General features: G+C 37.2%; 1 protein-coding gene across 1 annotated transcript; it reads right to left on the bottom strand.

Moving 5' to 3' along the window:
• Nucleotides 1-4,559: 4,559 nt before the first annotated feature.
• Nucleotides 4,560-55,115, bottom strand: APPBP2 (amyloid beta precursor protein binding protein 2). Its single transcript, XM_077745522.1, has 13 exons — nucleotides 54,695-55,115; nucleotides 34,121-34,209; nucleotides 31,547-31,698; nucleotides 29,145-29,268; nucleotides 22,608-22,776; nucleotides 17,733-17,822; nucleotides 15,448-15,515; nucleotides 15,262-15,367; nucleotides 14,393-14,517; nucleotides 11,552-11,637; nucleotides 9,114-9,304; nucleotides 7,959-8,124; nucleotides 4,560-6,927 (listed from the first exon to the last, which is right to left on the bottom strand). Exons 1-13 carry the CDS (start codon nucleotides 54,830-54,832, stop codon nucleotides 6,674-6,676), a joined length of 1,758 nt encoding a protein of 585 aa, XP_077601648.1. The 5' UTR covers nucleotides 54,833-55,115; the 3' UTR covers nucleotides 4,560-6,673.
• Nucleotides 55,116-72,089: the final 16,974 nt, after the last annotated feature.

The raw sequence follows: 72,089 nt of genomic DNA on the forward strand, positions 1-72,089 counted from the left end.
GCTCTTGGTACACATAAGACTGATATAGGGGGCATTGTTTGCCAGCAGGAGACTTTTTTTTTTTAATTTTTAAAAATGTTTTTATTTACTTCTGAGAGAGAGAGAGACAGCATGAGCAGGGGAGGGTCTGAGAGAGAGGGAGACACAGAATCTGAAACAGGCTCCAGGCTCTGAGCTGGCTGTCAGCACCGAGCCCAATGCGGGGCTCGAACCCACGAACCACGAGATCATGACCTGAGCCAAAGTCGGAGGCTTAACCGACTGAGCCACCCAGGTGCCCTGAAGGTTCCTTTTTTAAAGTTTATTAATCAGTTTTTGAGAGACATCACATGTGTGCATGGGCACATGCAAGCAGGGGGGAGGCAGAAAGAGAGGGAGCGAGAGAATCTCCACATTGTTAGGGCCTGATGCCGGGCTTTAACTCGAACTGTGAGACCATGACCTGAGCCAAAACCAAGAGTTAGATGCCTAACCAACAGAGCCACCCAGGTGCTCTAAGAGGGTTCCTTTTACTCTGTATCCTTGCCAACTCTTGTTTCTTGTTTTTGTTTTGTTATTAAGAGTGTGACCAGGGGAAAGGGGCAGAGCGAGAGAGAATCTTATGCAGCTCCATGCTCAGCACAGAGCCCCCATGCAGAACTCGATCCCACAACCCCAGGATCATGACCTGAGCTGAAATTAAGAGTCAGTCGTTCAACTAAGCCACCCAGGCACACATTCTGACAGGTGTGACGTGGTATCTCATTGTAGTTTTGACTTGCATTTCCCTGATGATGAGTTAATGTTGAGCATCTTTTCAGGTGTCTATTGGCCATCTGTATGTCTTCTTTGAAGAAATGTGTTTGTCTTCTACCCATTTTTTAATTGGATTGCTTTTTAGTACTGATTTGTATAAGTTCTTTATATTTTTTGGATATATATACACTAATGAGTTTGAGTTTGCCTTGAATTTTCAAACTACAGAAATAAATGTCTGTAAGGTAAGTGGGTGTGGTTTGCTAACACACTTAGAATAATACGTCAGGGGTGCCTGGATGGCTCAGTCAGTTGAGTGTCTGACCCTTGATTTCGGCTCAGGTCATGATCCCAGGGTTGTGGGATTGAAATCCATGTTGATCTTAAGCTCCTGCTTAAGATATTCTCTTTCTCTCTGCCCCTCACTCACTTGTGCCCTCTCTTAAAAAAAAACAAAAAACCCCAAAAATCTCTAAAAGAAAAGAGAATCTGTTAAGGAGTAAACTCTATGTTAAATTTGTTAAATGCACAAATCAACAATATTTATAAGCTGGTAAATTTTAATTCTTGAGTTACACAATCATATGATAATGGCTTTGGCAAAGCTTTATTTATTTATTTTTAATGTTTTATTTATTTCTAGGAGAGAGAGAGAGACAACGTGAGCAGGGGAGGGTCAGAGAGAGAGGGAGTCACAGACTGAAACAGGCTCCAGGCTCTGAGCTGGCAGTCAGCACAGAGCCCGACGCGGGGCTCGAACCCGCGAACCGCGAGATCATGACCTAAGCGAAAGTCGGACGCTTAACCGACTAAGCCACAAAGGCGCCCCAGCTTTAGCAAAGCTTTAAATAAAATGCTGCTTAAGTACCAATAAGAGGCAACTCAAACTTTCAGGGAAGGCTTCCTTGTCCTTTGAGGTTGACAGATGAATAAAAGTTTAGGCAGAAAATGGCATTCCTTACAAAAGAGAGAACAGCATATTCAAAGCCATGGAATGTAAAAGGAAACATTTTTTAAAGTATCACTGAAGGTGGCAGGCAAGATAAACCCAATGCAATGCTATTGCAAGTAAAGGTGGAATTTTGTCTACATGTTAATTTTCTTAATAGTAATTTAAAATTTGGTGTCATTTCCTGTACTAGCTGTTCTGAGTGAAGATACATATTGTTTAACAGTAGATTTTTTTTAAAAGACCTACTTTGCCCCCGCCCCCGCCATTCATATGAAGAAATGAAACACAAAGAGACTCATAATGACATATCTCAGATTCTTCCTGCTCAGAGGCAGAGCTGGAAATGAAACCCAAATCCAGGGTTTTCTCCACTATTGCCAGTAGAATTTCACCAGTTCTCCTTACCCGCCTTCAGCTTCAGAGATACGCGACTAGGGACAATGGAGTAGTTACTTTTGTAAAGACTAAGCCTCCTGCATAATGTACTACTTTGTCTTAAGTACCTTTGCGAGCACCATCCCCAGATGCTGCTACCAGGTGTCTTCTCTGCCACACATCTTATTTTTCTTGAACAAGAGCACTTTTGTTCTGGTTCCAACAGCTTCTCTCATACTGTTCTCTAATAAAAATAGGCTGTAGTAATAATCCCAAGTCCCGGCCAAAAGTGATCACAACTAAATTAGAAACAGATACACTCTGAATGCAGGAACACTATTATTTATTAGGTCAATAATTCATTTTTAGCAATACAAGTACAGAATATATCACAATGCTGGTTACAAACATACTTAGTATGGTTCAATGGTTACAAATAATGGTGGGCACTACAAGTCTGTGTAAGGATGATATGAAAGGTCATTCTGACACAATGAAGAATCGCCTTAAAAAATCTATCAATGACCCTAGATATTTCTATAGAAATTACTGTGGCACTATTTGTGGGGATTTTCATGTAAAGAATTGTTAGTAATTTGTTTCATTAAGAGCTTCTGAGTCTACTAAACTAAAATCCCCTGTTGCTTAATAAAGTATAAAAATAGTACTGACTTGGTAATATTTAATAAAATGTAGCATTCATTCACATCATAAAAGTAGAACTAAATTGAAGAAAAGTTTTAGTTACCATGGCAACATCTTTCCATAAAAGGAATATACAGAAATGAGTAATGTTACACAAATGGTACCTGCAACAGTTATTTAGTGATCCAACACTTAACTTGTGCACCACAAACCAGGTTTTCTAGATATCTATATATAGCATATATTTTTAATCTTAAATTTTACTTTTGAAAAAAATGTGCACTTCAACAAACTCACTAAGGCCACTCATGCTATAGATACCTAGGATTGCAATTAAAGAATAGTATTATTTAATAAATCCTAAAGCACATTCCTTCAGATCACCAACAGGGTAAAACCAGTTTTCTGCCTAACACGTTCCTGAGATTTGTGGACAATATAACTACTAGTGTTCAAGCTGGATAGTAATCCAAATGTCTGATTAAAAAATTTTCTTTTTCCTAGCAAGAACTGAGGTCCTCCAAAGCCAAGAAGTGGAATATATACATTAATTTTTAAAGCAAAAATAAAACTCTTAAAAAAGTCTATACTTATATAAATAAGTATTTTTCCAGTAGTAACTTCGCCATCCAGAAAAGGAACCGTTTGCAAGCAACAAGGCTACAAATTCTGGGGAAAAAAATAAAACCAAGTGGCAGTGAAGAATGCCTGCTATTAAGCAAACCACTGTTTAAATTCGTAAAGTACAGCCAAAAGCTTCAATTGTGTTTTAGGTGTGTTTACTGTTCAGCATTCTGCTTACACGTAAGGAGCTGCCAAATGGCACTCCCATTTATTTATAAGATTGAGCCTCTGTACTTAATTTTCACAACACCATGAACTCTTCCCAAACAGGTTGGGAACAAAGGCCTTTGTCGAATCCTTTATTTTCACAAATGAGCATACTGCACAAGGATTACTAGAGAGCAATGGTGAGTTTGTTTTTAACCAAGCAGACACAGAGCTTTGATGACAACAGAGGTCCTAAAGCTTTGGGCAAAGTCAGCTTTGGGAACCCTTAAACACGGTGTTCTAAAAAAACCCAATCAGTTCTGTTACACTGGATGCTGGAGTGACTGACCATCTGCAGCACACGAGTATTTTTAGAGCCCCCTGATGCACCCAACTTGAATAGCACCAAACTTTAGGAAAAAGACTGGGTAAGAGATAAGAAATGAAGTCAGGAAAAATGAGACCAAAGGCCCTTGATTATTTTGCTGAACTTTGAGAAAAATCTTTAAGTTGGGCTAGGCTTCCTTACACCCAACCCTACCCTATGTGAAAAGCTTGTGCAAGTTATTGGTTATTGTGAGGTAAATTTTATTCTTTTCTTTCTTTGAGATTCTTTTTAACCCCATAAATCATGGTGACATTGACCTCTCTAACTTACCCTCAACATCCCTAGGAAAAGGATAAATCCCACACTTAAAATCGTTAGGGTATTATTCTTCGTTAGAACCAGAATTAAAAACACATTGTTAGATAATTAACAGAAATTGACAATCTCTCTTCTCAAACTACAGTGTTCGCATTAAGTCAGACAGATTTAAAGAAAACTATATTAAAGCAGTGGTAATAAAGGGAAACTACCAATGTTTTTTAGAAAAACTGGCTGCCACTTAACATTATCACCCTGTGATCTTAGGCTTCTAAATATCATGTTGCTTTATCACTGCATATGAGCTAAGCTGAACTCAAACTGAATTAAGAGAGGATGAGGCCTTAAGTCATTTGCTTGATTTTATCATAGGAAATGCTGTATGTGCACAAAACCAAAAAATACAGATTAAAAAAAAAACTTCATATGGAAACGTAAGTTTCAAAATATTTATTGAAAAACAATTTACCATGACATTCCTATACCACAAACATACCACAGGACTCTAAATAACCAACAAATGCATACAAAGCCTATCCTGAAAATATCTTTGGAGGTATTAAATATACAGGCCCATGAGGATAGAGCTGAGTAATTTAAAAAATGTTAGTCCTTGGTCACAGACTATTTGGTAATTAACAAAGAGGTGCCTCTTGGCATTAGACTGCAATGAGCTGGGAGAGGATGCAGGTGTGCCAATGTACTCCTTTTAAAATTAAAAAGAAAATAATTCAATTTGAGGAATAAATCCTGGTTTTGAAATCATAGTTATAATCCTAGGGTCCGGGCTTGTTTCATCTCTTTAGGTACCTCCCCCAGTCAATCCCCTCCTGGGGACTTAAAAACACTGGCTCATAACTAACAAGACTATAAATAATAGTTTTAAACAAGATTAGACTTGGGAAGTTCAAAAAAGTGTTTAAAATCAAATTTATCTGAAATCTCCAATTAATTTTTCCGTATTCAATGTGGCAGACAGTTTAGATTTCTTCCCCCCTCCAACCCCAACGTGCATATTAAAAGAAAACCAAAATTCAACACACATTCATTCACCCATGGACTACTCCAAGCATTAGCCAAGAGCAACATCTCTAACAGCCAAGTCATGAACCCCTGAAAATAGGGGGGAAAACCCTGATTCTTAACTATAGAGGCACCCAATAGACCACTATAATAAGAACTGAGGTAACAGCAAAGGACCTTTTATTTCTTGAATTGCTACATGTCACAACTTCCCAAATTTGAATATTAATTACCTCAACATTAAATAACCTGACTGGGTTAAAATTTTAAAAATCAAAACCTAATAAACAGGAAGACAAGTTAGTGAAATATATAATTAAGAGATCTTTGCATTGGACTCTTGAATTTCAAATAAAATGACCAACTTGTATTATTATTACCATAAAAAAGGATCTCAGAAGAATTGCTTCTTTTGGGCATCCATTTTTCCATGAATCCCCACAAACCATACAGTAACCTAAAACTCCCACCCAGACATGAGCTATTATTTCATGACTCTTAGCCAATATACTTGTTAATTGCACTGATTATTAGGGTAACATTTTAAATGAGGGGGTTGGTTGCGGCAGATATTTATAAACTTGCTTATGGCACTGCCATCTATGCACACTGACTAAAGATATGCCACTAAAATTGCCAAATTTCCCAAGTTTGGTGTCAAATTACATGAATAGAAGTTTTGCATTATTAGTTTTCATTATATATCTAAATGAAACAGACTACTGATAAAAGCATATGCAGGGGCTAAAATAATAACCTAAAGACTCTGGTCCAAATAACCCCTTTCTACATCAGGCTGGTCCTTTGTAGGTCCTCCTGGTCCTGTCAGCAAATGCTACAGAGCATCTTGCATTGTTGTACCAAAAAACCCCCAAACAACCCAAGGGTTAGTAAAAGTGCTGGTCCGTCAGCTTTTCTATGACTTACAGATCAACACTGGTCCAGTTCAGATGAATCTGACAGTCCTTCCCTTGTAAGAGCTCTGGAGTGGTTGTATCCACTTCTCTGGGTAAGGTGGCCAAACCTAAGTCAGGATGTCCCTCTTCTATCAGCACTGTGTTAACTTTTCCATACTGCATATAAAGATTTTCCCCATAAAATTTCTTTACAATACAGTATTGAATACCTCCACAAGGAAGAATTATATGTTAAAAAGTTGTTAAAATCATCCTTACGTAATAAGAATGCAACTCTTTTAAACTCTTAAATAGTTTTATTTAGGGGTTCTTTTCAGGCTTTCTGCAAAATGAATTTTTTTAAATGAAAAAAAAAAATTTCCTGTTGTTTGTTCTACTAGGTTGAAAAAATGGGCCAGACTACTTATACATGCGGTACATGCTGAATATAACTGAATATATGCTTATTCCTACGGACACTCTGCAAGATAGGGGTCACCCAAATAGGGTCAATGGACTGGACCAGTGTTTCAATGCAAATTCCAGCCCCAAAAACAACATGGTTTTGATTTCACAGTATGAATTCCCCAGAATCTGGGAAAAGGTAAATTAGTTAACTGAGGTACTCCCTCAGCAGCTTGGTCCTTCCACATTCTGAGAAATCAAGAAGGACTGTACCACTTCTTCAGTGGACTGGGGGCTGGTGTTGACGTCTTCAAGAGCATCGGTCACCGAATACTGACGATCTCGCAATCGGTTCCAGTTAGACAGAACGTTGTGATATTCAAAGACTTTCTCATAATTTCCAATGGAGTTGTAAAGTTTAATGAGACCTCGGTAGTCATATTCTAGTCCACTGTAGCCTTCACCAAACAGTTTCTTCCCTGAAAGTAACACACACACACACACACACACAAATTTAAATAATGAAGCAACAAAGGGTTCTTAAAACACAACACAAGTTCAATTCTTTAAATAAGGTGGCTTGGTTTTATTCCTCAGGATAAATGAGAAACTAATGAGACTGGGTACCCACAAAGTAAATATATTCAGTTACATTAGAATTAAGAACTTCTATTCTTTGAAAGGCACCATTTAGAAATAAGCAACAGATTGAGAGTTATCTACCTGCAACACATCTAACAACAAAGGGCTTGCTGCATCCATAGTATATAAAAATCTTCTATAAACGAATAAGGAATGACAGACAATTTAATATAAAAATAGGAAAGAATCTTTTAAAGTAAACTCTACCCCCAATGTGGGGCTCAAACTCATGACCCTGAGATCAAGAGTTACATGCTCTACTGACTGAACCAGCAAAGCACCTCAAAAACACGGAACAATTTTAGCAGGCACTTTAGATGATGACCAGAGTATCTTGTTTTGTAATAGGCCTGAAATGGAAACAATCCAATGTTCTGAATCTCCATTAATGGCAGAATGGATAAATGATATACTAATCCAATAAAATATTATATAGCACTGGAAATCAATTAGCAACAGTGATATGGAATGCAGAAGTATTTCTCAATTCATGTTCACCAAAAGAAGCCAGACATATAAAAATATATATTGTATGATTCTATTGTATCAAAAACAGGTAAACCTGATCTATGATGTTAAAGTCAGGATAAGGGAGGTGGAGGGAGCAGTAATTACACAAATAGTTTAGAATAACTGCTTTTGCCTATCCTTGACACTCTGCTTAACTGTCATACTTCTTACTACTGGTTTCAACATCAGTAAAATCACCTTTAGCAAAATGTTTCAGATGATTTTTGAGTGGCTTCTGGATATCCTTAGCGGCTCTAAACTCATTGAAATCTTAGTAATTACACTTCCCTACAGAACATCTAAGACATGCTGACATGATTTCTAATCAGTTGACTAATAAAATTTTAAAGTAACATACCAATTGCTATAGATCGCAAATAAAGTTTCTCAGCATTTTCATACTGATTCATGTCATAATTGTATAAAGAAGCCAGATGTCCCACTGAAAGGGCTACTTCATAATCTTCTTGACCAAGAAGTTGCTCTTTAATCTGAATTGCTTTGATGTGCATTTCTTCAGCTTCCTGAAAATAATGAAGCTGTATTAGTCATAAGATTATATTCTTTCTTATGTTAACAATTCTTACCCAATGATCAAGATTATTCTAAATGCCAAAGACATGGATGGCATAAGATAATCAGATCAGAGAACATACTATGTTAATCCAAAAGTTGCCTATGTGAAAAATTAGTGGTTTGGGAAGTTATGCATAGTTGATGATAGTAATAGTGTCCTATGTCAAAAACGATGAGAAAATTTGTCCTGGTAATAAAAATTTGTTAGAAGAAATTACCATTAAAATTTTTTAAAATGAAAATTGTTAGCATGTTCCCAAATTTAACTGAACCTTGTTAAGAAACCCCAAACTATAGTACACATGATTAAGAATTTATAATCCAAAATTAAAAGAGAACTAATTCAGTAAATTTTTATCATTATAAATAATACCTGTAGTATCTGTTAGTTCTTGTATACCAGCCTGATGCCCTGCTAATTAAGTCTAACTATAATAACCATTATAGCCTTTGTGGTTTTTGATATATTTCTTATTTTTCCATAGTCTAGATTTTGAATTTTATTTGCATTTTGACTCTGTTGTTTTATACTAGCTATTTTCTCAATTCTCTCATGGAACAAGGTAGGAGTAAAATAAACATACACTTGGTTATTTAAAAAAAGCTTTTAATGTTTATTTATTTTTGAGAGACAGAGAGAGACAGAGTGTGAGCGGCAGAGGGTGAGCCAGAGAGGGAGACAGAATACGAAGCAGGCTCTAGGCTCCAAACTGTCAGCACAGAGCCTGACACAGGGCTCGAACTCATGAGCCTTGAGAACATGACCTGAGCCAAAGTTGGATGCCTAACTGACTGAGCCACCCAGGCGCCCCAATAAATGTACACTTTAATAGTTAAGATAACTGAAGACGTATTATTTAAGATTTGTTATTTAAGATTGGACTTTATTACCTAAAATTATTTAGTAAGTGAAAAATACAGTAACACAGGCTTCTACCTTAAATTTTCTCATTGACTGGTAAAGTCTTCCAAGGTTTCCATAGTGTTTTGCAGTCTGTACATTAAATTCCCCAAAAGCTTTTTTGGCTAGTTGGAGTGAAGACAGGTGCAAATCATGAGCTTCTTGAAGCAGCCTCTGTTCAGTTTCTTTATTGTGACAGTCAATTGCAATCTCCTCTAAAATAAGAGCTGATTAAGAAAGCAATAAAATTAGCATAAATCCATCTATCAAAGCTAATCAGAGCATATGATTTAAAATTAAATTTGATAAATGTCTGTGGTTATGGTTTAGAATGAGGAAAGATGAAAATATTCCACTTTAATGAAAAATATACTTTGGGGGGTCATTCTATTTTGCAGAGTATAATGAACTTCAAATTTAAGAAAAACAATGGTACATATCAACTATTTTGCAGAATTAATTTCTGCTTTACTAGAGTGTTATATTTTGCTGATGTAAATTTCTTATGTAAAGCAATCCAAGAAGGAAAAGTCAAAATTATAGTTATGAAACTGTATCAAGGAGAACCTAAGTACTGTTAAACATTCTGAAACCAAACTTCGATATAACCTTTAACCAAATACAAATGAAAGAACTGGTTTCCTTCTACTCACTTGACCAACTAAATCAGGCAAGAAGACAGTGCCATTTCTTTTTTTTTTTTTTAATTTTTTTTAATGTTTTATTTATTTCTGAGAGAGAAAGAGAGAGACAGCGTGAGCAGGGGAAGGTCAGAGAGAGAGGGAGACACAGAATCTGAAACAGGCTCCAGGCTCTGAGCTGTCAGCACAGAGCCCGACGTGGGGTTCGAACCCACAAACCACGAGATCATGACCTGAGCCGAAGCCGGACGCATAACTGACTGAGCCACCCAGGCGCCCCAAGACAGTGCCATTTCAAAGTCACGTATAAGACTTTTAAATTCCATTTAAAGTCTTAAAAATATATATTCTTTTACAAGGTAATTTTATTTCTAGGAAATTTGTCCACATGCACAAAAGTAAAAGAAGTTTAGTTCATTGTATCATTAATTTCTTTTTTTAATGTTTATTTTTGAGAGACAGACAGACAGACACAAAGTGCATGAGCAGGGGACAGAGACACAGAATCTGAAGCAGGCTCCAGGCTCTGAGTTGTCAGCACAGAACCCAAAGTGGGGCTTGAACTCATGAACTGTGAGATCATGACCAAGCTAAAGTCGGATGCTTAGTTGACTGAGCCACCCAGCACCACCACTGTAGCATTTTTAAAGAACAATATAGGTTAAAAACAATATAAAGGCCAAATAATAGAGGTGAGGTTAAAAACAATAGAAAAGGATATACATCCGCATGTACTGCAATGAAAACATGTTCACAATGTATAAAGTGAAAAAGCAAAATATAACTTAAAAAGTTCATTCATTATTTGGAGAAAAATAGTGTAAAAAATATTCACCAAAATGCTGAATCTGGATTGGTGGGATTTCAAGTGACTTAATTTATTATTTTTTCTTTTTTCTAACTTTTAATTTTTACATCAAATATGTTTACTGGTATTACTTAAAAATGCAAATCTAGAGAGAAAAAAGAACCAGTTCCAGAATTAAGGTAAAACTTCTCTAATATACATGGCATTACATGAGTGACCTAATCATGCTGGCAAAATAAATGCTTTAAATGAACAGGATTTGTTAGTGATTAGAAGAAAAGTGAAAATGAGAAGAAAGGGTGCCTGGGTGGCTCAATAGGTTAAGCATTCAACTTCTGCTTGGGTCATGATCTCATGGCTAGTGAATTCAAGCCCCGTGCTGGGGTTTGTGCTGACAGCTCAGAGTCTAGAGCCTGCTTTGGATTCTGTCTCCTTCTCTCTCTTCCCCCTACAACCTCAAAAATAAACCAACATTAAAAAAGTTAAAAAAAAAAAGTGATATTTAATAAGAGTCCTGCAACATTAAAGGTAACCTGATTAAAGCTGAGTTTCAAAATCCTGCCCTATAAAATGGAAGGTATGTAAAAAACTCATCTTCAGTCTACTATCCATGTTACTATGCAATAATCATGTGCTATTCTTTCATCCTTCTCTCAAAAGAAATGAATGACATAAAGGCATGACAGAGAGGAAAAAGAGGGGGAAGGGAGGGAGGAAGAAAGAAAAAAGAGACAAAAGATATTCTGGCTTATTAACAATACTATATGAGAGAAGTTAACCTTTTTATTATGAACCACTGGAAATTCTTAGGTACAGCTGTAGGCAAATACATTAAACCAGGCTACCTTAGTAATATGCAGATATAATCCAATCCTATGCTACTACCCACGGAAATAGACAAATGGCCTTATTTATACCATATGTCATTAAAAAATATGAGACTAGACATCTATTACAATTCACAGCAAAAGAAATCTAAAAAATATATATACACACATATATTGGAGACTAATTGCAAAGGGTACCTTTCACCCTCTTTGAAGAAGCCAAAAGAAGATGATCTTCAGGTAGAATGTGGGTAATGATACCAATAGCTCTTTCTGCATGAAATCTGCAATACAGACAGATATATTCTGGCATTTTTTAGTTATAAATAATTAAAACATTTTTTTAAAATCACAATTTATAATACTGATGGAATTTCTAAAACTATCTGTGGTAAAGGATACTGCGTTTTGTTTAAATTTCCAGTCTGTTATGGACTGAACTTTTATCCAATTGATTTCTATCTCCCACAGAATAAACTGTGAAACTGTAATTATAGCCTACAAGTCTCAACATGATCTTTCACTGGGGCTGCTTCTCCGACCTCATCTACCATTCTCAGAAACAGCTCTCTCCTTGCCCTCCAAACACATAGGTATCACAGTTTTCTGAACATGCAAAAGCATACTCTCACCTAGGACTCTTGCACTTGCTTTACTGCCTCTCCGGAATATTCTGTCCCTGAATATCCATCCATGGCTCACTCTTCAATGAAAAGCCTTTCCAGACAAGCCTATACAAAAGTCCCTAAAAAAATTACCATAGCTCTTTACTCTTAGTTTATTTTATCTTTCTTCACATAGCATGTATTCTCATCTGATGTGTTTGGTTATTTGTTTATGGCCCCTTTACCAAATAGAAGGTAAGCTATCTGCCTATGTTATCTGCCAATTCCTCTCAAATAACTCCAAGTCTTCTATCTCCATTTGCCAGGTAATTACTAATTTTCTCATATCTGTCTTCCAATTCACTAATGGTCTCTTTTTGTTGTGTCCAAGGTGCTGTTTAACTTGTCTACTGAGTTTTAATGTCAGTGACTATTTTCTAATTCTAGCTATTTACATTTTATTTTTTCGAACTGCTCTTACTGAAATATGATTCATACCACACAATTCACCCATTAAAATGTACAAATCCAGTGATTCTTAGTATATTCACAGTTGTGCACCCATCACCACAAGCAACTTCAGAATATTTTCATGACCCTAATAAGAAACTCTGGCATGGGGTGCCTAGGGAGGCACATGGATGGCTCAGTTGGTTAAGCATCTGACTCTTGACTTCAGCTCAGGTCATGATCTTATGATTCATGAGATCGAACCCTGCGTAGGACTATGCACTGACAGCATGGAGGCTGATTGGGATTCTCTCTCCCCCTCCCTCTGTGTCCCTCCCCCACTCATGTGTGGCACATGTGCATTCTCTCAAAATAAATAAACATTAAAAAAACAAAAACAAAAAAGTCTCTCTTGACTTTCTTCAAACCCTGTCAGCCCTAGGCAACCACCAATTTACTTTCTATCTCCAGATTTGCCTATTCTGGACATTTCATAGAAATGGAATCATACAATATGTGGTCCTTTGTGACTGACTTTTCAATTAGCAGAATGTTTTCAAGGTTCATCCAGGTTGTAGCATCCATCAGTTGTTTTATTTTAAAATCTGCCCTTTTTTCACCTTTCATGTGCCCTCCAAAATATTACTGATTCCTTCTTTTACATCAGGGTCAGCAAATTTATTCTGTAAAGGGCCAGATAATAAGTATTTTAGGTTGTGTGAGGCCATATGCTCTGTCCCAACTACTCAAATTCTCCTGATGTAACATGAAACCCACAGACAATACAAGAGTGAATGAGTATTGCTATATTCCAATAAAACTTTATTTTCTGCATAGGCCATAGTTTGCTAACTCATTTTATATATTTAATCATTTACGAATACTTACAGTATCAACCAAAAAGTTTTGTTAGCTGATATTGTCTGGGTTCTAGTCTTGTTCATTATAGTTGCTAATTCCCACTAATAGAAGAAATGTTTCCCTAGTTTGAAATATATATTTTTAAGTTTATTTATTTTGAGAGAGTGACAGAGAATCCCAAGCAAGCTCCATGATGTCAAGCACGGAGCCTGATGCAGGGCTCAAACTCACAAACCGTGAGATCATGACCTGAGCCGAAATCAAGAGTCCGACACTTAAGTGACTGAACCACCCAGGCACCCCTATTTTGAAATATTTTTATGGTAAGTTCATCTTAGGAGAGCTGGATCTATGGAAAATCTGTATGATTTTGGTTGAGCATTAATCATTTCTAAGAGTTTTGCATTTTCTCCCAAAAGGTATTTCAGGAGAATGAGCAGTCCTAAAGTGCTTTTTAAATGTTTTCCTCAGTTTCGGGGTTCCTGAATGCATGGCAGAATTTGTAATTTGTAATTCCTTGTCCTCTTTCTTGCAAACAGGAAATTTTTTTCCTCTGAGGGTGCAACCTTGATCCTGGCCTCATACGAGAGTTTCAGTTCTAACTCACAGCTTCCTGTGGGCTAAATGCCTCTTGAATCCAGGACTGTTGTCAAACCACGGGTACAGAAACTTCTAAACTTTCTAATCACCCCAGGGCAGTTATACAACAGTTCATGTCTACCCTATTGGATTTTAGTCCATGACTGGCCCTTGGGGATTTCCTCTTCAGTTAAACATTTAAAAAGATGATCATTATATTTTATTCAGTATTTCTGCATGTTTTGAGCAAAATGTTTCTAAGTCTGTCATTTAGACAGAAGCTACTGTTTACTCAGAGAAAAATTATTAAAAGCATTCAAAAGACAAGCCATATTCTGCATGAAGATATACAAGTCTCAATATTAAACCACAATAAAATCTAAGTGAATGTCTTATAAATTGGTACAATTTTGGATGACTTCAAGAACATTTTAGGCATCTTGTTAAGACTCCAGGAAGACAAATTTAATCCATAAAGGATGAGAAAAAACAAAACAGCAGCAACAGCATTTAATCTCTCAGTGAAAAGGAAGATGGAACTTACAGTGCATTGTCAAATTTCCCAGAGCTATACTGGTGAACATAAGAAGAATAAGCCAAGTCTTCATGAGCTGTTGCTACATGGATATTTTTGCCACCAAACACTGACTGCCGAATGTCAAGGGCTGCCTGAAACAGTGATGAAAATAACACTATAAATCCTTAGAAAACACTACTCAGTGATATTAAGCACTCTAGGAATTTAATCCTTAGAAAACACTACTCAGTAATATTAAGGACTCTAGGAATTTAAGTATATATTCTATATACAATCCCATCAGTTTTAAAGCACAAGTCCTGCTGTATTTAAATCATAAGAGAACATAAAAATCACTTATAAGGCCTGATTTTCTGAAGACTGAATCTAGCTTAAAAGGCAATGGCTTCATAATAAAAACCATTCATATGTCCAGGAATCACATCAGTGTTTTTCTTTACATCCTTCTTCAAAAGTGAACTATAAAGTCAAGAATGCCTTGCCCAGAGTGATGGCATACATAACACATTTACCTGAGAATGACTAATATAAGACCTAAAAGAATTGTTATCAACTCTCATTGCTGTCACAATATAAAGACAACTATAATGACTCATACGAAATCAACAACGAAGACAAGTCAATCACACGGGAAAAATGGAAAAGTACTCTTAAATATGAACCCACAAGCCAAGAATTCTTTTTCTGGATAGTTTTCTTTAACTCCCAAAACATTTACTTTTAATCCTTCTAGACATTGTTTAGTAAAATAATGTGCCATATTTGAGGAGGGGCTCAGAAAGAGTTGTTTCTAGAAAGCGGGTTATACACCACAAACAAATACAGGTCAGCAAGTCAATTCCGGTTTAAAGAAAAAAGTGTAACTATTAACATACCTGATAAATTGCAACAGACTGACAGATATTATCTACATTGAGTAAGTAGAACCCATAATCTAGCAGTGTATCAGAGTATTTTGGATGTTTGGATCCAAAATGATCCCTATAAAAAGATATAAAACTATTAGGATATAAAGCAGAAAGAGACAGTTTGAAATGGTATTTTTATTAACAATCACCTACCGTGCCAAATACACTGCATGTTTAATTAGCTGTTCTGCCTTCTTAAATTCACGTTTTACAACACAAGCCTAAGGATAAAGTGAAAGATTAAATAACTCTCAAACAGCTAATTAGTGTGCTAAAATAAGTACATTTCATACAGTCAGACTGTAACAGTCAAAAGAAAAAAAGCATCTTCAAACATAAACAAAAGTGTTCTATTTGTAATTTCTTCCCTTCCAAGTACTTGAAAATTCTATTATAAACAGATCTGTACATATTCTGAGAAATGCCCAGTACAAACCTGTTATAACAAAGTTACCTTACAAAGCTGGTATACTCCCATTCTTCCAGATTACATAATAAGTAAATGGAGGGAAGGTTCAATATAGTATTTTCTAAGTTGCTTATTTATATCTCAGTTCTAGAGTGTCTTAAATATCTTGTAGTTTTCATCTGTTAATTTTAAAATGCATAGAATTTCAAGTTTACTTATTCTTAAAATACTCTGATTCATGAAAATAGCCAATAGTTTTCAAACTCTAAATATTATCTGGATATAGAAATATAAATCTTGCACATATATGAAGTATACTTATTTATTTTGTGAAAGAGAGAGAGAGAGAGAGAGAGAGAGAGAGAGAGAGAGAGAATCCCAAGCAGGTTCCGCGATGCCAGTGCAGAGCCCATTGCAGGCTCGAACTCATGAACCTAAACTGAAACCAAGAGTTGGATACTTAATCAAATGAGCCAACTAAGCACTCCTAAATCTTGCACATACTAAACTGTCTTGGGGCGCCTGAATGGTCCAGTCGGTTGAGTGTCCGACTTCTTTGGCTCAGGTCATGATCTCACAGTTTGTGGGTTCGAGCCCCATGTTGGGCTCTGTGCTGAACACTTGCTCAGAGCCTGGAGCCTGCTTCAGATTCTGTGTCTCCTTTTCTCTGCCCCTCGCCGCTCATGCTCTGTCTCCATCTCTCAAAAATAAATAAATGTAAAATAAAATTTAAAAAAACCAAACCTGTCTTAATATTAAATGTATATCCAATGTTTTAAATTAATTAAAAATATAGTAATATCCCTCTTCTAGATCTGATAATCTGAATAAAGTTATGCCACTTACTTGTCTAAAATGACTTATTTAAGAAGTTTCACAGAAGTCTTAGACTTTTCTACATTATAATTTCAGAATCTTTCTTCTAACTGAAATTTCCATAATTAAAACCAACCAAAAAAAACTGAAAAACCTTTGGGTAGAAAGAATATATTTGAAAAGTATATCAATGCTTTAAAACTTAAGTGCATCAAAACAGCAATTTTAAAATATTAATAAATGCCTTCAAAGAGTTAATGCATTGGGTGCCTGGGTGGCTTAGTCGGTTAAGCGTCCGACTTTCGCTTAGGTCATGATCTCGCGGTTCGTGGGTTCGAGCCCCATGTTGGGCTCTGTGCTGACTACCAGCTCAGAGCCTGGAGCCTGTTTCAGTCTGTGACTCCCTCTCTCTCTGACCCTCCCCTGCTCACACTCTCTCTCTCTCTCTCTCTCCTAGAAATAAATAAAACATTAAAAAAAAAAAGAGTTAATGCATTTATTTTTAGATTAAGAAGAAACTGAAGGAAAAAATCAAGTAAGTACTACCAAGCAGGTCAAGTATGGAAAGCTGTGACACTGTGAGGCTGCAATACTACCACTCAAAGGTTTACTCCTAGGCTAGCCTTGAGAAGAAAAATGACCAAAGTCCCTACAATTGTGGCATAAGGAATTCAGGTTGCTGGAAAGGCTAAGAAAAACAAAACAAAACAAAAAAGCAAACTTGGGGCCCTGGGTGGCTGTCAGTTATGCATCTGACTTCAGCTTAAGTCATATCTCATGGTTTCTGAGTTTGAGCCCCATGTCCAGCTCAGCACTGGCAGCACAAAGCCAGTTTAAGACTCTTTGCCCCTCCCCTCTGCCCCCCCCCCATGTTCTCTCTCTCTCTCAAAAATAAATAAATGTAAAAGAAAAAGAAAATCAGACTCAAGTTAGAATAGCACCAAAATAATGTTTTAATCTGTACTTTAGTGAGTTGTATTATCAAAATGAATTTGTTCATGGGTTTCCTGGATATAGGGAAATTAGCTCAATTCTATACAAAGGATAGTTTTAGAAACCAGATTTCTAAAAGTGAGCACAGAAACTTAGAAAATAGACCTTGCTGGTCCATGAAGTACGTTAATATCTAACTTGTTCAGTAACAAGTTAATCAAAACAAATTTAAAGCTTGCTAAATCCTGTAATTCATTAATAATTTTAACATTATACTCACCTTAGAAGCTTGTCTTAAGACATCCACCACAACTTTGACTGGTAAGCCCACTGTGATTTCTTTCATTGCCTCAATGCACCATTTGTAAGCCTAAAAAATATTTACAGAATTACAAATTAACTGATTAATCAAATTGACAGTATTTAATGAAATGGTTATATATCCCTCTCCCAAGCTTTCAAGTACCTGAATAAGAACACAAACGATTTACACTTTAAATTTTCAGAGACTAAGTTTTCTTCAAAGTGTAAGTTTGTTATGTTTTTCTTTGAAAAAGTGACACAGAAAAAACCAGGGGCATGTTCTTTCTTGTCCATAAGCCTTTGCAGATACTGTTCCCTCTATCTGTATACATTCCTCTTTCCTGGACTTTTTTTATGTTAAAAAATTTTTTTTTAATTTAATTTTTGAGAGAGAGAGACAGCGCATGAGCAAGGGAGGGGCAGAGAGAGAGAGAGAGGGAGACACAGAATCTGAAGCAGGCTCCTGGCTCTGAGCTGTCGGCACAGAGCCTGATGCAGGGCTCAAACTCAAGGACCATGAGATCATGACCTGAGTTGAAGTCAGACCTTAACTGACTGAGCCACCCAGGTGTCCCTTTCCTGAACTCTTATCCAAGTTAAGTTAACCAAGTTAGTTAAGTTAAACCCATTTAACTTGTCTTTCAAGCTGCAGATTAGGTTTCCTTGTACTTTCTTCTCCTAAGGAAATGCTTATTATTTTATATTTTAATTACCTGTTTAATGGAGTGTTTACTTCGTAAGAGCTACTGTTCTAAGCACTTTACGCACATTAACACATTTAACTGACACAACAGCCCTACGAGATGCAAAACATTATGGGAAAATGAGGTGCAGAGAAGTTTAGTGCCAGGCAATGTGCTAACCCCTAGGTATCTATTGGGGAAAAAAAACACAGTATGTCCTTCCTTTCCCAGTGCTTAGTGGAAGAACAGATTTCCTTTGTAAGCTTTCTTCTCTTCCATTCCACCTAAAAGATTCAGAAGCAATTTTTATATAAAAGTGAAATGTATGTGATTTAGGTCAAAATAACTTGTTTTGTTAAGACACTAAACAAGCAGATGTTGTTCCAGAGTAATAAGTTAAAATCCTTCAAACTGTAGTGGACTGCAATACTGCTTTAAAATATTTACTGCTCCTGGGGCACCTGGGTGGCTTGGTCACTTAAGCGTCTGACTCTTGGCTTCAGCTCAGGTCATCTCACGGTTCATGAGCTTGTGCTCTGCACTAACAGCCTGGAGCCTGCTTGGGAATCTCTCTCTCTGCCGCCCATCTGCTCTGTCTCTTAAATTAAAAAAATCTTATTACATTAATTATTAAACTTATTAATAATAAACTTATAAAAACTTATTAATTAACAAATTAAAATATTTACTGCTCCTATTTGGGAAAGGATATACTTCCTTTCTACATTAAAGATGAGCATGGTCGGGCATCATGTTGGCAATTTAAGACCAAAAGGTGGTGGGGTGGAGTTATTATTCTTGCTCCAACTCCAAATTAACATGTGATGTTGAATATGTGACTCATTAAACAGTCACACCATTATTGATTAATGATATCTATTATGGGTACAGGATATTTCTACCCATGCAATATATTTCTGATCTTAGTCTACAGACATGATGACATCAAACAAGCCCTATTTAGCAGTGTGGCTGGCCCTGTTGATTGCTTGTCATTCCTTCCTTCAGCTCTTTCCTGTTTAATAAACCTAATTTCATCGAGGAAAAAAAAAAAGATATCCATGGTCATATGATTTCCTCTGGCCAACTGAAAAACTAATTAAAAAATTGTAAGTATGATTTCTGGGGAAAAGCTCTAAGACCAAGTAATACTTCCTCATGATGTTCTTGCCTCTGCTCTAAGGCTGGTAATGTTCTAGATAGAGGATGCTCACCACACGGTTTTGATCAAAATGTAAACAGAATATTAAGCAGAGCCGTAGGCATCCCAAGACAGGATGTAGCATGAGCAAGAAAAACTTATTTTTCCATGTCACTGCTATTTTGGGGCTTATATTACCTCAACATAGTTGAGGCCATGCTAATATCAAAATATGATGACAATTCATTAAACTATACCCTCAATATTTGCATACTTTTCTGTAGTTATCAATGACAAACTGGTCTATACTTAAAAGAATAAGCTATCTGGGGTACCTGACTGGCTCAGTTGATAGAGCATGTGACTCTTGATTTTGGGGTGGTGAGTTCAAGCCCCACACTGGGCAGAGAGCTTACTTTAAAAAAAAAAAAACTATCAAAATTCTTCAAGAAACATCTATAGCCTTAAACACTCCTCATGAATGTGATGAGCACTGCAAAGACCATGAATAAAAAACAGTATAACCTAATCTAAACAGAGACAGAAAATAACTGTCAATTAAATAGTAACTGCCTAGTAAAGAAAAGTGGAAACTGGTAAATAAAAGGCATTTTTGTTCCACTGAATACACTGGTGGGTCTGGACATGTTAAGATATCGGTGGAACTGGCTATGAAGCAAAGAATGGCAAGATATGAATCACTCTATGTAACAGAAAGAAGACTGCAGAGTTCCCGGGGGCAGTATGAACAACAGGAATGAAAAGAGGAATCAGAGGTGGCTAAGATGAGTTCCGATGCAGAGATATAAAAAGTTGGTGGGGCACCTGAAGAACTTTAAGAGTAGGTACCTCTTGGGGCACCTGAGTGGCTCAGTCGGATAAGCGTCCGACTTCGGCTCAGGTCATGATCTCACGGTTCGTGGGNGACTTAGGCATTCAGGCGCCCCCACCATTTTTTTTATTTTTAAAAAATGTTTATTCATTTTTTGAGAGGAGGAGAGTGGGAAAGTGAGAAAGGCAGAGAGAGAAAGGCAGAAAGAGAGGCAGACAGAACCTGAACTCAGGCTCTAGGCTCTGAGTTATCAGCATGGAGCCCGACAAGTGGCTTGAACTCATGAACCATGAAATCATGACTTGAGCTGATGTCAGACGCTTAACCAACTGAACTACCCAGGTGCCCCTCTTTTTTGTTAAGTAGGCTTCACGCCCAGCTTGTAACACAATCCCAGGCTTGCATTCGTGTCCCTGAGATCAAGACCTGAGCTGAGGGGTGCCTGGGTGGCTCAGCTGGTTAAATATCAGACTTGATTTTGGCTGAGGTCATGATCTCAGGGTTGGTGAGATGGAGCCTCGCTTTGGGCTCTCTGCTGGAGCCTTCTTGGGATTCTCTTTCTCCTTCTCTCCCCCTCCTCCACTTGTGGGAGCATGTGTGCACAATCTCTCAAAATAAATAAACTTGGGGAAAAAAAAAAGAGCTGAGCTGAGATCACGAGTTGGATGACTAACTGAATGAGCCATCCAGGTGCCCCTTAAAGTAGACATTTCTAATACTCAAACTGTTGTTAGAGATCTCTCTCTCATTTCCAGTAAAGTCAGCTATCTACACAAAGGGCTTCTGTGAATGGGGTTTTTTGTTCTTGGTGTGTGAAATGTAAGAAAGAGGCCAAATTCTATATTTGGGTTGAGAAGCTACGGAACAATCATTGCATAGAAGGGGCAGCAAAACAATCCATCAACAGAACCAATTCAGCAGACCCAGGATTCATCATCAAATGTAACCAGAAAAACATCCATAACCCCCCCCTAAGAAATTTGCAGGCATGTTGATAAAGGTTTTAGATTTTTACAGGTGGGTTTGATGTCTTCTTACATGGATATGAATAGCAGGATGACCCTAGCATCAGGGTTGCATACAACTGTATAATCATTCTAGAGTTTTCTAGCTTTATCTCTAATTGTAATTTTCCTTCATGAAAAATATGGAATATTTAATGAGGCAAAAATCAAGATAGGGAGAATTACAAAACATGAAAGCTAAATGACAGTTATGTGGCAGCATAACATAGTTATGAAATCCTTCCATAAATAAAGCAACTAAGTAAAGGAGTTAAAAAGACAGATCGCTTCTCAACTACATATTCATTAGCACTGAAGCATTAATTTAATAGTATAAAGACAGGAGAGAAGTTACCTTTCTTATAAGGCAGAGGAAGGAGAAAAACAATGCAATAAAGCATAATAAATAAAATCTAGCTTCCATTAAAATGAGTGTCTTCAAGTTATGAGAATTCAGAGCTGCATATCTATTACAGGTTCATTTGACAGAGCATGCCCATCAAAATAATTTAGATAGCAATACATTTGGTCAAATTAAAAACAAAAATAGGCCATAAATCATACATGTGTATGTTTAAATTACATCTCACAGAGTACTTTTTGTCTCATTTTAAATACTCCATTGCAAATGTGTACTGCTTTAAGTAAATCCGATATGTAAAAATATGATCTATTAAAACAAATACAAGACTTATGATTTATCCTTTAAAATTTTTTTTTATTATTTATTTTTATGTTTTAAATAAATTTTATTTTTTTAAGTAATCTCTACACCCAATGTGGGGCTCAACCTCACAAACCCTGAGATCAAGAGTCACAAGCTCTACCAACTGAGGCAGCCAGGCACCCCCATCTTTTTTTTTACTTTGAAGTACAGTTGACATGCAACATTATAGTGGATTCAGGATACAATGCAGTAATTTGACAATTTTATAAATTATGCTATGTTCACCATAGTAAGTATAGTTCCATCTGTCACCATACATTACAATATCACTGACTACAGTCCCATGACTTATTTATTTTGTAACTGGATGTTCTGTATCTCTTAATATCCCTCACCTATTTTGCCCATACCCCCACCCCATAACTACTAGTTTGTTCTTTCTTTTTTTGTTTTTCTGTTTGTTTTGATTTTATCCTGTTTATAGCCATTTGCTGATCACAATGAAATGCACTTCAAAATACTCACCTCATCATAGTGACTTTTTGCAAACAGTAGTGCACACAGTTCTCCATACAGTGCAGCTTTGTTTGCTTGCTGGCCATGTTTTGAGAGTTTATCCATATATGTCTGAGCTAACTTAAACGTTTCTTCACCCAAGTGATACTTGCAGTTTCCATTTCGCACGTGAAGCAACCTGCAAAAGCAGAAATAACATTCCTCTATTTTTGATATTTCTAGCATGGTCCTCTCACAGACCACTACTTAATTCTACTCAAATGAGTTAAGGAAACTAGATGCAGGAAGTACAGCAGCACTGGAAAATAACTGTCTGGCCCAAACCAGGACTGACTAAAGCACATAAAGTATTGTCTCTTCCCAGAATACTACCCATGGTTAATCTCACCCAACTCTGATTCTTTTTCTTCTTTATTTTGTATACTTTGTGTACTCAGTATGTGCTACACCTAACCTTTAACTTTTTTTGTTCCAAATCCAAAAGTAATGCAGTCTCATTATAAAAAAATCGGAAAACAATGAAAAAATAAGACCAACGTGAAATACTATTACCTACCATTACTTTCTTTTTTTTCTAGTCCACTTGTGCAACATTTGATCAGTAACTTACTTTATCTCATGTTGCTTCATAAATGTTCATTTTTATTATCTTTCCAGTATGGTAAGTTGACTGAAAACAGTGGTATTGTCACCTATTTCTTTCATAACCTTTATCTTCTATGGTGGAAAAATAGAGAGTTCTTTACACAAAGCAACTGTAAAACCACGTACAGCATCTAATGATATGTAAGAGTAGCAAAATGCGTCCGGTCAGACTGTGATACCAACAGACTATATACACCTGTATAGACTATGCAAGACAGAACAGTGAGGACCTGACATATATTTATGTATATATTATAATGCTGGCTAGAACTTTATGTGCATGTATCATGCCACTACAATCTTCTGAAATTGCTCAGCCCTGAGAGGGAGCAGGGTGTAAAAATCATTTAAAAGAAACTAAGTATGGAAAATCTGGCAAGAATTCTTCAGAAATATAAAAACCAGATATTTAAAATTTATTTTTTCAATCTACACCAAAAGTGAAAGAAAGATCAATGACCCAGGATGAGAGCTGTCTAAGAATTTTCTAATCTCTATCATTTCTTTGTACAGCCAGGGAAAACAGATGGAATAATTTCAAATTAACGAAAATAACTCAATAAGGTAGCAAACATACAATGCCAGTGTGCATCCTTCTGACATTCTCCATACAGTTATCTGCTTTTAGAAAAGACTAAAACCCTCAAGCAAAATAATAAACTAAGGTTAACTAAAAATTCTAAATTTTTTATAACACCAAATTTCAACTTAAAGTGTAGTAATTTTCAGGCTTTTCTAGAATGGTGAATTGAATGGATTTATATTTTTAAGCAGAAGTGTAAAAGTATAAAAATGCATGTTTTTGCATACATTTCAAATAAAAAAAAATTTTCAATGTTTTATTTTTGAGAGAGAGCGAGAGCATGAGTGGGGAAGGGACAAAGAGGAAAGACAGAGAATCTGAAGAGCTCCAGGCTCTGTGCTGACAGCAGAGCTCCCAACGCAGGGCTCAAACCCACGGACTGTAAGATCATGATCCAAGCCGAAGTCAGACACTTAACTGACTGAGTCACCCAGCCACCCTGGTATACAGAAAATTTTTAGAGTGAAAGTTAGTGTACTGATATAGAACAAAGAGACAACGTCACTTGACTGCCAAATTGCTGATCTAATGGCCAAGTCGTGTGCAATGATCTCTGTCACAATGGAAACCACACACAGGAAAATAGAACTGAAATCTAGTAAAGAATTACTGGAAAAAGAAATACAGTAGTTCAGATGATAAAGTTTTGAGAGACTCTTACAGTCAATTATTGACTGAACACCTAATATGTGCCAGTCATTTTTCTAAGTGAAAGGGATATAGTGGAAAATGAGACTCTAAGAAGCTTTACTCTAGGGGGAAGGAGTATAGGATAGGTAGGCAAACATACCAAAAAGTAAGGCTTTTATTTAAAAATAAATGCAGGGTGCCTGGGTGGCTCAGTCAGGTAAGCATTCAATTCTTGATTTCAGCGCAAGTCATGATCTCATGGTTCTGAGAGCTCAAGTCTTGCATCAGGCTCTCTGCTTGGGATTCTCTCCCTCCCTCTCTATGCGTTTCTCCCTCAAAATAAACAAATAAACTTAAAAATATATAAATGCTATCAATCTTATAAAAATAAGGAAATATTTTCAGGAGCTGCTGCTGCTTTTTTTTTTTTTTTTTTAAAGATTTATTTTTGGGGCACCTGGGTGGCTCAATCAGTTAAGTATCCAACTCTTGATTTCATCTCAGATCATGATTCCAGGGTCATGTAATTGAGCCTACACTCAGCGTGGAGTCTGCTTGAGATTCTCTCTCAATCTCCACCCCGACACCTCTCTTCCACTCACTCTCACTCTCTCTCAAATTAAAAAATATATATATATATTAAAAAAAATATATATTTTAAGGAATCTCTGAATCTAGGTGCCTGGGTGGCTCAGTTGGTTGGGGATCTGATTTCAGCTCAGGTCATGATCTCGCAGTTCATGAGTTTGAGCCCTGTGTTGGGCTCTGCGCTGACAGCAAGAAGCCTGCTTGGAATTCTCTCTCCTCATATCTCTGCCACTCCCCTGCTCACACACACACTCTCTCTCAAGATAAATAAACATTAAAAACAAAACAAGAAATCTCTATATCCAATGTGGGGCTCCAACTCACAACCCTAAGATCAAGAGTCATGCTCTACTGACTGAGCCAGCCAGGTGCCCCATGATCAGAAACTTCTTAAAGGAGGTTCTCAGGCTAGACAGGGAAGGATTCTCTTGAGAAGGTTAACATTTGAGTTGATAACCTAAATGTAGAAGAAACAATCATGTGAAGGTCTGCGAGGAAGCATGTTTCACACAGAAGGAATAACAAGTGCAAAAGCCCTGCGAAAGGGAAAAAAAATCTGGCATAATCAAAGAACAGACAGAAGACCAACATGTCTGAGGTATTATGAATAAAGGATTATGTAAAAAGAGATGATAAAACAGGGGTGCCTGGGTGGCTCAGTTGGTTAAGAATCCAACTCAATCTCACCTCAGGTCACGATCTCAGTTTGGGAGATCAAGCCCTGAGTGGGACTCTGTGCTGACAGTGTGGAGGCTGCTTGGGATTCTCTCTCTCCCTTTCTCTCTGCCCCTCCCTCCCTTCTCTCTTCCATCCTCTCAAAATAAACGAGCAAAAAAAGAGAGAGAGAGGCGTCTGGGTGGCTCAGTTGATTGAATGTCTGACTTCGGCTCAAGTCATGATTTCATGGTCCATGGGTTTGAGCCCCAAGTCAGGGTCTGTGCTGACAGATCGGACCCGGGAGCCTGCTTTGGATTCTGTGTTTCCATTTCTCTCTGCTCCTCCCTGCTCATGCGCTCTCTCTCTTTCTAAAATAAATAAAACATTAAAAATTAAAAGAAAAAAAAGAGAAATGAGAAAGCAGAGATAAGAAAGATTTAATAGGGCCTTGCTAGGTCAGGGTAAGGAGTTTTGGCTGTAATAGTGAGATTTGATTTATGCTCTAGAATAATGCTAATAGAATCTCCTGAAATGTTCTGTATCTGTTCTGCTCAATCTGGTAGCCAACAGCCACAAGTGTCTACTGAGTATCTGAAATGTGCCTAATGTGACTGAGGACTGATTTTAAACTTTAATTAATTTAAACAAGTCATATATGGTTAATGACTACATACTGGATAGTGCAACTCTAGAAAGACTGCTCTGGCTACAGTGTGCAAGATGGATTATAATAAAGCCAAGAGCGAAAGCAAGACAACCAGGACAGAAGGTATTACAACAGTCCGCCCCCCCTCCCCCCACCAAAAAGACCTTGAAAAATAGTGGGGGAGATGGAGGGAGGCAAACCATGAGAGACTCTTGAATGCTGAGAACAAACTGAGGACTGATGAGGGTGGGGACAGGGGAAGGGGGGTGATGGGCATGGGGAAGGGCACTTGTGGGGATGAGCACTGGGTGTTATATGGACACCAACTTAACAATACACTATTAAAAAAAAAAAAAAGACCTTGAGAAAAAAGGACAGGTATTAGAGATACAGAGTTGATAGTTATCCAAATGGTTCAATGAGGAAAAGGTTAAACTCAGCATAGATTGTAAATTTACAGAATGAACAGTATTCACCTCTCATGTCTACAATACTAAAAATTGCATTTCCAACAAGATTCACTGTAGACATTCCCCCTAAAAATAAATTTCTAGAAATTACTTAACAGGGGTACCTGGGTGGCTCAGTCAGTTAAGCGTCTGACTTTGGCTCAGGTCATGATCTCCCAGTTTGTGGGTTCGAGCCCCGTGTCGGGCTCTGTGCTGACAGCTAGCTCAGAGCCTGGAGCGAGCCTGTTTCAGATTCTGTACCTCCCTCTCTCTCTGAACCTCCTCTGCTCATACTGTCTCTCTCTCAGAAATAAACAAAACATTTAAAAAAATTTATTTATTTATTTTTTTTAATTTTTTTTTTTTATTTATTTCTAGGAGAGAGAGAGAGAGAGACAGCGTGAGCAGGGGAGGGTCAGAGAGAGAGGAGTCACAGACTGAAACAGGCTCCAGGCTCTGAGCTGGCAGTCAGCACAGAGCCCGACGCGGGGCTCGAACCCACGAACCGCGAGATCATGACCTAAGTGAAAGTCGGACGCTTAACCGACTAAGCCACCCAGGCGCCCCCATTTAAAAAAATTTTTAAAAAAAGAAATTATTTAATAATTGGCATATGATGGGATAGCAAACTAAATATTTTAAGCCAGAAATGCACAGCTTGATATTTTCTCCAGTTCCTGCTGGGTGCCTATTGAAACAAAAGTACAAATTAAACATATGGAGACTCTTCAGGGTCTTGTATGTCCATCTGGGCTGACAGAGCAGGATGAAGGATCCAAGAAACTTATAGATCCAACTGAGGATCTAATTTTGCCTCAATATACTCAGTCTAATGAAAAGGCAGGTTTTCAAGGTTCTCCAAATGTGGTTCTAGAATGTAAGTACTGAATTTTATTTAATCATTTAAAAAAAATATTTTATTTTTAAGGCCAGTTTTAGGTTCACAGTAAAACTGAGAAGGTACAGATTTCTCATATACCCTCTTTCCCATAGTATGTTATTCTTTTTTAATGTTTTGTTTTTGAGAGAGGGTGCACCAGCAGGGGAGGGGCAGAGAGAGAGGGACAGAAGATCAGAAACAGGCTTTGCACTGATAGCAGCGAGGCCGAAGCAGGGTTCAAATTCATGAACTGTGAGATCATGACCTAAGCTGAAGTCAGACACTCAACTGACTGAGCCACTCAGGCGCCCCTCCCATAGTATGTTATTTTTATGAGAAAATACATTTGCATCTACTTGTTCAACAGCTATTGTCAAAAGCAATTACTATTTAACTGATTAACCTACTCACTGTTTGAAAGGAAAATATATAAGTTTAGAAGTTATTAGCTTATGAATATATTCACTTTAAGACTGAGCAAGATGGGGCACCTGGGTGGCTCAGTTGAGTGCCTGACTCTTGATTTTGGCTCATATGATCTCATGGTTCCTGAGTTCAAGCCCCATATGGGGCTCTCTGTATCAGCACAGAGCCCACTTCAGATCCTATCTCCCTCTCTCTCTGCTCCTCCCCTGCTCCCATATGCATGGGCTCTAGCTCTCTCAAAAATAAATAAACATAAAAAAATGTCAAATCAAATCTGGGGAGAGAAAACTTACATGAAAATAGCTATAACTAAATGTTACATAGAAAAACAAAGAGTAAATAAAAAAGAACAGTTACTTCTAGACTAGCCTGCCATTCCTTTAAGTACATCTGTTTAAAAAAATGTACGTTTAAGAAAAGTTATTTATATATAAAATACTAATCTTATTACACAATTCTAGAAATGCAAATAGGAGTAAAAAAATAAACACCCAAGAGAAACATGTTTTTATTTTCCCAGCATCCAGTGCCTAGCACAATTCTGGGTACGCTGAGGCATTCAATAAATAAATTTTGAGTGAATGAATGCACAGGCTCTGTGACATAGCAAAAACATACATATAATAGGGGCACATGGGTGGCTCAGTCAGTTAAGTGTCTGACTTTGGCTCAGGTCATCATCTCATGGTTTTGAGTTTGAGCTGCATTGAGCTCTCTACTGTCAGCACAGAGCCTGCTTCAGATCCTCTGTCTCCCCTTCTCTCTGCCTTTCCCCACTCTCATGCTCTCTTTCTCAAAAACAAACATAAAAATACTTACATACATAAAATATACAGTCTGGTTCATAATATTCAAATCTAAACTAAGATGCCTATAGCAAGTTAACTGTATTTTGGTGACCAGAGATAGGAAGCCAGACTAATGAAACTATGACATATAAATATCACCTCCGAGGTTTATTCAGCTGTTGGAAGTATACTTATACAAGCTAAAACTATAAAAGCTACTAAGGACCATTACAGTAGGATCTGCTCCAACTTACCTCACACAACATTCTACTGCACGAAACCAATGAAGCATCTCATCATGTAGAGTACACAACTGAAGGCAGGACAGAAAAACTTTCTCAGCATCACTGTACCAGCCTGCATCTGAAAGAAAGCCACCTAAAGAACAAGAAAACCAGTAACTTTAAATAATTTTAGATAATTTAATACTTTTTAAAAAAATTTTATAAATCACTTGAAAGCTAAAATGACATGATTACAATTAGTATTATCTAAAACGAAAACACCCATAATATTAAAGTCCTGTGTTTAGCCCAAAACAAAGACACTGTGAAGCAAAAAACAAAACAAAACAAAAACTTTCAAACTAGGGGAACTAGATCAAAGTTGAGATCTTGAATAAGGAGTTAAGAGTTTTAACTCTCTAAAAATACTCCATATTTTTTATGGAGTATATGGTATAAATGTTTGTGGAGTTGACAGAGGACCTCAATGAACGCTAAAAGCTTTCTGCCTTTCACTTTTGTTGATACTGAGATTGTTCTCCTACATATTTTTACATAATCATCTCGGACCAAAGGGATGTCAACCTTAACATTCATCAAGATCATAGATACTCTTTTGTTAGTGACATTCCTTGGTGACGATTCTTAGTTGCAGTTTATATTCCATGGGACTACCCAAGGATAAATTTCTTTTCAGGAAAAATGTTCTCAAGTTCTTCCAGCAAACAGTCAATGACCACTGCAAAGAATTATTCTAAGATTAAAAGAAACAATCATGAAAATTTGTTGGCAAATAAAGTGTATGTGCATATGTAAGAGAGCTAAAATATGCATGTGCACACATTACTGTTGGAAGTTAAAAATGAAAGGTAGTCTGTGTTGATGGAACAGTCATGTATCTTGATGGTAATGACAGTTCTATGAGCCTTTACACAGAATCAACTGCATAGAAACACACACAGGAGTACATGTAAAAACTTAAATATCCAGTAAGGTCTGTAGCCTAGTCAACAGTATTAAACTTGGGGGTGCCTGGGCAGCTCAGCTGGTTAAGCGTCTGACTTCGGCTCAGGTCATGATTTCACCGTTCGTGAGTTCGAGCCCTACATCAGGCTCTGTGCTACAGCCTGCTTCAGATTCTGTGTCTCCCTCTCTCTGCCCCTCCCCCACTCAACCGTGTGTGTGTGTGTGTGTGTGTGTGTGTGTGTGTGTGTGTTGTGTGTGTGTGTGTGTGTGTGTATGCGCGCGTGTGTATGTAATAGCACCCCCCCAAAAAAATAGTTAATTCCCGGTTTTGATACTGTCTGAGAATCTATAATTATTTAAAAAATTTTTAAAAAGTGAAAAGAAGGGTAAGCAACAATTTTAATAATCAGTTGCCTGAAACATACTTATGTCTGTAGATTTGTAAAAAACATATAAAATGTTATTCAGGGTCGCCTGGGTGGCTCAGTCATTTAAGCATCCAACTCTTGATTCAGCTCAGGTTATGATCTCACAGTTCATGGGCTCAAGCCCCATGTCTGTTCTGTCAGCACAGAGCCTGCTTGGGATTCTTTCTCTTCATCTCTTTCTGCCCTGCCCCCATTCACATTTTCTGCGTTTCTCAAAACAAACATTAAAAAAAATTTCTTTTTAATATTTATTGTTTATTAATTACTTTTGAGAGAGAGAGAAAGAGAGCACAAGTGGGAGAGGCAGAGAAAGAGGGGAACACAGAATCCAAAGCAGGCTCCAGGCTCCGAGCTGTCAACAAAGCGGGGCTCAAACTCACAAATGTGATACCATGACTTGAGCCAAAGTTGGCTGTTTAACTGACTGAGCCACCCAGGCACCCCCAAATAAACATTTTTTTAAAATGTTACACAAAAACAATATTTTTCTCTATATATAACACACAAAACCTCCCCAGACTCCTTCCCCCTGTATGTTTTCAGTATTCTTGTAACATCCCATCAGGAAATACAGGATTACCCTCATTTTAGAGACTGAAAAACTGAGGCCCCAAAAGGATTAAGTCTCATGTTACAGCAGAGGGTAAGCTGGTGAAAGAGGCTGGTGGCAGCAGGACATGTTAGCAAAATATGTGGTAAGGAATCTATAGATGCAGGATTCTAGACTTTTAGTACGCTACCAGCTATGTGACTTGAGCAAGTTACTTAACTTTTCTGAACCTTTCTTCATTTGTAAAGTGCCATTAATACCATCACATCACTGGAATGTTATGAGGATTTGTAAAAGGTAACATTTAAATTCCTACGTTAGTATTTGGCACGAAGTTAACATTCAGTAAATCACACGTAATTTTTCTGATGTTTTTCTCATATCCTCCTTATGTAGACTTTGGGAATGTTCTGGTGGAATCCTTTATCATTAGTAGGTTTAATGAGTTATGTCCTAAGATAAAACACTTCTATTTTACTATTACTTACCTAAAACAAAGCCAACCTGAATGGCCTTTTCTTTTACTGCAGCATCTGATTCTGCTATGTAAGAGCACCGCCTACTGAATGAGTAGGCCAAGACTGAAGCAACTTTCACACCATGATCCATCAAAGCCTGGAAACAATGATGAAGCAAATGTCTGGAAGAGAAAAAAAGATTATTTTATAAAGATTAACATATTTTACAGTTTTGGAAAGTGCTGGCTTGCCTTTTATATATTTTTTTAAAGTTTATTTGAGGGAGAAAGAGAGAGAATGCATGTGCATGGGTGTGCACATGTATGTGCAAGCAAGCACGAGAGGGGCAGAGAAAGAATCCCACGCAGGCTTGAACTCACGAACTGTGCAATCATGACCTAAGCCGAAATCAAGAGTTGTACACTTAACTGACTGAGCCACCCAGGTGTCCATTAGCTTGCTTTTTAAAAAATAACAGTACCATTATTTTCCAAGATGGAATAAGATTAAAAAAAAAAAACTTTCTGCCTTATGAATTAGGAGTCCATAATAATCCACAATTTAGCTCAATATTTTTATTCAGTAGATAACAGAGTGATCCTGTGTGTGTAAACAAATGGCAATAAAGAATAATGGTAACTTTTTCTTTTTTAAAAATTATTTGAGAGAGAGAGAGAAAGAACAGGAGCAGGGGAGAGAAACAGAATTCTAAGCAGACTCCATACTCAGCATGGAGCCTGATGGGAGCTCGATCACACAACCCTGAGATCACGACCTGAGCCGAAATCAAGAGTCAGATGCTCAACCAACTGAGCCAGGTGCCCTTAAAACTAACTTTAAAAAACCAAATAATCTTCTAATTCAACAATAACCCAATTTAAAAATGGGAAATAGATTTGAATAGAGATTTCTCCAAAGAAAATATACAAATGACCAAGAAGTACAAGAAAAGATGCTTCAACATCATTAGTCATTAGGGACATGCAAACCAAAATCACAGTGAGATACCACTTCACACCCACTAGGATGTAATCATTACTCTAAAAAAGTGATGGCAAAAATATGTAAAAATTGGAACTCTCACACATTGATGGTAGGAACATAAAATTATATACCTACTACGGAAAATAGTTAAGAGGTTACTAAAAAAGTCAAACATAGGATTATCATATGTATATACCCATATTATATATACAATTGAAAACATATGCCCACACAAAATCTTGTCCATAAACGTTCACAGCAGCATTATCATAATAACCAAACAGCCAAAATGTTCACCAACAGATGACCAGATAAATAAAACATAGTATATTCATACAATAGAAAATTATTCAGCCATAAAAGGAAAGTACTGATACAAGCAACAACATGAATAAACCTTCAAAACATTATAAGTAAAAGAAGCCAGTCACAAAAGACCATGTATCATATGATTCTCTTTTCTAAAATAGGTAAATTCAGAGACAGAAAGTTGATTAATGGTAGGCTGGGGGGTAAGAGGAAACAGGAAGTGATTGTTAATGGGTACGGGATTTCTTTTTGGGGTGATGAAAATGTTCTAGAATTAGATGGTGGTGATGGTTGCAAAACCTTGTGAATATACTAAAAGACACTGAATTAATTATACAATTTAAAATGGTGAATGCGGTGGTATGTGAATTATATCTTAATAAAAAACTTTTAAATAACAAAATTGTAAATAACAGAATCACTGCTTTGGATAAAGGGGAAAAAAGTCAAACTACATGCTTTTAGTTTCACAAATATATTAAACACTTACCAAGAGATTTTGACTTGGTGAATGATAACCTGAGAGATGAAAGAGAGGTATTCCGCTAAATCTTTACAATGGCTACATTTAGAATTGTATAGAGAAATTCAAATCCTAGAAAGCTAACCTTTTCTTAAAGATTGCTTTTCAAAAGTTTTGCTATAGCCTTCTTTTACCAAAATGAAGTTCTCGTTTATTTATTTTACAGATTAATTTTAATTATTCAACTAACTAAAAAGTTTCTCTAAAGCACACAGGCCACATTTCAAAGTTACCTGTAACAGTGAAATTATGTAATTTATTGTTTATTTGTTGTTTATTATTTTATCATTCTTCTCTAAAATATAAAGTCCATGAGGAAGAGATGTTGTAGAACTTATTCACAGCATCAGCATCTTGAATAGTACCTGATACATACTGGGCATTGAACAAGTATATACTTAATTAATTTATTAAACAAATGAAACAATTTGGCAATATTCATATTAGAAATTAGCAGTATTTTATAAAACTATATTCTCATTTTGCTGGAAGTGTGGGCTAGGAAAAAGAAATAGTATTTAAAGCAAATTTCATGAACACCAAAGCGAATAGCAAAGATAATCAAAGGCTGTGTCGTCTACACTTGTATGTGGCTCCACTACATGTAACAGCCACAATGGGTAAGACGAATTCAAACTCCTTTTCTTGAACACAAAAAGCAAGGTGTTATTGATAGTTTCACAATAATGGGTAGGTACTTAATGTCACTGAATTGTACACTTAAAAAGTTACAATGATACAATTTAGGTTATTTATAGTTCACTACAATTTTTAAAAAGGGTATTTACCTTTTATCCAAAGCTCTCAATACTTTAGCAAAAACTTCCAATTCACAAAATTCACTGCCCAGTTGACATAAGCGTCCCTGTTGGTAAAGCTGAAATGAAAAATGAAAAAGGTAATTAAATTTTTTAATTTAATTTTACTTTTACTTTAATTATACTTCTAGATATAATGTGATGGACTTAATATTTAATGAATTTAATGGGTACTACTCAAAGTCAGTACAATTCCACAGCAATACTAAATTAACAAATTTCTACAATTCATACATTTTAATAGTTGTATATAAAGTTAAAAATTAACATTTACAAATTAATATCTGATACATGTTAAATACTACTACAAAGTACTATATACTTAAGTTATATTCAAGAAACTTTAAAATTAACAGATCATGTCTCAAGTAATCCAGGAATGGGGGGGAAGCGGGTGCCTGGCTGGCTCAGTCAGTAGAGCATGTAACTTTTGATTTCAGAGTTGTGAGTTCAGGCCCCATATTGGGTAGAAAAACTGCTTAAAAATAAAATATTTAAAAAATAATAATAAATGAAATAATCCAGGATGAAAAAAATAAATCAATAAAAATAAAATAATCCAAGATGGCAGGATTTCTAATCATGTCACAATCACTTATTCACTTTGCCAGACTTTTTAGAACTTCTTTTAAAAGAAACATTTTAGGGGACTCCTGTGTGACTCAGTTGATTAAGCATCTGACTTCAGCTCAGGTCATGATCTCACGGCTCTTGAGTTCAAGCCCTGAGTCGGCTCTGTGCTGACAGCTCAGAGCCTGGAGCCTACTTCACATTCTGTGTCTCCCTCTCTCTCTGCCCCTTCCCTGCTAGTGCTCTGTCTTTCTCTTAAGAATAAATAAACATTAAAAAAAATTTTTTAACAAAAAAAAATTTTAACTGTGTTCCAATAATACATGCACATGTATTAAATGGTTAAAAAGAGACAAATACTACTGTCCCTCTTTCTCCCACTCCAGCTTCACCAAATGCTTTGAACTTATATATGCTATGTAAATACAGTGCCTTAGAAGGCTGGAATTTTATTTTGTTAAGTTACTTTATATTACATTTAACTTTTAGCTCAGTTTATAGAACATGGGTTTCAAAAAGACGACAAGATGTAGAGTTCATGTGCCAAATGGGCCAGTTTACTTTGTGCTGGGAAAATATACTACAAACTCAGTCAACTAGTTCTTGGGCATAAATCACTAGTCACAATGGAAGCCAGATCAAATTATATAAGTATATTAATGCAAATCAGTAAGGACTGCTGTGAAAAATCTGTAACAACTACCTAAGGGGAGTAGAGATAAGGAACCACCACATGCCTAGGAAGGGGAAGCAGAAATGTTATTTTCACATAAAGTAACACTGGTTGAATACTTATATTAACAGTAAACTTTCATAAGGAAAGATTTGGTAATATTAGAGATGATTATGTTTTCTGCTTCTGGGAATGTACACAGTAAAATTCACTATTATTAATCACTGTCATATTTACTTTGACTATTAACCAATAGAGAATAACTTGGAAAATAAAGTTGGGAATTTATGACCTACTCCTTATTTGGGAGCTTAACAATGTGGTCAGTTTTTACCTAGGGCAGAAAAATAAATGTATTTATCAAAATAAACATATATACATACTCCAAAAATGGCACAGTACAAAAAAAATCTTCACTTCTTACCAAAATAACTCATCATTAGCAAACTTAAGGCTTAGAATTTCTTTTAAGATAGGAGAAATGAAAACAAGTTATGCAGTCTTTTTGCCTGTATTCACCAGTCAAATAAAGACAATTAAGCTTTGTATGTTCTACAACTCATTGTATGCCTTTCTTACTAAGTAGGATTTGAAATTAAAATTCAGAAAAGTTGCTTCCTTAGTTACAATGTAAACATGGCCTTATTAACACAAGCCCCTCCCTCTTTTACTCAGCTGTTCAATTTTTCTAGCTAAAAATGGGTTCCCATTAAAATTCTGGGAAGAGGGTAATAACCTTATTGTTTCAAATTATCTTACCAGGTTTATAGAAAAAAATACAAACTTAGACATTCTGTGAACAGGATTTGTGGATATTGATCCAGAATAAAAATAGCATTTAGTGCTTAAAAAGATCTAATACGTGCCAGGCACTGTTCTAAGTGCTTTTCATAAGTAACTCATTATGTTCTTTCACAGATAAGGAAATTGAACATATAAAGTTAAATAACCTGGTCAAAATCACACAATTAAAAAATGGTAAAGCACAAATCTGGTCCCAGGCAGTCTGTCCTTATATCCACGTTCTTAATAACGTACAATACACTGCCTCTTGAAGATAATCTATGAAGAAGGAAAAGTATACATAAAAAGGGTAATTTTAGTGGGGGAGATGGGGTAAAAGGGTAAGGGGCATTAAGGAATCTAATCCTGAAATCATTGTTGCATTGTATGCTAACTTGGATGTAAATTTAAAAAAAATAATAAATCTGACTTATTTCCAGGGTGCCTGGGTGACTCAGTCAGTTAAGGTTCATGATCTCACAGTTAATGAGTTCGAACCCTGCAATGAGCTCTGTGCTAACAGCTCATAGCCTGGAGCCTGCTTCAGATTCTGTGTCTCCCTCTCTCTGCCCCTCCCCTACTCGTACTCTGTCTCTCTCTCTCAAAAATAAACAAACATTAAAAAAATATATTTTAATTTGACTTATTTCAGTTCATTATTAAGTGTTTCGTATTATATTCTGTACCCAATGAATAATGAGGCTATTTAAGAACTCTATCAACCACTTTTAGCTTTTGGTTCTTTAAGGAAAATAAGGAAAAATAGTTTATTCTTAGAAGTAGGTAAATTACCTCCCAAGAGATAGAAAAACAGACAATATAACACTGGAAAGGTATGAAGACAAACAAATCTATGGAAAAAATACAAAGTTCAAAAGCAGACCTTAGTATGCATACAAAATTAACATATGATGAAGAAAAATATTTTTTGATCACTGAAGAAGGAGCTAACAAAGAGTTCATAAAGAGGGGTGCCTGGGCAGCTCAGTATGTTGGGCATCTGACTCTAGATAAGGTCATGATCTCAGGTTCCAGGGACAGGCCCCATGTGGAGCCTGCTCAAGATTTTCTCTCTCCACCCTTCCTGTGGGTAGACGAATGTGTGCTCTCTCTCAAAACTTTAAAAAAAAAAAAAAGGGGGGGGGGGGGGAGGGTCACCTGGATGGCTCGGCAGGTTAAGCATCTGGCTTTAGCTCAGGTCATGATCTCAGGGATTAGTGAGATCCCTCTGTCCCCTTTCTGTCCCTCCCTGGGGTTGTATGCATGCTGTCTCTCAAAAATAAACAAACACTTAAAAAAAAGAAAAAAATGGAAAAACAAAGTTAGAGGTCTCCTGATAAAATACAGCAAAAATAAATTGCAGACTTAAACAAATCACAGCAGTATTAAAAGCTACCTGGTAAACAGTGCCTTTCAAACATTATCACAAGCAAAAATCATAGAGATTAGGGATTACATAAAACCCTAAAATGCCCATGAATATAAAATATTATAAACAAAAATTTTACATGCAACAAAACTGAGTAAAATATTAGTAACACACATATATAAGAATTAACATCTTTAAGACACAAAGCGATTGGGGCGCCTGGGTGGCTTAGCCAGTTAAGCGTCCGACTTTTGCTTAGGTCATGATCTCGCGGTTCGTGGGTTCAAGCCCCGCGTCGGGCTCTGTGCTGACTGCTAGCTCAGAGCCTGGAGCCTGTTTCAGAGTCTGTGACTCCCTCTCTCTCTGACCCTCCCCTGCTCACGCTGTCTCTTTCTCTCTCTCCTGGAAATAAATAAAACATTAAAAAAAAAAAAAAGACACAAAGGGATTAAATTCTTGGTGATGTTTTAGAACAAACTAAAGTAAAAATCTTATAACATACTGAAGGAAAAACTACTTCAAGGGCAATGCAAGCCACCCCCAAACCCAGAAAACTCTTTGGGAGATGGGGATGAAAGTCTTCCTTAACCAGAGGGATTTTTAACTGGCTGCTTTCCCAGCCAATTCAAAATCACCACAGGCTGGAAACTAATTTGACAATAAACTATTAAAAAAAAAAAAAAAAAAGGAAACTAATTTGACAATAAATTAAAAAAAAAAAAAAAAAAAAAAAAAAAAACAACAAAAGAAAACAAAAGAAAANAAAAAAAAAAAAAAAAAAAAAAAAAAAAAAGGAAACTAATTTGACAATAAATTAAAAAAAAAACAAAAAAAAACACAAAATCACCACAGGCTAAGACTGAACAGCTTAGTTTTGACATCAGATTAGCATACAGAATAATCTAGGCTAATTCCCGACAATAGAAACTAGGAAAGGTTTAGAAAAAAGTATAAAAGAAAGTGAGTTCAAACTATGGTTAATCTATGAAAGACACAATCTATGAAACTCATGTACCTCACTCATGTTTGAAACTGTCATCCCCTCTTTATGAGTCATTAAAGAGCAAAAATTGTCAGAAATGAAAGCATTTGTTATCAAGGAAAAATTACCATGACACATAAAATGAACAAATTTTAGAAAAGTTTGAGTAATATACGCCCACTTTTGTTTTTAAATTGTTTATCTACCATTACATATGTGTATATTTTTTCAAAAGCTGGACAATATTCAATAAGCTGTACATCTGTGAGATAGGGTTTATATTTCAAATCTTTCATCTGGATTACTGAAAAGGTTAGGTAGAACTGGCTTCTCCATTATCACTTTTGTCCTCTTCTAATTAACTGGCCACAAAGCAGCCAGACTGATCTTTTATTTTTTTAAATGTTTTATTTATTTCTGAGAGAGAGAGAGAGAGAGGGAGGGATGGAGGGAGGGGGGGAGAGATGGCATGAGCAGGGGAGGTTCAGAGAGAGAGGGAGACAGAGAATCTGAAACAGGCTCCAGGCTCTGAGCTGGCTGTCAGCACAGAGCCTGACGCGGGGCTCGAACCCACGAACCACGAGACCATGACCTAGGCCGAAGTCGGACACTTAACCAACGAACCACCCAGGCACCCCCAGAATGATCTTTTTAAAACGTTAATTATTTCATGTCATTCCTTGTTTAAAACTTTTCAATGGCAGCCTGAATGTGAACATAATTCAAAATCTTTAATATGGCCTACAAGTCTCCAAAAGTTATCTGACTCCTGCCTATTTTTCAAACCTCATTTTTTACCATTCTTTCTCCCTGTCTCCTACATTCCTGCCACATTAGCTTTCTTTTAGTTCTATCTCACCTCATATGAGTTTTGCACACATATGCTATTGTCTCCACATGAAGCAGGAGTACCATGATTCTTTGCCTGGTTAATCTGTAACTCTTTCTAATGGTCTCAACTAATTTGTCACTTTCTCACAGAGACCTGCTCTTTACTTCCCAATCTAAATTCTGTTCCCTGTGATACTTTCTCATGACACACTGTATTTTTCCTCCATATTAGCATTAAGCCTTGCACGCGCACATTCACTAACCTTGTTTAAACCTGTCACTCCATTACATTCTACACTCTATGAGGTAATTACTGTTACCACTGCATCCCCAATACCTAGCACACTGCTGAGTATTAGATAGATATACATTCAATGCTTTCTGAATCCATAATCCAAATGGTAGTGATCTACTTTGGATGGAACTCAACCTCAGAAGAAACAAACAAACAAAATTCAAGACACAGTCTCTATTCTGAAGTTTATAGTTAGAGAATCAAGTATTTAGTATTGTTATTCTATCATTATTTATTGAGACTGCCCAAATTTATCTGAAGAATTTGACATTTTGGGAAAAACCCCAGCTTCATACATAGTTACTTCTTGTCTCCCAACCACATTGTGAGCACCTTAAAGAGAAATACTGATCAGGCATAATCTTATGTCCTTTCTCTATAGTACTCTGCATAGAATAGTGCTCATGCAATAAACTCTGAGAACAAATTTCAATGCTAACTTCATACACAAATGTACGCTAGTGATGAAGAATATAAACTACCAGCACCTAAATGGAAAAGTTAAGAACAAATTCTAAGTAATAGTTGCTTAAACTTACAGACAAAAATAGCTGTTTTCATTTAACATCTGATCTGATCTTTTACCATGTACCCTGGCGTTTTTAGTACATGAAACTTATGGCTTACCAAACCTGTTTTATCTTTGTCATTTTTCACATCAAAGGCAAGAAAACTACAGCTACGAATATTCTACTTATTTTTTATTAATAAATATCAGAACATTTGTGGAAGACACTGTGACTATGGTCATCACAGGAATACAAAATAAGAGCTGTTCTCTGAACTGAAACCAAAATTAGAATCTGTCAGAGCAGAAAAATAAGGCTCATAGATTATACAATGGAGGTAAGCAAAGCGTTTTAGCATCACAAATGAAATAACTACTCTAAGAAGAATTTCAGCTAAGTTTTGAAGAGGAACAGGAGTAAAGCTTCTGGCAATAGGGGCAGATAACAGCAACACATATGAAAACCTTCCAGCTCCTTTCCAAACAAAAGGAACTGCTGAATAAAGTATTAGAAAATAACTTTTGAATAAATAGCTGAGTTTGAAACCAAGAGCAAAAACTTCACAGCTGTCAAAACTCAAAAACAGCTGGGAAGAAAGAAAAACAGAATAGTTTATACCTCTGAATGGTTGTGAGTAGAGTACAAACACCAGATAGGAAGGAGTCCAGACAGCAGATCCTTGTAAGCAAAGGGACTTGGAGCTGAACGACCTACCTAAACCACGAATGAAAAAGTCAAGAACATCCACAGCCTTAAAAGTCTGCTGTGAAAAACTGAAACCTCAAACCTAAGACACATCATAGGTCTATGCAACCACAATTCATATCACCTAAATGATTTACAGACCCCCAACTCAGAACCTAGTATTATTAAAAGCTGGTCTGAAATGAGTGAAACCCATGAAGTCCCCATAGAGACAAAGACTATAAAACCTATAGGAGGGATGATGAAAATGTTTTGTATCATGATTACTGAAATCTAGGCTGCAGGAAAACTCTGTAGTGTCTATAAGACAAAGAATTATGTCTTTTTTTTTTTAATATTTTTATTTATTTCTAGGGGAGAGAGAGAGAGAGAGAGAGAGAGAGAGAGAGAGGGACAGCGTGAGCAGGGGAGGGTCAGAGAGAGAGGGAGATACAGACTCTGAAATAGGCTCCAGGCTCTGAGCTGGCAGTCAGCACAGAGCCTGACACAGGGCTCGAACCCATGAACCGCGAGATCATGACCTAAGCGAAAAGTCGGAGGCTTAACCGACTAAGCCACCCAGGCGCCCCAAGAATTGTCTTATGAACTGCAAAGATAAGAAAACAGACAGAAAGGGAACCTATAGATCAAAAAAGACTTAAGAGAGAGATCAACCAACAGCCAACTTGTAGAATTTATCCGGATCCTGACCCACATAAGCAAACTGTAAAAATACATACAAATTTCACATCTGAAACTGAAAATCGAATAACTGGATATTCAGTAAGAAATTACTATTAAAATTTTTAGGGGTTTTAAGTGTAAGATGGCTACTAAAACATTAAAAGATGAAATCATATGATGCCCAGATTTGCTTCCAAATACTAAATGAAAGGGGGATGTGGTTAGAATAGATTTACCAAGACTGGCCAAAAATTGGTAACTGCGAAAGCTGGACAATGGACACACAGAAGTCCATTATTCTATCTACTTTTGTGTTTAAATTTTTTAATAAAAGGTTTTTAAAAAAGAATGTGTCCTTTATCTCTAAACAAACGTATCCTTTACCTCTAAAATAAATGAAAGTAGCAATATTGTTTTATTTAATACACATGTACTATTTTCACTTACAAGATATATTTACTCTAAAAATTCTCTAATCTCAAAATTCATCTGAATGTAGCTCTGAAAAAAGTCACATTGTAATATAACTTAATATTCATTTCCTTCGGTCTTATGTAAGTCCTGTAACTGATTACACTGGGGTCTCAGATTATAAATTCTTAACAGAACTAAAAGGTAAGTGCTTTCTTTTGAAGGTAAGTCAACACTTAAATGTCTTGCTTCTTATTAACATTTAATTTCTCAGCTGTTCTAAACTCATTGGTACTATGTCATACATGCCATACTTTTCTTTTTATTTAATACAACTGACCAACAAATGATTATTCTTATCTTGCAGGGCAAATGCTTTGCTTATTAGCAAGTAAGCCAAGACGTTAATATGCTCATATTATTAAAAAGCACAAGAAACAGTTAACACTCAAATTAGAGGGCAACCCTTTACTAAAGTTTAAATATGCTGTCCACATATGAAAATGCTATTAGATCCACATTAAACAAGAAACAAAGGGTTTTTCCCAGTCATTGAGGATGAAATTAGTCTAGCATCCAGATTCTCTAACTCTATCTTTCACTTGATAGGTCAATTGTGTAACTTACATGATTATGTTAATAGTGGAAGAGGCTACCATGATATAAATGATTAAAAAATTTGGTTAGTAGTAATAACTAACAATGATAACAATGATAACCAGCCATATGTAACTCAATACACGTCCATGATCTCTATACTTGGGTAAGAAGTTTCTCAGCTTCTCAAAGCTTCATTACCAATCTGTGGTGAAAATTAGGTCTATCCATGAGGCAGTAGAAAGACAGTAGTACAGTTCTAAGAAATACATTCTGACTTTATTAGGAAAATCATTTTGCTTAACCAACTTTAAACAATTTGTTTCCTCTGATTTCATAAGAATTACATGTTTTTAGAAAAATTAGAAAATATGGAAAATAATCTATAAAAAAGAAAAACATTCACTCAATTTTACCATCTAGAGAAAATCATTGTCATCATAATGACATAAAGCACATTTCTTTTCAGCCCTCTTTTTCATACTGATTTGCAGGTGCCTTGAGTATGTTTCATAAACTTTAATACTCCATTATGTGAATTAAAACCTTTTTCCATTTCACATTTTTAAAAATTTATATTTAAGAGAGAGAACATGCATGTAGAGGAGGGACAGAGAGAGGAAGAGAGCGAATCCCATGTAGGCTCCATGCTGTCAGTGTGGAGCCCAATATGGGACTCAATTCCACCATCCTGGGATCATGACCTGAACTGAAATCAAGAGTCAGATGCTCAACTGGACTAAGCACCCAGGCGCCCCTTAAATTTCTTTGTTCTAACTGCACTAATTAGCACCTGAGGAATTTTGAATATGCAGTATACAGTTCCAGAAAGAAGTCTGAAAAGTCTTAATATTAAGAAAAAAAAAATCTAGGGGTGTCTGGGTGGCTTAGTTCATTAAGCATCCAACTCTTGCTTTCGGCTTAGGTCATGATCACGCAGTCAGTCAGTGGGTCCAAGCCCCATGTCAGGCTCTGCACTGACAGTGTGGAGCCTGCCTGGGATTCTCTTTCTCCCCCTCCATGTGCCCCTTCCCTGCTCGAGTGCACGTACTCTCTCTCAAAATAAATAAAAATAAACTAAAAAAATAAAAACAAAAAACCTGAATGAGACTCAACTATATTTCATTTAAGAAAAAAATCAGTCTGGAGTGCCTGGCTGGCTCGGTTCACAGAGCATGCAAAATCTTGATCTTGGGGTTTTAAGTTCAAGCCCCACATTGGGTATAGAGATTACTTAATAAAATAAAATAAAATAAAAAGAAGAAGAAGAAGAAGAAAAAATCAGTCTGGCTTCAGTGGCCAAAAGAAACAACAATGACAACAATGATACTGATAATAGAAGATATCTTACTATAGTCCTGATTTTAATCAGAATGCTTTAAGTATTTCATCACTAAGTATTCTTGTTTATATATATATATAAACATATATATATATGAGCAGGGGAGGCGCAGGGAGAGGGAGACACAGAATTCAAAGGGCTCCAGGCTCTGAGCTCTCAGCACAGAGCCCGAGGTGGGGCTCGAACCTATGAACCATACATGACCTGAGCCGAACTCAGAGGCTTAACCAACTGAGCCACTCAGGCGCCCCTATTACCTTTTGATTAAATATGTTTATAATGTCAATCTGTATTTCTTATTAAAAGTTTAAAGGGAGAGGGGCGCCTGGGTGGCTTAGTCGGTTAAGAGTCCGACTTTCGCTTAGGTCATGATCTCGCGGTTCGTGGGTTNGGAGAGATGTTAGGTTTTTATATTATGATGATAGTTTCCCTGTCCTATTAATATGGTGAATTCAATTAATCATATTATGTTGATTAGCACTAATTAATGTTGTGGATTATTTAATTCTATTAAATCAATACTGGTTTGTATTTATTATTTTATGTAGAAATTCTGCCTAATGATTCACAAGTGAGGTTTTCTAGAGATTTCCTTTTTGTTGCTACTTTAGGTTTAGGTATCAGTGTTATGCTGACCTGTTTTGTTTTGTTTTTTTGGGGGGGAAGGGAGAGGAAGAGAGTTCAAGCCCCATTCTCCTTCTCCCTCTGCCCGTTCCTGCTTGTGTATACACATACTCTCTCCCTCTCAAAATAAATAAAACTTTAAAAAATTAAATTTTACTTATTTTATGTATCAAAACAATACATGGTCATAAAAATCCAAGTATTAAAATAAAATAGAAAGGATACATGTGCAAAGTAAAAAGCAACTGCAATCCTATCTCTTGAATAAACACCATTAAAATTTTGTGTTCCTCTAGATTCTTTTCTTTTTTTAAAAAATTTTTTTTTAATGTTTTATTTATTTCTAAGAGCGAGAGAGAGAGAGAGGGACAGCATGAGCAGGGGAGGGTCAGAGAGAGAGGGAGTCACAGACTGAAACAGGCTCCAGGCTCCGAGCTGGCAGTCAGCACAGAGCCCGACGCGGGGCTCGAACCCACGAACCGCGAGATCATGACCTAAGCGAAAGTCGGACTCTTAACCGACTAAGCCACCCAGGCGCCCCTAGATTCTTCTTTTCAAGGCCCACAGACACACATACATATATTCCCCTACTTTAAAATACACACACACACACACACACACACACACACGCGCACACACAGTTGGTTAAGTATTTGACTCTTGGTTTCAGCTCAGGTCATGAGTTCAGTTTGTGGGATCAGCCCCACATCAGGTTCTTCGCTGAAAGCACAGAGCCTGCATGGGATTCTCTCTCCTTCTCTCTCTCTGCCCTTCCCCCTCTCAAAATAAATAAATAAGCATTTAAAAAAAAAAATCACACCAACAGGACTATGTTATTCATACCTTTGTAAGCAGCTTTTTATTCTCCCCACTTGATATGTTCTGGCATCTCTACCTCAGCATATACAGCATTCTCATTCTTTATAACTGCAGTATGATATTCTACTCCTGTTTAATTAGTATACAATTTGTTTCCAATTATTGCCATCATAAACAATATTGTAGTGAACATCCCTAAACAGAATTTTCTCCACACTCACAAGCAATCCTGTAGGAGTAAACTCTATAAATGGTACTGTGGTTAAAGGGTATGAATGATTTCAACCTTTAAACTTCGACAGTCTGGTAAGTAAAGATGGATGTTATTTTTTTTTAAACCTTTCTACTGAAGCATAACATAGAGTGTACAACTCATATTTAAATGTAACACTCAACAGATTTTCACAAAGTGAACACTCATATAAACCAACATCTAGATCACAGAGTATTATCAGAATTCTAGGCACATCCCTTTGTGCCCTTGTGTAATCAATATCCTCCAAGATAAAAAAAAAAAAAAAATCCTCTCTTGACTTTCAACACTTTTGATTAAATTTGCTTGTTTTTGAACGTTAAATAAATGGGTGCCTGGGGACTGCAAGGTATTTTAATTTGAGAGAAACAATATTCAGTATCTGTATTACACCATGCCAACTACTAGGCTGCTATATTCTTTTCAGTAATGTCTTGTCTTTGTTAATAACCTGCCATTTTCAGTGGCTAGAAAATGAGGGTGGTGGGTGTCCAATCTGATACCAAGATTTGAGAAGTTGTACAATGCTCAAAGTATATATCCCATTACTAATTGTGGTTATTTACCAATGAAGTAAAAATACCATTTTTTTCCCAATTTTTGTGCATTATTTTAATGGCTCTTAACTTGTTGGGACATAAATATTTCTAAGTTCTTCGTATCTACTACTTAATCAACAGAACTGTTAGGCATTTCTTTTGGCCTATGAATGCCATGAACCAAGTGCTGAGAAAGCAGAAAAGTCTGGGAGCCTCTGGTGTACATTCTTGTCATTGGTTTCTTATAGTATCACTTGTAAGCCAGGTGATACTGTGTCAAACAGTTGCAATTTGTTGATTTTCACTGCATAATACTCCATTAGGTGACTATTCCAGTATTTACTAATTCTACTGATGGGCATTTAGACAGTTTCCACTTTTTGGTTTTTATGAATAGTATTGCTGTGACCACTCTTTTGTGTGTATGACTTTAGAAAATTTAAATTCCAGTTAACATCCAGTGTTATATTAGTTTCAGTGTACAATACGGTGATTCAACAATTCTATATATTACTCAGTGCTCATCACAATGCATGTACTCTTGATTCCCTTCACCTATTTTAACTACCACCACACACCCATCTCCCCTCTGGTAATCATCAGTTTGTTTTCTATATTCAAAAGTCTCTTTTTTCTTTGTTCATTTTGAATGTTCTTAAGTGTACATTTTTTGAAGTGGAACTGCTGTGTTCCAGAGTATGTATACGCTCAGTTTTAGCAGACAAGGCTAGTTTTCCAAATTAGATCATCAATTTACACTCCCAATAACAATGTTTGAGAGTTCTGATTGCTCCATGGCCTAACATTGTTTTGTTTTGTTTCATGTAGTCATTCTGAAGAATGCACACTAAGACAGCAATTTCCTTGAGGACAAAATGAAGTTGAACCCCTTTCATGCAATCATGATTGCTTTCCAAACATTTGATTGGTCTTTTGAATATTTTCTTTTTAGGTACCTATTCAAGTTCTTTCACCATTAAAAAAAAAAAAGGAGGGGTATTTTTCATTTCCTTAGTATTAGTTCTTTAGATGCAGGATGAGACTTTGATTAGACATGCGCCCTGCAAGTATATTCTCCCACTTTTCCCACCCTGTGCTTGGCTCTTCCCTATCTTAATGGTATATTTTAATGGCTAGATGTTCTTAATCTTAACGTCCAATTTATGAAATTATCCTGATGTTTGGGCCATTTCGTAAATAAATCTTTGTTGACATAGTGAGAACTGTTTTCCTAAAAAACTGTTTTCTACATTTAGGTCAGCAAACCATCCAAAAATGATCACTGCATATGGTGTAAGGCAAAATCATGGTATTTTCCTTCCTATATGGATTTCTAATTGACCAGCACCATTTATTTGACTTTCCTTTCCCCACTGTACCACTGTGTTACTTTTATCATAAATCAAGTGATGTTATAGGTATCTGTTTCTGGACGATTGTATTCCATTAATCTATTTGTCCAACCATGTGCCAATGCCATATTAATCTTAATTGCTATGGCTTGATACTTGGTAGTGTGAGTCCTCCAGATTTTCTTTCTTCTTCCTCATGATTGCTTTGGCTTGATTCTGCATTTCAGTTGAGCATCTTATGATGTTTACTGGCCATTCATATCTTCCTCTTCTGTGAGCTGGCTGTACAGATCTTCTGAAAATGAGTTGGTTATTCTTCACATACTGATTAGTATTACATCTTTCTGAATTAGAAAATATGACCCTTATAAACATTAAAAACAAACAAACAAAAGGAGGGGGCACAGTACCTGGGTGGCTCAGTCAGCAAGGCATCCAAACTCTTGATTTTGGTTCAGGTCATGATCTTACAATTTGTAGGTTTGAGCCCTGTGTCAGGCCCTGCACTGACAGCTCTTGGGATTCTCTGTCTCTCTCTCTTTCTCTCTCTGCCCCTACCCTGATTAACCTATCTCTTGCTCTCTCAAAAATAAATAAATATTGGAAAAAAAAGAAAATACAACCCATCTGTCAAATGTTGTAATTTCCATAGTTTTTTTAAAAAGTACTTACCTTTTCCCCCTACTTTTTTTATGTACTTAAAAGTATTGATTTCTTCTTTTCCTTTCTAGGTACTGGTTTCATGCTTAGAAAAGTCTTTTCCACAACAAGATGGCATAACAGTGTTTGCAAAATGAGTAATGGAGAACTTCATCTTTTACGTTACTTATTTTTATGTTTGACATTTTAAATTTATTTTTAATTTTTTAATGTTTATTTTCAGAGAGCGAGAGAGCAAGCAAATGCACATGCACACACAAGCGAGGTGAGGGGTAGAAAGAGGGGGAGAGAGAGAATCACTTGGGGCTCAATCCCAGGAACCTTAAGATCATGACCTGAGCTGAAATCAAGAATCAAATGTTTAACTGAGCCACCCAGGTGCCGTATAATGTTTGACATTCTTTAAATTTGTAAAGCACCTTAATAATTTCTTTAAAGAAGAAATTTCAGTCATTTCCCACTACAAGATATCGACCCAATAACTTACTCTGAAACTTGTATGATTTCATTTGCCATATTTAAATCTTTAATACATCTGGAAGTCATTTTAAAATATAATGTGAATATATTCCCCCAAATACCAGTTGTCCAAGGTATTTTATTTTCCCCAATTAAAATACAGCATCCTTGGGGCACCTGCGTGGCTCAGTTGGTTAAGTGCAGCTCAGAGCCTGGAGCCTGCTTCAGATTCTGTGTCTCCCTTGCTCTCTGCCCTCTCCCCGCTTGCTACAGGCGCTCTCTCTCAAAAACAAGAACACGTTAAAATATAGCATTGTCTCTGGGATGCCTGGGTAGTTCAGTCAGTTAAATGTCCACCTCCTGATTTTGGCTCGGGTTATCATCTCAAGGTTTGTGAGTTCAAGCCCTGAGTTGGGCTTTGTTTTGACAGTAAGTAGCCTGATTGGGATTCTCTCTCTCTCCTGTCTCTATCCCTCCCCTACAATCTCTCTCTTTCTCTCAAAATAAACAAACCTTAAAAAAATTAAAATATAGCACTGTCTCTTTATTATTTAACAATGACAAAAAATTTTTAAAGCTTATTTTAATTTTGAGAGAGAGAGAGACAGAGCAAGAGTGAGGGAGGGACAGAGAGCGAGGGATGTACAATATCTGAGGCAGGCTCCAGGCTCCAAGCTGTCATCAGAGCCCGATGTGGGGCTCAAACCCACAAACTGCCTGACCTGAGCTGAAGTTAGCTGCTTAACCAACTGAGCCACCCAGGTGCCCAATATCATTTAACAAATTCTGAAATGTGCTTTCACTTCTATTTAGACGTCTACTATGTTCTATAAATCAGCTGATCTCTCTGCTGTTCCTGTGCCAATGCTACATAGTTTTAAAATATGTAGCTTTCTAGGGCGCCTGGGTGAGTCAGTTGGTTAAGCATCTGACTTTTGATTTCTGCTCAGGTCATGATTTCAGGATCGAGATGAAGTCCCACATCAGGCTCTGTGCTGGGCGTGGGGTCTGCTTACGATTCTCTCCCTCTCCCTCCCTCTGCTGTGGTGCACACACACTCTCTCTTTCTCTCTCAAAAATCAATAAATATGTAGCTTTCTAATATACTTGATTATATTATAATACACACCTCTCCTAAGTATTGTGCATCTTCAAAACTTCTTTGACTCCTTTATTCTCATGTAAGAGAATTCTCCAGATGAACTTCATATTTAATCCCTTTCCCATACCAGTAAAGTTTTGAGTATCTGATTCATATATCAGATAAATTCAGAGCTTAAACTGAGATGAGTTTACATTATAACATATTACCTTACAATCCAGAGATACATGGTATGATGGGCTATTTATGTTCTTTAATCCCTTCCTCCATAAAATTTTAGCTCTCAATTTATTAATCCCAAGAGCTCATTATATGAAAAGATTATTAACTCTTTGGCTGTCAAATACGTTGCAAGAATTTATTTTTTCAGTTTGTTACCAGACATTTTTAAAAGATTATCAAGAATGTTAGTTGAGCTTTATATAGCTATACAACAAAAATATATAATAGAAAAAGAAAAAATTAACTCTAATACCAAGTCAGGCATTAATTTGTATGATTTTTAGCATGAGACAAAGCCAAAATCATTGAGGTAAAGACTAAAAATAATAAATTGATGGGGCGCCTGGGTGGCTCCGTTGGTTAAGCATCCGACGTCGGCTCAGGTCATCATCTCACAGTTCGTGGGTTCAAGCCCTGCATTGGGCTCTGGGCTAGCAGCTAGCTCAGAGCCTGGAGTCTGCTTCAGATTCTGTACTTCCCTCTCTTTCTGACCCTCCCCTGTTCACGCTCTCTCCCAGAAAAAAAAAAAAAAATTTTTTTTTTAAATAAATTGAGGCACCTGGGTGGCTCAGTTGGTTAGGCATCTGACTTTGGCTCAGGTTGTGATCTTGGCCTTTGGTGAGTTCAAGCCCTGCATCAGGCTCTCTGCTACCAGCACAGAGACTGCTTCAGATCCTCTGTTCCCACCTCCTCAGCCTCTCCCTTGCTCATGCTCTCTCTCTCTCTAAAAAATATACAAGCTTAAAAAAAAAAAAAGACTAAAAATAATAAGTAGAACACACTGAGGCACCTGGGTGTCTCAGCCAGATGAGCATGAGACTCAATTTCAGCTCAGGTCATGATCCCAGGGTCATGCGATTGAGCCCCATGTCAGGACTTCATGCTCAGTGTAGAGCTTGCTTAAGATTTTCTCTCTCTCTCTTTTTCTCCCTCTCTCATTCTCTCTCTCTTTTCCCCCTCCCCCCTCACTTCAACCCCACTCGCAAACAGGCTCTCTCTCTCTCTCAAATTAAAAAACAAAAGAAAATTTAAAAATAAATAAATAGAACACATTACTGAAACACCTCACCTAGCTAATACTTAACTCTATGGCCAATTTTGTAATTGGAACAGGACACAAAACAGACCAGTCAGCAGTTAAAAAGATCATAAACTTCATCCTTGAAAAACCCAGCTCTTCACTCTACGTTTGCTTTCACTTGGTACACAACTTTACGATTCATTCTATTTATCTTTCCATTCCCATACTTAAATGGTTGAGCACTCCTGGTTGAAAGCTATTGAGATTCAAAGACATTATTTTGTAGCGTATGGATTTTTATTGAACCATCTGTACCACCTGTGATTTTTTAAAGTTTTTAAAAATTTTATTATTTTCTCCATCTGTCACTTAAAAAATTTTATTTTTATTTTTGAGAGAGAGAGAGAGAGCGTGCGCAAGAGCATGAGTGGGGGAGGGGCAGAGAGAGACACAGAGAGAGAGAGAGAGAGCGCGCGCACGCGCCGCAGAATCCAAAGCAGCTCCAGGCTCCAAGCTGTCAGCACAGAGCCTGATGTGGGGCTCAAAACTCACAAACTGCAAGATCATGACCTGAGCTGAAGTCGGAAGCTTAACCGACTGAGCCACCCAGGCATCCCTCCACCTGTCACTTTTTAAAACAAATTTTTAATAAACTTCCCTTCCCGTATACATCAACAGCATTTCTAACTTCAGTTTAACTTCCCTACATAGAAACCACCACTCCCATCCCTCTCAGCAGATGATCTTACCTCCTTATTCAGGACAACCATTCTTTGCAAACTTAGCTATGCTGATACTTTAAGTCCCTAACTTGTTCCATTTGATCTTAGAGACACAAGTACTCTTTCCCCAACTACAATGTAAGACCAACACTTTAATTTACACATGGTGAAGGAAGAGGCAAGACTCATTAATTAATTCTCCAGTTCCAAGACTCCGCTCCATAATTCATTTCTCTCCTAACTTAGACAATTAAACTCTCATTCCATTTTGGTTTCTGCCATTCAGCCAATATATTCTAATGTCGTCCTCGTTTGAAAAAAAAAAAAAAAATCCTAGGGCGCTTGGGTGGCTCAGTCAGTTCGGCTTCCGACTTCAGCTCAGGTCATGATCTCAGGGTTTATGAGTTCGAGCCTGGCACTGGGCTCTGTGCTGACAGCTCAGAGCCTGGAGCCTGCTTCAGACTGTCTCCCTCTCTCTCTCTGCCTCTTCCCTGCTCATACTATGTCTCTCTCTCTCTCTCTCTCTCTCTCAAAAATAAGTAATTAAAAAAAAATCCCTTTACCCTTTCTACCTATCAACACCTTTCTCCTTTCCCTTCCTTACTTAGGGAGCAGTCAGTATGCCTACTTCACCTTCCATTCATTCCATAACCCCATCTCCTAACACTTTATGACTGTGACTTTACGACTGTGACTTCGCCTGAAGCTACTCACAAAAATTAACACAGGACACTGGACTACAACAATCAAGTGGTACTGGGTATTTTTTTTGGTTCCACAAATACTATAATTTTGTCTATGACTATGCCTATTGATGGAAGTTGGGACTGCTGAAGGAATCTGATTATGAATTTCTCCCTGGCTCTAAATTGGATAAAATTGGAAACTATAAGCATTCTTTTTAAATGCTCACAAATTAGGCAAGGGGTGAGTATCTTATATTTATATGCATTAAAATGCTTAAAACGTATTTTTATATTTATGCACCAAAATGGTGTTTGAAATCAAGAAAAGTTCCTTATATTTCTATCAAAGATTCAAGTCCAGGGAATTAGTTCTATAAACATCTTTCATCAAAATAATCTATTACCTCAAAATGCAAAATCTTTTCAAGCAGGAAGGCAAGGAAGGTAGGAACTAGATACTAAATATTAGACCCTGATTAAATTACTTAACTTTCTCACCTTTAATACAGGGTTAAACCTTACTCTACAGTTTAACTATGAGGACTAAACACAATGTGTAAAAACACTTAGCACAGTTCCAGGCACATGTTAAATACCTTCCTTCACTTTAGCATAATGCCACACTCCAAGATACACAAAAGTATTTACAAGTAAAAGTATACCAAAAGGAAACAATATTAAAACTTCGTGAACTATTTGAAATAGGAAATGTGGCAAAAGCACCATCTGTGTATACAAATAATAATCTTCAAATGAAAAGCTTCCATTAGAAGCACAAGTTACTAAAAGATGTCCAAGTATTTTGTGAGAATTCAACTATTAAATGTACTTTCCTTGACTTGCAATGTTCTCCTCTAAGAAGTGTAAAAGATTACATAAAATTTAATAAAATGGACAGAATAAGCATATACACAAAGCTGTAGTTTCTCAGGTTGAGAAAGACAAATCTAAACTCACCCATCCTTGGGAGGAATGGATCTCAAATATACAAAGTTTCCTTAGATACACACAAAGCAAATCAATGTATCAAAGGGATTTGAATGAATTTTTCTCTACCTTGGGGGCCAAATAATAAAATGAATAACCAAAATAAATCCTCTTCAAATATTTATGGGGGGGGGGGAACCATTTTAATTGTTAGAACTGTTGTAAAGCAGCTGGATTTAGGAGAATGTAGCAATTCAGTGGCTTTCTGAAAAAATACTCTGGGGTGGAGAAAGTAGGCCATCTTCCCAATAGAACAACTGCCATAAAACCCCATACATATATAAGAACATACACATCTGTTAAATATCAACTTACACTGTGTTCGTGCCAACTTACTAATTAAAAGGAAGTATTTAAGATCTAAAAAATAAGTCCTACTCCACTTCTGGTCACATTTTGCACGGGTGGCTACTGGAGAGTAGGAGTTACCTACGCAGATTCAAGGCAATGAGGAGTGAAGAATAAACCCACTGTTCACATTCAAATGTAGGGGGAGAAGAAAAGGGTGGCTCCGAGACCACAAAGTATCTCCTCCCTCTCTAAACACTGCAAAAACTGTCCACGTCTAAGACACTTGCCCCTGAAACTCCTTGGAAAGTGACTTGGGAGACTTTTTGTTCAGATATCTGAGGGGGAGCTATTTAGGAATGCTGCAAGATTGCAACTTTCAAATACATGAACGTAACTTAATTTCTAAAGTATTTTTTTCTTTCAAGAAAGATTTTCCCCTTTCTTTTCAAATAGTTTATCAAGACTCACATATAAACGAAATCCCAATTCAACCCTAAATATAAACAAAAACCAAAGTTTTAAAAATATGCCAATAAAGCACGCAACTACTTCTACTAATTCCTCAACTCCCTCTCAATTAGGAACGAAGAAAACGAAGCAGAAAAAAAGATGCCTGGCAAGAGGGGCGGCAAGAGAAAGCAAGAAGGGGTGTAAGAACAGAGCAAAAAGTTCAGCTGATGCTGACACTGAATCTGGGTAAGAAAGGGAGAAAAGGAGAAAATGTCCCGAAGACACAAGCTAGAAGTAAAGGACTGAGTGGGACAGGGGAGCAACAGAGGAAGTCCCAGCAAAAGGCCTACCCAAGGTGGGGGGGGGGCACAATGTAGGGGGGAACACCAAAAAACGGAGAGAGCTTCATTAGGAAGAGACACCAATCAAGGCCCAAGAGCTTGAGAGACCGAGGATATGGAAACAGATTATTCCTATCCTGGCAATCCCGAGACCGTTTCCAGACGTCTGGAGAGGCGATCCTGCTACGAGGGGTGAGGGGTTAACTGCAGGGGTTCGCAGACGTGGAAGGGGGTGCGGCCCCAGGGGTTGCGGCAGGGGAGAGGAGAGCAGGCCCACGGCCCGTACCTTGTAGTAAACATCGAACTGGATGTTCTCGGGCAAGGAGCGGATGTCTCGGCGGGAGCGGATGTAGTTGTCCACGACAGCGGAGATGGCGGTGTTATACAGAGTCTCTGGGATCCACTCTAGTTCCACGGCCGCCATCTTCCTTCCCTCCTCCTCCGCCTCCTCCGCCTCCTCCTCCCGAAGGCCCCCGCCTCCCTCCGTAGCGAACTCCTCTGCGGCCCCGGAGGATTCGGACGGGCGGCGGCAGCCACGCGGGCACACGGCAGAAGCGCACGGCCACCCTGCTCCTCCGGGGCGAGCCGTAGGGCAGCAGCGGCGCACGCAGGCCTGGGTAAACAGCGGGGCACGGGGGCTGGGAGAGGCAAGCCCAGGCCTCACATTCCGGGTTTGAGAGAAACCCGGGTTCCGTCCCAGCACCGAGCTCTGCAGGGGCGGGGCTGCGTGTACGGCGTCATGACGTCAGCGCACGCCGACGCGCCGGAGGGAAGGAATGCGGCAGGCGGAAAACTTGGGAAGAAAGAGCGGTGATTCTTTTTGCAGAGAATGTCCTTTCCGAAGCGGCCGGAATTGGGTGGGTGGGGGTGGACTTTTCACACCAGGACGAGTAACTCTCTAGCGTTCCCAGTTGCGGGCGCGTCAGTCCTGCCTCGGGAGTTCTTACGCATGGACCGTATCGCGGCTCAGGAGAAAGTTTGGATCCTGCACAAAAATGCACAATATCAGTACGTTGAAAATTATGCACTCAGGGAATTTACATGGGTCTCAACACCCTTCCTTAGACTCGGGTCCTTAAGCCAAGTTACGAACCTTTGGTCCAGGAACTAAGAATCGGCATAGGTCACTGTATAACTAACTACTTGCATTTTTGAACTTTTTACCAGATTTTCTTTTCCCAAAGGAAAGAATTTCTTGTTTAGAAAAAAATAAGAAAAAGAACTCCTGCTGTAGAATTTGGTAGGAAAGTTAGCCTGATTATGGAATTACAAATAGTGGTGAGAAGAAAAGGGCTAATTGCTGGCTGTGTCAGGGCTCAATGGTAAGAAAAAATCAAGATTTCTATTTTCTCTCATAATTCTAGTCCCAGCCTCAGGGGATTGTTGAATAATTGAGAATACTTGTTGCAGCTCCCTTCCTTGCTAAGCATGAGCATCTGCTATTTATGTAACTTAATTTTCCAAGTCGGCCATCTCAAGAACTTTATGCATATCTTTCTGCTCTAGGAATTTAACAAGGAAGTTACTGGCCATAATTGATGACACTGTCTCATAGTCACTCTATAACAATGCAAAACATGAAGACAATAATGATTATATATCCTGACATTTAGAACTAAAGGAATTGGAAGTGGTTCTTGCAGTTCACCTTGGTATTTCTATGCTAAATGTCTAAAATGGCAAAAAAGAAACACACTTAGTTCTTTGCTCCGTATATACCAGTTCTATAATCCACCAACGTAGGAAAGCTCTGGTTGGCCTTAAGGTAGGGTTGCAGACTTAACAAGTAAAAAAATATATATAAATGCTCAGTTACATTTTAATTTCAGATAAACAATGAATGGTTTTAAATATAAATATGTTGTGTACAGTAGTTTTATGCACCCATTTCAAGTCACTCTAGCACATCACTTTCTTCAACAAATTCTGCAGCAGGAGTTCTTAGATCTTTTGAAGCTTTTTGGACCTTTTTCCACAAAAATGTATAATTATCCATATATTATCCATGCAAAAGTTGCATGGGACATACTTATACTAAAAAAAGAGTCATTGTTTATCTGAAATTCACATTTAATTAGGCATCTGTATTTTATCCAGCAACCCTACCTCAAGGGATACATGAATCCCCTGAAATTGAATGCAGATGTTCTAGGACATTTTAGCTAAATCAAGACCTTGCCTCAGGTCCTATAAAAAGGTTAAGCTGTGTCAGACACACTTACTGATTGCTATATGGACCTTAGATGCTGCTGGGCAGTTAGACATCAAAAATGTATGTAAACAGAGGGCTCTCTATGGACAAACAGATCTCTTGATATCCCTTCTTCATTGTTTTGAGATTGAAAGTTATTAAAATGTGTTTGATGGACTGGAAAAGCCCTGGCCAAGGGTGACAGATTGCCTTGGGGTGACCAATGGCCCCCAAGAAACAATTCAATATGAGGATTGGAGGAGTCAGGACCAATAGCTGGCATCTGTACTAAGCATCAAAGGGGAGCATTGACTCCAGAACTAAACCCATCTGCAGGTTTGTGCCCTCAAGAACTGGCTTAATAAAGAAACCAATGGAAACTAGTCTATTTTTGTTGCACATTACCATCAACTGAGGGAAGAAAGGTTCTCCCTTGAGCCTAGAAAATTAATGAGTCCCAGCAGAACTGGATTTGAACTCAATAATTATATAAATATTGTCTTGCCATATATTGTAAAATAGCATAGCATCTGAGTTTTCAGTGGTCAGGGCCAGATCATAAAGGGGCTTATATGTGATACTCATGGCCTGGGACTTTATCTTCGAAATGATAGGGAATCCTTAAAGGATTGTAAACAGAGAAGTAAAAGGATCAGATTTATGTGTCAGAAAGAAGACAGCAATCATCTATGATGGAAGAGCCAGAAGGTCCATAATCATGCACTCTTAGCTGTAGGAGGGTAGAATACAGCAGAGGCTTACTAAATTGTCACGACCACCTATACATTTGATGGACAGATGTCCTTTGTTATAAAGCTCCAAACTTTGTCACAAAGTTACCCCTACAGTACACCAAATCATCTTTAAGCCTTGGTAACCTCAAATTTGGCAGGAGGCTTTCTAGCATACAGAGCTATATGAGGCATGAACTTGGTCCAGAAAGAATCCTAAGAAGCAATCTACATCATGACTATTTTTAAATTGGAATTACTCCCTTAATTGAGTTGGGGGTCTAAGTATCTTCCTTTTGAATCTGGTTAGATTGTGTCTGCTTCAACAAGTAGAGTCCAGCAGAAGTGATGCTAGGTCAGAAAGCCCATACAGAATCCACTTTGTTTTCTAGAATACTTCATGTTTGGATTCCTGAGCCACCATATTAAAAAGAGGAACTACTGTGAGGCAACCATGCTCTCAAAAAACCCAAGCCACATGGAGAGGCTATGTGTAAGTGCTCCAGTCAACAATTCCAGCTGAGTACAACTGTTGAGTCATCCCAGCTTAGGTACCAGTTATTTCGGTGAAGAAACTTCCAGATGATTCCAACTCCCAAGACATTTGAGTCACCCTCAGCCACTCCAGTGTTCCCAGATGAGGGCTTAAGCACCGTGGAGCTGAGACAAGCATCCTTGTTCTCTTTGGTCTGAGTTCCTGACCCACAGAGGCATAATAAAGTGGTTGTTAATATACCGCTATGGTTGGGTAGTATATTATGCTACAATAGATCACTGGAACACCTTATTCCAGTCCCCTAAATTTTCTGGGAACCCATCGCCTTTGACTGCATATTGAACCTATTCCCTTGCAGGGCTACATATTACTAAGGATATAAATGCATTCATGAAATGATACAATTAACAACCTATGCTAGACAATCTTAACTTTCTGATGAATTGCCCAACCATAGAGTATCAGCATAGAGACAATGATTTTTGTCTTTCTGAAGAATCTTTCTCAGAACCCTCCAAGTCTAAATCCACATATTCAATAACCAGTAGACACAGACCAAAAATCACATGGACCTCATAAATAAGATTGTCAAGGCACACCTATGGCACCAGATATCATAGAGGCAAAGTGACTGGGTCATGTAACTTGCAAGTACCAAAGAACAGAGCAAGGGTTTGTCAACAAGTTCTTGTCACTTGGGGAAATAATACAATTAGGAGCTTCGGCCCAATTCTTATTCCTCTGTCTCTATTAGCCATATCCGTAGAAAACTTATGCTGCTGAGCTTGTCTATCCATTGTATGGAATAAAGACTTACAGATCATTCCTGGAAAGACAGGCACATAATAATAATAATAATACAGTATGAGAAATACTGTAATAGTTTGCACAGGACATTGTGGGAGTATAAAAGAGATAATGAGTTGGTTTGGGGTGTAGTAATGCTATAACGGTTCTAATGTAGGTCAGTTCTCAAAGTATTTATAATTGCAATGAAATTCATAGGAAAAGAACACTTGAATAAATTTACTGAACAATTATAAGTAAGTTCATTTTGCCGTGACACTACACTGCTAATTTTTGGGAAATATTCTAATTATCAGAGTGTAAAAAATACATGAAAAAGAGTGAAACTTGTAGGTCTTCAATAATGACAGTGAAAAGTTTTAACTTTTTCAATGAGATAGAAATAGTAACAGGTAGGTGATATAGTAATACCTCTTAAGCCATCTGAGAGAAACGTCATTATCCTACCTGAGTGGATCCCATTCACTCCCAACTCCCCACCGAACATTTTAGTTAAAATATACAAATGACACAGATTTTTAACTTAGAAGACAAAATGTAAGGTGAACACATTTACTGAGATTAACAACACACTGAAGTGTTTAGGTCCAGTTTTGGACTTTTTAAGTATGATATAGCTATAAGATACAAAGGCAGACTTGGGAAAGATTTCAACTGTGGGGAAAAAGAATCTTGATGATTGTTTATGATAGCTGAAGACAAGAGAGTATTAAAAATAAAGGAAGAATGTGTATTTCTTTTTTTTTTTAAATTTTTTAATGTTTTATTTATTTCTAGGAGAGAGAGAGAGAGACAGCGTGAGCAGGGGAGGGTCAGAGAGAGAGGGAGTCACAGACTCTGAAACAGGCTCCAGGCTCTGAGCTGGCAGTCAGCACAGAGCTGACGCGGGGCTCGAACCCACGAACCACAAGATCATGACCGAAGTGAAAGTCGGATGCTTAACCGACTAAGCCACTCAGGCGCCCCAGAATGTGTATTTCAGAGAAAAGAAAAACTAAGAGATCACATTATAATCTACCCTGTAACATCTATTATAATGATGTCTTATGTCAATTACATCATGCGTGGATGCCTTATCTCCCCAAAGCACTCATTAACATCTTGAGGACTGGACAACAAATATTGTGTATTTCCTTATGTCTTGGTGCACTAGCAGACATAAGGTGAACATTTGGTAATTAGATTGATAAATGGCCTTCCTACCTCTCTTTAGGGGGAAAAAAACCCACACAGTTTGCTGCTTTGCAAAATATTTACTTTACACTCAAATTTTCAAAAACACACTCTTTAAAGTGTTTTGTTCCTTTTTTTAAAAATTGTGGCAAAATATACATAACATTAAATTTACTATTTTAGTTAATTTTAAGTGTACAATGCATTAAGTACATTAACAATGTTGTGCAGTCATCACCACTATCCATTTCCATAACTTTTTCTTCATCTCCAACAAAAACTCTGTACCCATGAAACAATAATTCCCCATTTCCCCCCTCTTCCCACTCCTGGTAATCTCTAATCTGCTGTCTCTATGCGTTTGCCTATTCTAAGTACCTCATATAAGTGGAATCATGCATTTGTCCTTTTGTGCCTGGTTTATTTCATTTAGCATGTTTTTAAGGTTCATCCATGTTGAAATATTTGAATGAAATATTTCATAATTTCACTCATTTTTAAAAGAAAATTGGTTTTTTGATTTGTTTTCCTCTTCATTTATTTATTTTTTATTCTAGTTAATTTATTTTTAATTTTTTTTCTTTCATAGTTTATTGTCAAGTTGGTTTCCATATAACACCCAGTGCTCATCCCAACAAGTGCCCTCCTCCATGCCCATCATCCCCCTTCCCCTCTCACCTACCCGCATTATATTTTTTTAATTTAAGGATTTTGTTTTTAAGAAATCTCTACACCCAACCTGGGGTTCAAACTCACAATTCCAAGATCAAGAGTCACATGTTCAACCAACTGAGCTAGCTAGGTGCCCCTATCGTTTTCTGTTTTTGTTTTTTCCCCCACTTTCATTCTTTTTAAAGGCTGAATAATATTCCATTGTATGTATATAACACATTTGTTTATCCAGTCATTTGTTCATGGCTACTTGAGTTGTTTCCAACTTTTGGCAATTGTGAATGATACTGCTCTGAATGTAAGTATGCAAACATCTGTTTGAGTCCCTGTTTTCAATACTTTTACATAGGAGTAGTATTGCTGGTCATTTTGGTAATTTTACCTTTAGCTTTTTGAGGAACTGTTTTCACCCCATTTGATATTCCCACCAGTGATTCACAAGGGTTTTTATTTTTGTTTCTGCACATATTCCATTTTTTTCATTTTTTGGATAGTAGCCATCGTAATGACTGTGAAGTGTATTAGAATATATTTGTGTTCCACCAGAATTCATGTTAGAATGATGAGCTAGCCCAAAAGAAGAGAAAGTATATTCAATATGTAGTTGAAGAGGCTAAAATTATGTTGGAGAAAACATTTAGGCAATATATATCAAGAGCCTTTAAAAATGTGCAAATTCCAACTTAATTGATAGATGTTTCAAAAGAGAAAGAATGAAGAGAGAAAACCCAAAGTAAAAAGAATAGGAACCTCAGGGTGCCTGGGTGGTTCAGTCAGTTAAGGATCCGACTTCGGCTCGGGTCATGATCTCATGGTTCGTGGGTTTGAGCCCCATGTCAGGCTCTGTGCTGACAGCTAGCTCAGAGCCTGGAGCTGCTTCAGATTCTTGTCTGCCTCTCTCTCTAACCCTCCCCTGCTCTCTCTCTCTCTCTCAAATAAATTTAAGAAAACATTAAAAAGAAAAAAGAATAGGGACCCGATAATGGAGGAAGTGCTCTACAAGTTGTCCCCTGACCACAACTCCCCTTCATCTCCACATCTCTGTATGGATCCTAGAATAGATATGAAAAGAAGATTTGGGATGGTCTGAGTGCAGAGGGTTTGGTTTCATAAGCAGAATCCAGAAAGGCAGTAAGAATGTACAGTGGGAAGAGCTGCATGATGACAAGCCCAGGCAGATGAGCCTAAGACAACATCACAGGGCTCCCCAGCATGAGAGTAGAATGATTCTCTTTAATTATCTGGGGGTAACCAGCATCTATGAAAGACTTTGAGCACCCCAAGAGTGGCTCAGAACAATTTCTGTGCCCAAGAGCCTTACATAGCTCCCCAAGCTGGTCACTGGCAGCCTGTCACAGGAGCAGACAATCCAAAGTACCAGAAAATGCCCATGAGGGAGGAGATAGAATTTGTCTTTTAAGAACCTCTGAGATCCAGAAGGAGAAAAGTACCGCAGTGATGGGCATGGATCAAGGCAAAGATCTAAATAGGACATTGATCATCTTGAAGATGCTGATCATTAGCCAGATAAAACAGCTCCAACCCTTTTTGGTTCTTAGATCACATAACTCAAGATTCAAATTCCAGGATTGCAGAGTCTGGTTGACTAGGTTGGGTTACATATCCACCTTTGGCCAGGGGAGTGCAAGGCAATATAATTGACTATTCACCAAGACTATATCAAGTAGAAAAGGGTTGTTTCCTAAAAATAGATAAATGAGGTGATGTTCCAAAAGATAAGGTCAGGGATGTCTGACAAGCAAAAACTACAGAGATGAACTGTAGCTGAATTCACCAAGCATATTTACTAAGTCAAAAATACAATTTTTTAAAAAAAAATTTTAAATTATTTTAGAGAGAGAGTGTGTGTGTGTGAGTTGGGGAGAGTGACAGCAAGAGACAGAGAATCTTAAGCAGGCTCTCAGCTCAGCATGCTCAATGCAGAGCCCAACACGGAGACTCAGTACCATGAGCCTAGGATCATGACCTGAGCTGAAATCAAGAGTCCAGCATTCAACCAATGGACCCATCCAGGCACCCCAATACTTTTTTAAATCAACTTTTTAAAGGCACAATTTGTATACAATAACATTTGTACATCTTAAGTGTATAGGTTGATGACTTTTGACAAATGTACAAATGTTGTGGAACTACTACCTCATCAAGGTGCATGTTTCTGTCTCCCCAGAAGTTCCCTGTGTCCTTTTTCAGTCAGCTTCTCCAACTGCCCCACCTCAGGCAACCACTAATGTGATTTCTAGGATTATAGATTAGTTTTATCTGTTTTGGAATTCCATATAAATGGAATAATAATCTAATATTTTTAAAATTTTCATTTCCTGTTAACTTCTTAGCTATACCTCTTTTATCTTTTCAGTGTTTTCTATAAGGCTAATAATATGTATTCTCAACTTATTAGGGTCTATTTACAGTCAATACTATATCTCTTCTCACTTCCCATTTTGACTTAATCCTTATTCCTACTTATGTTATACTTCCTGCTTCACAATGAAATAACCTGACAACAAAGAAACATTTACAAATACATGTACCTACCCTCCCATACTTTATATGATAGTTGTCTTTTCCTTCTACATTTATTATAACCCTCTCCTTACATTTCTTACATTTTAAACATTGTCTTTTAAGTAAATCATAAGAAGAAAGAAAACAGTCTTATCAATTTTTCTGTTTATTTACAACTCCTGATGCTTTTACCTTCCTTCCTATAGATCCAGTTATTTGGGAAAATGCAATCATTTTTGAGATCAAATTTCTTTCTATGTACTTCTACTCTACTAATTTATATTCCTGCCAGTAGTGTCAGGGATTTTCCTGTGTAATAATCATAGCAATTTAGAAAATATAATAGAAGGGAAGATTGTAATGGCAACAAAAACATAAACTGCAGAAGAATAAAGTTGTTAAGACACGTAAAAGACTGTGACAAAAGCTACAAAGCAATTGAGGGATGTAAAAAAGATTACTTTTACATTTTATTTATTTATTTATAAATATAATTTATTGTCAAATTGGCTAACATATGGTGTGTACAGTGTGCTCTTAATTTTGGGGGTAGATTCCCATGATTCGCTTACATTTTAGGGGCACCTGGTAGCTCAGTCCGTTAAGTGTCTGACTTTGGCTCAGGTCATGATTTTGTGATTCAGTGGTTCAAGCCCCACATCAGACTCTGTGCAGACACCTTGGAGCCTGGACCTGCTTTGGATTCTGTGTCTCCTTCTCTCTCTGCCCTCCCTGTCTTGTGCTCTGTCTCTCTTTCCCTCTCTAAAAATAAACAAATTTTTAAAAACATTAAACATTTTCAATTAAAGGTTCAACATTTTGGTTTATTTACTTATTTTAATGTTTGCTTATTTTTGAGAGAGAGACAGCAAGGGAGAAGCAGAGAGAGAGGGAGACACAGACTCTAAAGCAGGCTCCAGGCCCTGAGCTGTCAGCACAGAGCCCATTGCGGGGCTCGAACTCATGAACCACAAGATCATGACCCTGAGCTGAAGTTGGATGCTAACCAACTGAGACACCCACGCACCCCAAAGGTTTTACATTTTATTTTTTTAATGTTATTTATTTATTTATTTTTGAGAGAGAGAGAGAGAAAGAGAGAGAGAGAGACAGCATGAGCAGGGGAGGGTCAGAGAGAGAGGGAGACAGAATCTGAAGACAAGCTCCAGGCTCTGAGGTGTCAGCACAGAGCCCTATGTGGGGCTCAAACCCACGAACCGTGAGATTATGACCTGAGCCGAAGTCAGATGCTCAATCCACTGAGCCACCCAGGCGTCCCAAGATTTTACATTTTAAAGATTCTTTTTTTATATACCACCTACAAATATTTATTTATTTAATTTTTAATAGTTTATTGTCAAGTTGGTTTCCATGTAACACCCAGTACTCATCCCCACAAGTGCCCTCCTCCATGCCCATCACCCCCTTCCCCTCCCCCCCCCTCCATCTGCCCTCAGTTTGTTCTTGGCTTTCAAGAGTCTCTCATGGTTTGCCTCCCTCCCTCTCCTGCACTATTTTTCCCCTTCTTCTTACCCATGGTCCTCCGTTGAGTTCCTCCTAATCCTCCTATACGTGCAAACACGGTATCTGTCCTTCTCTGCCTGACTTATTTCGCTCAGCAGAACACCCTCAAGTTCCATCCATGTTGCTACACATGGCCAGATTTCATTCTTTCTCATTGCCATGTAGTATTCCATTGTATAGATAAACCACATCTTCTTGATCCATTCATCAGTTGATGGATACTTAGGCTTTAAAGATTCTTTTAATGAAAGGAGTACGTGCTTTGTTTCCAGAGAGAAAGACAATATTGTAAAGATGTGATTTCTATGTTATTCTCAACAATTCCATGTCATTTTTATGGTCAATATAGCATATAGCTGGACTTTTTATCTTTTAAAAAGATATATAGATTCGTGTATTAGTAAGTGGTTTATATGATTTTGCTCTAGCTATCATGGTTTACATTTTCTACCATTGTATATTCTTCTTTCCTTTCTTTTCCCTGTCCCTTTGACTAAATTGATTTTTTTAAAAAAATCTGTCGTTTTTGAAGTACTGTACCCTATTTTCATTTTTAGAGCAGTGAATTTTACCTTTTATAAAATAATAAGTTATTGTTATTCTCGAATTATAAAAGTAATACATACCCAAAAGAAATTTGGAATAAATAGAAAAGTAGGAAAAATTTTACTATAATTCCACCATGCAGATATGACCCCTGTTAATATCTTTAAACTTTTTATGTCATAAATTTTTTCAAAGGAGTAATGTATACTTCCTGTAACAATTTCAATTAATATATGAGCACCATAGTGGACATCTTTTATTTTTGCTTGTCCTATATCTATTTCTTCCTTTTCTGGTAACAATACCCTGATTTCCCTTTGTTTGTTTTTTTTTTTTTAATGTTTTATTTATTTCTAGGAGAGAGAGAGAGAGAGACAGTGTGAGCAGGGGAGGGTCAGAGAGAGAAGGAATCACAGACTGAAACAGGCTCCAGGCTTCGAGCTGGCAGTCAGCACAGAGCCCGACGCGGGGCCTGAACCCACGAACCGCGAGATCATGACCTAATCGAAAGTCGGACGCTTAACCGACTAAGCCACCCAGGCGCCCCCCCCCCCCATTTCCCTTTGAAGAGCTATCTCTTTCCCTCAGTTTCAGTCCTGAAACTGTCCCATGTTTCAGATGGGACTGACCCCACCCCTCAGCTGCAAGCACAAGCCTCAGGTTTGGTCAGTGATGATGACCCAGGAAAGGTTAATGAGAAACAATTCTGGAACATTGGTTGGAGCTATTGGGAAAGAGAAATTCTCTTTTTCTGCTGTGCCTCAAATCTAACAAATGGAATATGGTGGAAATCATACTGTGTGACTTCCAAGGACGTGGCTTCCACGTGACATTCCCCTTGAATTATTGATTCTGGGGTAAGCCAGTCATCATGTTGTGAGAATATTCCTGTAGTCTTGTGAAATGGACCCTGGAAAGAGAAGCTGAGGTATCAGCAATGTGAATGAGCCGTCTTGAAAGGGGACGCCTCCGCACTCAGCTGTGATTTCAGAAGACTGTAACTCCACCTGACATCTCAACTGAATCTTCATGAGAAATCCAGAGCCAATGCCGCTCTGCTAAGCTGCTCCTGACCCAAAGAAACCTTGAGAGACAATAAATGTTTGTTGTGGTTTTAAGCAATGATGTTTTAGGGTATTTTGTTATGTGGCAATAGGTAACTAATAGAAGACTGGTTTAGGAATCTAGACCTAAGCCAATGAGAGAGAACATGGCATTTCCAGGTAAACTCTTAGTTTAGGAACAGCCATGTTACTAAACTGTCCCAAATCTACCAAGGGGACAGGCTTCTTCTTCTTTTTTTTTTTTAACAATTAAGTGAGCAACTCTCTTCCACTTTACCCATGAGCATGAAACCTATATTCAGATTGTAACTGGCAACCATCCTGTTATCATAAAAGAAGCCAACTTTAGGATGAGTATAATATTGCAGGGCACAAATCACAAAGACCAAATAAAGTGGGTCCTTGGTGAAATCACCGAAGTATAGAAATAACCTTAAACCCCTCCTAACTTTAGCCTTCCAGTTATATGAGCCAATACATTTCCTTATCATTTTACCCACAAAAGCCTTCTTTTGTTGGCACATGTTTTAATATGAAACACCTCCCTTTATTTTTAAACTGTTTTAGTCATATTATTTCAGGTGTGTCTTTGTCCAGGGTTTTTTCTTTTCTCAACACAACTGCCTATGAATGGGAGAATTTACTGCATTTACTATTATTATGCTTAAATCATATTTATTCTTATTCTTGCTATTTTGGCTCATGCATTCTAGGTATTTTGCTTTCTTGCTCTTTAGCAATTTTGAAGTCCTACATCAGTGGTTGCAAATTGATAGTTTATATTCAGCCCACAGATATGGTTGGATTTTCACTTTGTTTTTGTTTTGGCCTCATAGAGTATTTAAAATTTTTGAGCTAATATTAAAAATCCTGGATATTTCACATACATAGTAATTCAGATATCTGTCTAGCCACACTTGATAAACCAGAATATCTATAATAAAGTCCTCCTAGCATGGCAACAATCATCTGTAGCTAAATGGTGGCTGGTCCTCTAGAGTAGGTGTGTGCCCTCTGGTTTACCATAGTTCTTGCCATTTTGTGTTCTTTTCAAAGTGGAAAGTAAATTTCACTTTATATTTATAATTTTTGTTTGCACTATTGTTTTCTTATGGTAGAATATGCCTCTGTTCCCATGGTATGATCATTTTTATTAAAGACCAAAGAGGGCCATTGCCATGGACTGAATTGTGTCCCCGGCTCCCCATACATATGTTGAAATCCTAACCCTCAACGTGCTAGTATTTGGAGATGGGGCCTTTGGGCAATAATTAGGTTAAGAGGCAGTCATGAGGGTGGGACTCTCATGATGGAATCAGTTCTTTTATAAGAAAAGATACCAGAGGGCTTGTTCTCTCTCTGTTCTATGTGAGAAGACAGCAGGAAGGCAGCCTACCATAAGCCAGGAAGAGAGCTCTCACCAGAACTAGATTTTGTGAGCACCTTGTTTTCAGACTTCTAGCCTCTGAAACTGTAGGAAAATAAATTTCTGTTGTTTAAGCCAACCAGTCTATGGTATTTGTTATGGTGGCCTGAGCTGAACAATACAGCTCTGTTTCAAGGGAAAAAAAAAGGTAAGACTGCCCACTTCCATGTTACCTCTCTGGCCCCTGTGGACATTTGAGTTTGCAATATTTGTTTCAATCCTTTTACATGTGGTTACCCATAAATTGTTAAGAATTATAATGGGAAACAACATTTTTTATGACCATCAAGATACATTATCTATAATTTTGCTCCCCTATAAACAATTATTTTATTTTATTTATTGATTTACAACAGAAACTTATTTTTCTCACAGTTTTGAAGGCTAGAAATCTGAGATCAAGATGTTGACAGAGTTGGTTTCTTCTTAGGCCTTGCATCTTGGCTTACAGATAGCTACCTTCTTCCTGTTTCTTCTCATGGCCTTCCCTCTGTACCTTCTATGTCCTAATCTCCTCTTTAAAAAAAATTATTATTTATAATTTTTTAATTTTTAAAAATTCCGGTATAATTTACATACAGTATTATATTCATTTAAAGTGTATAATGTAGTGATTCAACAATTCTATACATCACTCAGGGCTCATCATGATAAATGTACTTTTAATCTTCACCTATTTCCCCCATGCCCTCACTCTCCTGCCCTCTATATTTGCCCTCTATAAATATACAGACATATTTATATATCTATAAACTGCCCCCCCCAGTTTGCTCTCTATATTTAAGATGCTGTTTATTTTTGTTTGTCTCTTTTTTGTTTTGTTTCTTTTTTTAATTAAAAAATGTTTATTTATTTTGAGAGAGAGAGTGCATGTGTGCATGCATGAGTGGGTGAGGGGCAGAGAGAGAGGGAAAGAGAGAATCCTAAGCAGAGATCTGTGCTGCACTGTCAGCATGGAGCTTGATGCAGGGCCTGATTCTACAAACCACGAGATCATAACCTGAGCCAAAATCAAGAGTCAGACACTCAACTGACCGAGCCACCTAGGTGCCGCCTTTGTTTGTTTTGTTTCTTAAATTTCACACATGAATGAAATCATATGGTATTTGTCTTTCTCTGACTCACTTTTTTCATTTAGCATTATACCCTCTAGATCCATCCATGTTGTTGCAAATGACAAGATATACCTATATATTTGTATTTATATATAAAGATATTATATAGATTATATATAATTATATAGATTATATACATATATATAGTAGAGATAATGCTACATTAACATAGGAGTGCATATATCATTTCAAATTGATGTTTGCATATTCTTTGGGTAAATATCCACTAGAAGAATACTGGTTCATATGGTAATTCTATTTTTAATTTTTTGAGGATCCTCTATACTGTTTTCCACAGTGACTGCACCATTTTACATTCCCAACAACTGTGCATAAGTGTTCCTTTTTCTCCACATCCTCACCAACACTTGCCATTTCTTGTGTTTTTGATTTTAGCAATTCCAACAGGTGTGAGATGATATCTCATTGTGGTCTTGATTTGCATTTCCCTGATGACCAGTGATGTTGAGCATCTTTTCATGTGTCTGTTGGCCATCTGGATGTCTTCTTTGGAGAAATGTCTGTTCATGTCTTCTGCCCATTTGGATTATTTGGGGGTTTTTTGGTGTTGAGTTGTAGAAACTCTTTATATATTTTGGATATTAACCCTTTCACAGATATTTCATTTGCAAATATCTTCTTCTGTTCAGAAGGTTGTCTTTAGTGTTGTGCACTGTTTCCTTTGCTTTGCAGAAGTTTTTTATTTTGGTGAAGTCCCAATAGTTTATTTTTGCTTTTGTTTCCCTTGTCTCAGGAGACATATCTAGAAAAAGTTGCTAAGGCAGATATCAAAGTCATTTCTGCCTATGTTTTCATCTAGGATTTTTTATGGTTTCAGGTTTCACATTTAGGTATTTCATCCATTTTGAGTTCATTTTTGTGTATGGTGTAAGAAAGTGGTCCAGTTTCATTCTTTTGCATGTGGCTGTCCAGTTTTCCCAATACCATTGGTTGAAGAGACTGTCTTTTTTCCTATTGCATACGATAGAGCACACTTTTAGCAAGATTTTTCCCTCTGTCTTTTACCCTACTTTCACTTTTGTTGTGAATCAGTTCAAGATTGCTATTAATTTTTCTTATTTTGTCACTCCTATTTTAAGAATCTCTTCTGAGGAATTGCATTAAACTTCAAAATAACTTTATCAACAACTATTTGTACTTAACTCTAAACTTGCCAGTTTCTTTGCTTATGACTGTTTCTTACATATCATGTTTTCTTTTTCCAAGCTTTTTATGGTGATTCATTTTTTTTTTATTAAGGACAAAAAACTGTGTTGGTAGATGGTTTGCACTCCCTCAGAACTTGTGTCAGTCACTGAGCTATTCAGTTTCCCCTGAGCTAGGCCTCCCACGCCAAGGGTGCACCATTCTGCTGGCAGGCTTTACTCTAGGAGTGATACATGGGCACAAAACAGAGCTGTAAGAGAAGATTTTCCCAGACAAGAGAACAAAGGACGTGGTGGTCTTAAGGTACTTCATTGATGTCATTTGACTGTTGTGATGAACGTTTTTTAAAAACTCATTTTCTCTTTTTCCACTGTGGTTGCCTAAAAGTAGTTGGATCTCAGCCAGTTAATCTCTCTGTCACAGTAATTTGCCAATTCAGAGACAGCAAGGTATAGCAGCCAAGGATCAAGAACTTTTTCCATTAAAACAGTTAACAGCATTCCATTGTTATTTTGCATCTACATATGAGAATGCATGGGAACTTAGGAGTTTCTACTTATCTTTGGAATATAGAAAGTCACCAAGATTCATTTGAAATCACCTTTGATTCCCTTCTTTCTCACATTGCATATCCTGCCCACCAGGAAATCTGGTTCATTTCTCCTTCAAAATATATGTAGAATCTGATCACTTCTCACCATATCTATTGCTACCAGCTTGGTCTAAGCCATCTCTCTTCTGGATGCTGAGATAGTTCCTAAAATGATCTCACTGCATTCACTCTTGTTATTCCTCTACTCAAAACCCTGCAATGGTTCCCATTTCATTAAAGTAAAAACAAAAACCTTTGTAATAGCCAAGAAGACTCCACAAAAGTTGAAGTTCCTCCCACTACCTCATCTCCCTGACCGATCTCCTACTGCGTTCTTCTTCATTCTGTTCCAACCACAGTGGTCATCTTGCCCCTCTGTTTTCTCTGCCTGGAACACTCTTCCCACAAATAACTTCACTATTAACTTGCTCACCTTCTTCAAGTCTTTACTCATATGATACCTTTCAAATGATACCTTCACTGATCACCCTAAATAATGTTGTAGCTAGCCCTCCAACCTATCTACTCCAGATCCTCTCCTTTCTCTGCTTTGTTTTTTCCTGTAACACTTATAGTCTTCTCACATACTACATATTCTCGTAATTATTACGTGTATTGTTTATTGCATCTTCTTCTGCTGGAATGAAGTTCCACAAGGACAAGGAGTTTTGTCTGTTTTGTTCACTGTTATATTCTCAGTGACTAGAGCAGTGCCCAGCACATAGCAAGCACTCAGTAAACATTTGTTGAATTGAATGAATAGGGTATATCTAAATGTGGCTTATCTTTTAGTAACCTAAAATAAAGACAATACCAGCTTATATTTTTTTCCCAAAAGAGGTAATCTTTGGGGAATTCTCAATGTACAAGGTTTGTTTGTTTGTTTGCTTGCTTGCTTGGTTTGTTTTATCTCCAAATGAGATAGTACCAAACTTTAGAAAATTGTCTGTATAGTTGCTTCTCTGCTCCAAACCTTTCAATAGACTCAGATCCATAGAAACTACATCAAGACAAAAGTGGGAAAGGGGTTCCTCTTTAGTTTCCAGAAAACAAAAAAAATTTGTTTTTACAATTCTTGAATTATTTCATCAGGAAGTTAGAAAGATAGGAAATAGAGTGTGTGTGATTTGTTCACTACCTGGGCCAATTCAACATCTGGTTTTTTAAAATAATTTTTTTTACTAAACAATATTAACATATTTCTGACTTCTACTTAAAAAGATACTTTGAACAACTGTGTTTGTTGCCGAAAAGTTCCCTTTTGGCAAAATTTCATTATAGAAACAATGAAGGTATCTAAAAAATAAAATAAAAAAAGGCATAAACCAGTAAGGATAAAGAAAACAAAAATGATAATACCAATAATATTTTGGCAACTGGAATGGAGATGGATGGGTATTAACTGACTTGCCAGATCTTAAGACAGCAATGGAAAAAACAAACAAATAGAGAATCAATCTGATTTATATCCAGAAAACTCATAAAAGACTCAGAGTTGGTGGCACCAGATACTTCTGAATTGGGGGAAAACAAGGGGCTAAAGACAGAAAGATTGAAAATCTGATTAGGAAATGCTAGGTTCCTAGGTGCCCACCCACACATCTGCTGACAAACAACTTTGTTTCTTCCATTCTGGCAGAAGAACGAAAGC

This window comes from Crocuta crocuta, unplaced genomic scaffold (genome assembly GCF_008692635.1).
Source record: "Crocuta crocuta isolate KB4526 unplaced genomic scaffold, BGI_CrCroc_1.0 scaffold333, whole genome shotgun sequence".
NCBI lineage: Eukaryota > Metazoa > Chordata > Mammalia > Carnivora > Hyaenidae > Crocuta > Crocuta crocuta.

Excerpts from the sequence above, each read along its gene's own strand:
- APPBP2 (XM_077745522.1), bottom strand. The coding sequence starts at position 54,832 with ATGGCGGCCGTGGAACTAGAGTGGATCCCAGAGACTCTGTATAACACC. Across the intron at positions 15,516-17,732 it reads TCTTAAGACAAGCTTCTAAG|GCTTGTGTTGTAAAACGTGA; the intron begins GTGAGTATAATG and ends CTTTATCCTTAG. Across the intron at positions 15,368-15,447 it reads CATGCAGTGTATTTGGCACG|GGATCATTTTGGATCCAAAC; the intron begins GTAGGTGATTGT and ends ATCTTTTTATAG.